At 36.9% G+C, this 56,928-nt stretch overlaps 1 protein-coding gene and 1 long non-coding RNA gene across 3 annotated transcripts; one reads left to right on the top strand and one right to left on the bottom strand.

Moving 5' to 3' along the window:
* Positions 1-29,416: 29,416 nt before the first annotated feature.
* On the bottom strand, positions 29,417-41,102 carry fut10 (fucosyltransferase 10). 2 transcript variants are annotated; one of them, XM_015336970.2, is made up of 5 exons: positions 40,835-40,896; positions 39,888-40,031; positions 38,665-38,944; positions 32,123-32,958; positions 29,417-31,034 (listed from the first exon to the last, which is right to left on the bottom strand). In XM_015336970.2, the coding sequence occupies exons 2-5, from the start codon at positions 39,924-39,926 to the stop codon at positions 30,786-30,788; spliced, it is 1,404 nt and encodes a 467-aa protein (XP_015192456.1). In that variant the 5' UTR covers positions 39,927-40,031; positions 40,835-40,896; the 3' UTR covers positions 29,417-30,785. The 2 variants fall into 2 exon arrangements, with proteins under 2 accessions (XP_015192456.1, XP_006627154.1); XM_006627091.3 differs by lacking the exon at positions 39,888-40,031 and having other exon boundaries at positions 40,835-41,102.
* Positions 41,103-42,964: 1,862 nt separating this feature from the next.
* LOC107075578 (uncharacterized) lies at positions 42,965-45,327 on the top strand. The gene is made up of 3 exons (XR_001477082.2): positions 42,965-43,268; positions 43,658-43,855; positions 44,433-45,327. It is a non-coding gene; the product is annotated as an uncharacterized lncRNA (long non-coding RNA).
* The last annotated feature ends 11,601 nt before the right edge of the window (positions 45,328-56,928 follow it).

Genomic DNA, 56,928 nt, shown 5'->3' with positions numbered 1-56,928 from the left:
GTGTTGAAGTTCATCACAATCTTTTTGAATTCCATCTGCTGTTTTATAGCCCTTTCTGATTGTCCTATATTTGCATCACCTGCAAACGCAACCAATTTAATAACTATACCAGAATCTAGGTTATTTCTATACATTTGGAAGAACTGTGGTTCTAACACAGATCCCCATGGTACTTCACTAAGTACATCACCCCAATTTCAGCATCCTCTGCTCTCCGTTATCTACAGTATATTAATCAGTTCTCAATCCAAGCACACCCATTTCCACAAATGGGTATCAATGTAATTTGAAAATTAAAATCTATAACAAACTTTATCAAAAGCCTTCTGAAACTCTAAATATACTATATTTATTCTTTACTGTTATTGTTTGTCCAATGATATTGAACAAGTTAGTTATGAAATAATCTTTCTAAATCCATTTTGACTATCCCCCTGGGTTCTTGATTCTGTGTAGGTAGTCCTCTACTACTTTAGATTTAATAATTTTTGCCATAACCTTACGAGTAATAGTCATATATAATAGATGAAACTTATTGATCTATAATGACTTGATTCAGTTTTGTCATATTTGTTTTGGAAACATTCTTTTAGTACATTAGCCATTTTTATTGCATTGTCTATAAGTTCATGGTAAGATAAATTTGATTTATTCTTACTGTCAAAGTGGTCCTACCACACAACTTCAGAATGCAAAAAATTACTTCACTCCAGGAAATGGAGGTATTTATCTGCACTAACTGCAATGTATATTTATTCCACTTTGAAAGCGGATTTAGTTTTTGAATATCACATCACATCACTTTCAAAGCTGTATTTCCAATTCAGGGGCCTGTGGCCCAGAACCTACCCAGACACCAGCATATCACAGGACTCACACACTCAAGCCAACAAACGTACCAGGATGCCTCCAGAAGAAACACACGAGGCACTGCAAGACAGCAATGCCAACCACTGCGCCACCATGCAACTGGTTTCTGAATAGGTCCATGAAAAATGTTTCAGTTCTATCCTGGCATGTATGTGAGCAAAACATACTACAGTAGGTGTATAGATTTGCTGCGAAGGAAAAAAAAAAGATGTTGTTGCAATAGTGTTGTCTCATCTGCTACAGCAAGTTGCATGATAACTTGCTAATAACTACTGTATATGGAAGACTCTTTTACTACAGAGAACACAACAAAAGGTTCTTAAATTGTATTATGAAGAAATTGTCAAATTACTTCATTTGAGTCAGAGTGTAAGGAAAGAGGAAGCCTTGTATATATTAATGGATATGTTAATGGACACTGGATATGTGTATTATATATATTAATATGTCACACAAAAAACTTTTTTCCAGTTGATACCTATAGTATGTGATGTTAGAACCAGATTTTTATTTATATACTTATAAGGTCAAAGCTGAAGATAACAAATGCCTTGGAAAACGTCTCTGGAATCAACAGCACTGAAATTTATAGTTGAGACAAGGCAGCTGAAAAAGACACCCAGTGCAATTGCAGAATGCACAGATATCATTCTATGTTGATGATACAATAGCTATTTGTTTCCCCCATAGTTTGGGAATGTCCATATGTGGCTACAGCATATTTTCTTTTCTTTGTCTAATTTTTAGTAAACACACTAAATTATAACGACAACCCTGGCCTCTCACAGCAAGACAAATGGATCTGGCTGGCTGTCTCGCCACAGCTAAAAGGATGTTGGTGCTGCATTGAACGTTTTTGCATTTCCTCCCCAGACATCACTGGATCCTGTCTTATCTTGACATTGTTTATATGGAGCTCTGTACCTCTCTGATCTGTGGTTCCAGGTGGGGGCAGTGGAGACTTGGATAACTACTGCCGATTCAGTTAAACTCTTATTTATCTGCCCTTTCATAATAGCTGACTGTATTTTGATGCCCTGTGGTAGAAACATGGACAGAGGTCCATGTACATGCCTATGTACCCATAAGAGGTACCCATAAGGCAAGGTATGAGTGTGCTGTTTTTTCTAAATATTTGTATTACTAATTAATCATAATTAATGCATTATTTAATCATTATACTAAAGAAATGATTTTTTACAGAGCTATTTTGTGTCCTTCATTGAACAGCGAAAAAGGCAGCAATTTAATATTCAAAAAGTGTATTAAAAAATGCTACCATGTATTAGAGTTTCTAACCTGCTAAATGAAACCACAGTGGATTTAACACATGTCCCTGAACTAACAAAATTAGCTGAAATAATTATAAACTGTTTAGAACTGGTCTTTTTTCAGGTGCTGTAAAATGTTATCACAGATGTTTTCACAGTTCAATTTATCTTTTATTATTGAAGAAATTCTTCCTTCAAGTTTACTGCTGTGTAAACTCATTTCTGTTGATTGCTAAGAAATGTTTGATACACTTTGAAAGTACTAAGCAGTTCAGTGAGTTATGCAATCAGTCTCATAAAATACATTTTATACCCTATTTGCTCACTTAAAGACAAATAATACTTCAGTATCAGCATGCAGAGGCTTAAAAAGTCAATCAAAATTTGAAACATTCTTAGAAACATCACTTGAAAAAGCATTGGAAAAAAAAACTTGCCATCTATGTGCTTCAATGTTGTGTGGAAAGATCAACTATCTAGGAGATTGCAATCCATTCTTAGCGCATTCCTGGTGATTGATTTTGAAGAAATGGGATCATTTTGCAGGGATTTGTTGAGTGAAGCCCACACAAGTGGTGGTCTATATGTCCCATAACTGAGCAAGCCACAAAAGACTTTTGATTCTCTGATTATCTTTCCATGTTTTGCATTGCATGTACATTGTAAGCTGGGACTTATTCTTCTTCCATAAATATTCTGCCCTATTTGCAGGGATGACCACTGCCTTAGTGACACCAACTTTGCAGACCACCAGCTGTTAATATCCAAATTGCACCTCAAACTAAAATGGAATAGATTGTAAGAAGGTGAGTTTCAGTTCAGTGAAGGCAGCTGGATATTTTTCCATCACCACTGTCAGATGGTTAACTCGCACTCATTTGATAATAAACAATGAAACTAATGAAAGCCAAGGAATCTCCTTCTAGCTGCCATGCTTGACTTCGGCCCCTCCTGTCCACCATCCACCTCTTTTCTTTGCTTTGTCAAAGGAGAGAAAATGACAGCATAGCACCCCTCAACAAGGCATTGATGCTGGTCTGGCATGTTAAGCTTCAAAGGGTTCCTTAGGAGACAAGGGGACTTCAAAGCATTAAGGGATTTAAAGCTAGTGATGCAATGTAATTAACCGAATGGTTAATAATTAATACACTTTTGCATGCGTTCTGCTTACCACACCTTTGGTAAAATAAAGGTTAATTAAGTAGAGCTGAAAAGTAGAGTGAAGGAACCCAAAGTTTCAGCTGTTGCTCTTTGTTCTATGTTTCAGTTCTGAGCACCTATTACCCCCATTCTATTACATGTGGTGTTAAAAGTAATCTTGCAAAGATGGCTGCCCCTATCCAAGACTTCAGTATGAAGTTTTTAGGGTTTTGCTTCGTGAAGGTGCCAAAACTGCTCATGGATGAATACACACTTGTGAACGTGCCAGTCCTGTCCAGTGAAATGGCAGAGAAATGTATTTTTAAATATATGTTTAACCTAGACAAAATGTTTGTTCATAATGAACCCGTAGACCTGTAAACAGTCAATTCATCAGGATGTCAGCCACTTCAGTGTGAACTACTTTAGTGTGGAACACGTGTTGCATGTCTGGCAATAGCTGCCATTTCAGCAAGCAGTTTTTTGTATTTTTGTATATCCTAGTGAATCTATACTGGCACAATGTAAATATTTCAAAGTAACTGCAGTTGCAAAACAATTAATGAGAAGTATAATTTCACCTGCCTCACCTGCAACCCCCCACCCCCTTCCAGCTCAAGCTCTTTTGACCTTGAATGGTTTTTCAGATGTGTAAATTCCCCCCACCAAGAAAACTATAGCAATCCCAATCTCCTTTGAGTCTTAATTAAATCTGCAGCACCTGCTTGTGCTTTGAAAAGCCTGGGAAAGAGAAGTATAATATTTAATTTGTATTGTATTGATTAAGAAAACAAATTATTTGCTTGTGGGTAAGAAAACAATTTTCACAAGTAATTTGTTTGGACTCTGTGGTTCCTTGATCTGCTTAATATATTCATTGCATGAAAGCCGAGATATAGTTAATTTATCGCATCTGTAGTGTTGGTTTTCTAGTCCAGGTTGTAATATTTCCTTATCAGTAATGCAGCTTTACATTCATTGAAATAATTCAGATCTGTTAATTAGTACAGTATGTCAGATTTGCCCTGTTGAAAAATGAGTCTTGGCTTGTGTAAATTGGAATACTATCCATGATGACTAATTTTAAAAATGTAATGTCAAATTCAAGATTGGTGGCTGGTGAGTTACTTTAATCTAGAGCAAAGGTACATAATTTATCATTTTTCTATGCCCAAGTTCTACTGTGAATGTTTAACATTTCTTCTGTTTATAAATAGAATACTGTCTCTCTTAATTAACCTAATTTGCAGTTTAATTAAAAAAAAAGGTTGGACATTCTGGATGCTATACTCAATACTTTCACATCATCTAGATCAGAAAAATTGTGGTTTAATTTTTTTAAAGCTTGGCTTTTAATTTTAGGAGACTCAGTGACAGCTCTGTCCTTATTATGTAGTCCAACTAATCAAATTTTCATATTTCTTTCCATGTATGTGCATTAAATATTGTATTTCTATACAGTACATATCCTACCCCATTCTCATGTATTTGTATCCTTAGTTTTCAGTAATCTCTACCACTCATCAACATTAATAACAGATTTGCCATAATTCTTTTCGCTGTGAAAAAAGGCTGGAAGACCTCTGTCTTCACATTCTATTCAAGCTGATTCATTGGCAAGGTGTCATCATCAAAAAGACAACACCAAGTAAAAAGTTAATTTTGTTTTTAAAACTGCACTTCACTGACGTACTGTATCAATCAGTAGTGAGGAAGATCTCCCTGTGTTTCAGGCTATATCTTTGAATGTTAAGACAAAAGGTCTTAGAAAAATGCTTTGATTGAAAATAAATGGTACATATAAGGTCTGATTTTTAATAAAAAGCATGCAAGCTTTCTATGATCTTGTGCAAAAAGAGACTTCAGTTCTGTACTTTAATCAAGGGTCCTGACTAGTGCTTCAGGATTCGAAACCAAACAAACACTGAAAATTACATTTTGAACTTTTTCCTACAACCACCATGGCACATTTGATCATAATACTGTGTAAATTAAAAAATACTTTGTGATGAGCTTAAGTCATCATAAGAATTGTGCCTCCCCATAATATGGAATGTTCAGTATCTGGTTAATTTGACTGGATTGATTACACACCAGAAATGTATTTGTTGTACTGTGATGACCAATATTGTTCACAATATTCTAAGAATTAAGTCTTAGCAGTCCAGAGAGAATATCTTTTCTCTCACTTTTCAAGGTTACTGCCATACACAGATTTTCTTGTAATACCATTGAGTGATGGACATTTTCTCCCATCCTCTCTTTCTCTTGCAATTTCCAAACTAGTGCACTTTTCACCCCAGAAATATCTTCATTGTTTTGGTATCTGTTCTTTCAATGCTCTTTCTGCTGTGCCCATAGGATCCCCCCATGGCAGCTGACTCCCACTCTGCCCCTCTGTGGGCAAGCTCTTGTCACCCCCATTTTCTATGCTTTTGCTGCAGCACATGCAGCAAATATACTGAACTCCATTTCCTCCCTCCACCCACACCCTGCCAGCATCCTACAAGTGCAGTGTCCGCCTACTCTCTCCCTCGAACTGTTCCACCCACAGCCTTGGGGCTCCGGGTTCCTGGGGCTCAGTCCCGTGCAAGAGATTCCTGCTTCCCTTCGGATGCCATTCTCCCTTCAGCAGCTCCTCTGCTCAGCTCTATACCTCAAGTTTCAGTCCAGGCTGCATTGATGGAATCATCATGCACCTCTTCCCCTGTTATGGAGAAGCCTGCCTGTCTGCCGATACCTGACCCCCCACCCTTCCATTCTGGCAGTTGCTCTCTTCAACATCAACAACCCAAAACATTCCATTTAAATGCGTTTTGTTCTCAATCTCTCTTCACTTCCTAATTTGCCTGCTCCCAGTATTAACATGTCTATGCAAGCTCCCCATCTTCTGCAATTAAGGATTCTTCTGCAGTTTTATGGGTTCCTTATTCATCACCCTCATTTAAACACTTATCTGGAACAGTGTGTTCAGAACTTTTTCTCTGGTTGATTTAGAAATACCACAAAAGCTTCCCTTAAACCTTTCTTTTCCCTCTTATGCATTCAATATGCTACCTGTTCTCTCATTCATTACCTCATTCTATCATTTGTATTCATAGCATAAGAACTCTACAAGGTCTCTCTCATTTCCTTCAGGACACCTGAGTCAGGTGAGTTACCCCTCCAAAAAGCTAATTTATGTAAATCACACCTCTTCTCCATCTTTCTGTAGGTTTTGATCAAAGTCATAAAGACTTTGATCAAATGTAAGTTTGGGAGTGCAGGTCAAGGCAGCAACATTTCAATCAAATTTCCTTATGCTGATATGCAGTTTATTGAAATTATTTGGCTTCCTCATTTCTAATAAGTCTTTGCAGTTTGTTTCACATGAAACAAATGAGGAAACAGATGCAGTAGCATAATTTGGGCTACCTGACTTAAAATTGTGTTGAAAGTAATTGTTCTCTAAAGGTAGACTCCAGCAGGAAATTAAAATTATTTTAAAAAGTAATGCATTCATAAAAATTGGAATTTCTTAGACAATAGATTTTGAAGGTTTATGCCTTGGAGGGATAACTAAAAACTTTCAGTAATTGTATCAAGTGAACTTTCTGAATTATAAATGAGGTTGTTGTGCAACATACACACCTCACAGGAATGAAGCTGTCAGCTTAAACAAGCCATTAGAAAGTTGTTTCTTTCCACTTGTTTTCAAAAAGATGATCTGGGAAAAAGACATTTATCAAACTGACAAAGCACATTCCCCAGTTTGTTCTATGTAAAGTTAAGGTGCACTGGAAAATGTTCTTATTATTACTATTATTATTTTTCTTGGAAAGATCATTTGTGTCAGATGTGTAGGTAGCTGATGGCTTTGTACCAGGGGAATACCTTGCACACATTTTAATGATATTGCCCATATCTCCTAACCACATAATATTGCTTGAATAAGGAAGACAAATGATCTGTATTGTTATCACACATACAGTACAGTATGTATATCCATTTAGATATTTATTTGTTAGACTGCAGATCATACATAAGTATTTTCTGACTTTTTTTAATCAAACTCATTTTGGGGATTATTGAGGAATGCAATTAAAAATGAAAATGTAGCTTTTAATTTGAATTCAGAGATTAAACCTTATTATCACTCAAACTGAATAAGAACTTAAAAGCCCTTGTTCATCAAAGGCATCTTAAACATTTTTAAAATAAGTTTGGCTTTTCCTTAAATAGTAATAGATATTTACCTAATGAAATCTCTTCCTCAGGGTTTAAATAAACAATACAGAATTTGTTCTAGCATCTGTTTGAATATATGTTCATGTAAGTTTTTCATATATAATAAATTGTGAAATTGTACATACAACATGATTTAAATAGGACATGACTTCTGGGAAGATAACAAAATATTAATTTTAGGATTGTTAATACCTCATACAGTACTGTATGTGCTATATACAGTACAATTTCTGATGTACAGTATATTGAAGTAGCAAATCATGAGAACAATTTCACAAAGGACTTGTTTAAACAAATAAACAACTGAGATGTGATTGATATCTGCTTATTATTTTTGTAATTAATGTTACCAAATTAATTTGTAGTATATTATTTTCTAGCAAGACTTTCACTTTTCCAGTTACAAACATTAGGTGGCTGGAAACCGAGAGACTGGAAATATCTCTGGGATGCAGTGTTTGGTTTCAGAAACATGATTGCATTGTAAGTGCGGTAGTTTCAGAGATAACCCTGTCATGAGTAGGTTTTGTGTTGAGCAGAATTCAGATCTACAGTATTTACTCTATCTGCACAGATGTGTCCCTGGATGTTTATGCTAAACCAACCTCCAGGACTTCCACATACCGTACACAGCAAACTCTAGAGACCTAGAAAACGAAACCAAAGCCCAAGTCTCCCAGCTGTTACAATTGCGTTGCCTAACTCCATCTTTCACTTTTCAGTCACAGAAGTCCAGTCCAGTCTCTTGCAGCAGTTGAATTGGTCTTCAGTCCTGCAAATCTTCTCTAAACACATCTTTGGTCCAAGCAAGCCTATCCAGTCCAACCTCCATATGCTATGGAACAGCCCCTTGCCAGAGCCACCATGCTGCCCTCCCTTCCTCCTTGATCTGCCCTGATGATCACCCATCTCTCCCTCTGCTTTTTAATTTCCCAGCTATATATACAGTACACAGTATATTGATCAAAGCAACGAGCAGCAAGATCAAAGCAGTGTCATCTAACATCTTTAAAATCATGCCTAACTTTGTCACGTCTTTGTGTGCATTATCAAATAATTATGCAGTCTGTCTTTCTTTGATTCCAGGACCAACTAAAAAAGTATTCAGTACTTAACTTTCAGAAACTTTCTGTTGGGTTCTCCTTCATATCCCCTAATCCTTATTTTTTTCTCATAGAAAAAAAAATACTAATATATCTCCCCATTTTTTTGTTGTTGTGAGCAACTAACCTGTGAGCAAACATCCACATACCTTACTTTGAATAAATCATTTTGAATTAAGTGTGCACTACTGTAGTTGCATTGTAAGTATAGTATGAAGCCTTTAGTCTTTACATCCTTCATTGTAATGTCAATCATAATGAGCCAAATTGCCTCCTCTTTTTTGTATCCTTTCTTATGTTTTGAGTTTTGGGGGAATTTTGTGTAATATTCAGTAGAATTATACCTTTCAGTTTGACAAACCAAGTCACTATAAAATGTAGCAATTGTATCCCATAACATCAGTGTTGATGACTCGGGGGAAAGAATGGCAAATACAATTAAAGGGTGTCTACTAATGATATTGGTGGTTCCACATTAACACAATAATATTTTAAAATAATGCTTCTCAGAAATGGGATCATTTTTTATGGTTTATTATGGTCAGGGATACCACCTTTTACAAATAATTAACTTAGACTTAAGTTATGGTGATCTGTGGAGGAAACACTGTGCAGGTGCAGCTCCTCTTAGCTCCAGAGAAAACGAATGGAGAATATACAGTAACAGCACTTCTTGGATACGTTTGTAAGGTAAACTAGTTGTCTAAGATACTATTGAATTTTTTGGATTAGATGTACTGTACCACTGCACAAAGGTAACATTTGTATGACCTAAACAAATGAGAAATCCAATAATCCATCTATACAGAACATCCATTTTCTAACGGTTTTATCCAATACAGGGTCAGGGATCTGAACAGGAGCCCATCCTGTCAAACAATGGACATAAAGCAGGATACACCCTGGACTGGACACCAGTACATGGCAGGGCACACGGACACAAACACAAACATGCAAACGCAGTACTATGGTAAACATACAAACTCTGTGCAAATAACCCCCCAGATCCAGAATTTAACCCAGGGACCCAAAGGCAGCAAAGCTAACCAATGGACCACCATACTGCACCCTGATAATTCAATCCTTAGATTGAAATTCTAAACACAGACCGTCTGTATACACTGCATAAAATAGTTTTTTATATGAATGCTCTACACAATGGTATGGAGTTACACAAGTCTGCTCTTTTATAGTACAGAGTAATGTTTACAAGCCTTGTTTTCTGGTAAAAACTGCTACAGTATATTTACAAATACTGTATTAATTAGAGTTATTTTGATTTAACTAGCATTAAACTCTCCACCTCCACAACAGAATTCAGCTAGCTTTGAAAAGTCACATGCAGGATTGTAAAGTGATAATTGTGTATAAGATACAGAGTCAGGGGAAGCATTGAATATAAATAAATCTAAATACACTTATACAGTAGATTTTATCATATTTGTATTATACATAAAATGTACATAGTATTCAAGTCAATTCAAATTATTTAGCTCAGAGCAGAGGTGATCATATTTGTCAATTCAATGTAAATAAGATGATTAATACATTAATGTTTATGAGTTTAATATTTGGATAGGTCCCCTCTTGCTTTCCACTCATGTGATGCTCATCAAATACCTAGGAGTCATCATCCATTTCATCCTATGAGGCTGTCTGTAACTAATGTGGAAAAAAAAAAGACATGTAATTGCTGGAGTCTTACAATCAGGGTTACTAAAATGTTCCATTCAAATCTCTTGTTGGCTGAATCCCTGTGTTTGCCAGTTGTGTCCATGTATGACCATGTAAATTGGATGAAGTTTCAATTCCCTCCCCCCGGGTCTTGCTTTCCAGGAAAATTGTTTATCGGTTTTACTTCTGCAGCTGTTACTCGGCTGTTCAGAATCTTCTTTAAAAAAAGAGAGATGCAATACTGCAGTCATTGTTTTTCTGACTCAGACAGGTGACGACTGGTAAGTAATTGTAGTTAACATAACTCAAGAAAAGCTAGTTGATGGAGAAGTTCTTTGTCTCCTTTAGAAAAGCGGATATTTCCAGTGGTGACAAAACTTGAGAAATAGCCTGGACTGGAAATATGGAAACATCTAACAAAGCATTCAGTGGCATAGACCACATACTCACAAAACAACACATTTGTTTTGCCACGAAGGAATAATTATAATTTAATTCCATGTTAAAAAGAAAAAAAAGAAAGAACAACATTTTTTACTTTAAAGCAGATCAGGTAATACTAAGTTAATTATTTCACGGTTAAGGCATTGTCAATGTTTCAGTGACCCCTGTTGAAAAACAGGAGATTCCTATTGAATGTTATATCAGCAACCTTGTTAATATCCAGATTAAATAAATGAAAACAAAAAAGGTAATCATGGGCCATCACGTGCATAGCATTAAGCACAATAATGCATTTGGCCAAATTCTTTGAGTGAAAGAAATACGGTACGTACGTAACAATAAAACAAAAAAAAAACAAGAATATTCGTCAAGAAAAAAAGGTGATTTAATGACAGCTAATAAAAATGTCATTAAAGGCTAAAGAATTTTTAAAGGTCAGGGGTACTCCAGAAAAATGTGAATTAGCTAATGCTGAAACATACTGACAATCAGAATAACAAGTCACTAATATAGTAAAAGAAGGTAAAGAATATGAGGATTTTGAAAGACAGATAGCTGCTATGCTGATGCACGCATAATATAATTGTATTTCATGAGTATATTATGAATGAAAATAAATGATGCCATAGAATTAGGATGAAATCTCCACATGCATTTTGGCAACATCCAATGTCCGCATTGTACTGTATGTAGGGAATTAATGTTTCCTAGCCTTTATAAACCTTTTCAGAAGTACCGTGCAACCCATTAAATTTATAATGTCCAACAAAACGTTCTCATGCGTCTCATGTTTAATATAATTTAAATGGCAAATTTAATCACCACTTAATTATTTAAAGGCTAGCATTGCCTTTATTGTTATGTCTTAATATTTTAGCATTATTGTTTTTGTGCATTAATGAGTGTGACCTTATTTTGGTGCAAGCATCCAACTACCATATTGTGGAAATGAAGGTGTGAAGGAAAGTATTAAACAGCTGGGATGCTCATTGTCAGCCTTTCTGCCGACGGCCCGAGAGGAAAGAATCTTGTCGTCAGCACTGCAGTCATTAAGAATTCATGCTGGTTTTACACTCAAATGTACTGTAGGTGGACTTGCTTTGTTTTCTTACTTTCCAAAATGAACTGTGCAGGACAGGTTGCTCGGTTTTTCATTCATCTTGTACAATTAATCCAAGCTACAGGCTATGCTATAAAAGAAATATGAATGCAAGTTTTGCGATAGATTGATAATATACTGTATTTTGTATTGAAGACTAGCTTCATAATTTAAAGTTTGTGCATTGCTTAAACAATTTGATTTTGTTTAGAGAAACCGGAATCTGGAAAAGATACAGTAGTATGAAATCTGGAATTTAAAAGAAACCTGGAGAAATTAAGTTAGAAAGCATAGCCTAAAAGGATTGACACATTTACCCCCCCCATCTCTTACACTGCTTAATGCGTCATGTTCCTACCGTGGATGCATTTCTTTGAGAGGGTTGGCCAACAGATTCATTCCTTTCAGCCTTCTTTGCCTTCATGGAAGTTCATCATCACAGGTGTGCTCTGCATTTTCATACACATGCCACAAGCTGGGACTTTGATTTGCAATGGTCCACACCATGCCGTCTCAGGTTCTTCCAGCATGGAGTTTTACTGCATTTCCCACTCAGACTTCTTAGCCTCTGAACCCCAAACTGCACATTTTGCTTGGCTCATAAAATATAGCCAACAGAGCCTCCATAGTGGCAAGAAGTAAGGACGCTGGTAACATATTAAATGATAAATGTTCCCCATTCTTTCCTTATGTGTAGTTCTGGGGTTTGTAGCTGCAAGCTGAGATGTGGAAAAGACAACTGCAAACCATGTGGGTGTTACAAAAATAATCTGTGATTCAGGTTTATTTTAAAACAATCATTAAACAGATCCATTCCTACACTTCCCTCTCTGATGCGTCTGATAATACCCATTTGTCATCTTGCCAGTTAAAATTGCAGTTTTGGAAGTTTATTCTCAAATTGGTGGAATGAAATGTTATGCTTAGGTGTGTGTCTTTCTCGTACTGTAGAGCTCTGGATTGAAATTGTCTATATGGTTCCATATGATTTTTCAGAGGTAACTGGCTTGGCCAGAGCAGTTTTCTTCCATCCTTCCCTCCTGGGGATTTTCCTGTCTTTTCTGATGTCATTCCAACTATTTTTTTCTGTATAATTTTATCCATTTTAATTATGGAAATGTGATTTGAAATATACCACTGTAAATAATGAAGCATGTGAAATTGCAGATTTAACAGATTCAAGGTTATTCAAAAGACTAGAAACTGCAGTTCGTGATACTTGTTACTTATATAACTTAGGGGCATCTAACAATGAAATGAGCTGAAACATTTCCTATTTGTACACTCCATGAAGAGGTATAATCTCATTACTGTTACCTTAAGGATGTCACAATCACCACATTAAGTCTATCCATCTAACCACGTAAGTCTTTTTCATAAGAAAAGTAGCTCCTTCTGGTTCATTGTTTCCCCATTTTATTTTTTATTTTCGTTTTCTAGCTATACCAGAATTTATAAAATTGGTATACAAAAGAAGGAAAAGAGGCCCTAGTACATACTGCATAGCTGAGGTACTCCAATAGCTACATCACCCATTACATACAGTAATTACACCATGAGCATTTATCCTTATCTGTATCCTCTGTTTTCTACAAGGAACCAATTCTTAATATAAGTATACTGTGTATATCTATATTGCCTTATCATGTCATACAATCCCTAGAGTTTCTCGTAAAAGATGAAAGAGAATTATTTTTTACCAGACACTGTTAAAACCCATCTGAATATTTAAATATCGCATCAAATCACTTGACTTTCAATAACCACTTATCCAATTCAGGTCACAGTGACCCAGGGACTATACATAATAATATATATACTGTACGTAAGGCAAGATACACCCTGGATGGGCACCAGCATACAGTACCTTCACTCAAGGGCTAATAAATATAATATCGTTACGGTTATTGGAAGAGGCTATCGAGGTGTCTTAAGAACCTAGGGACAAAGGTCAGACATCTACAGTAACTAGTGTCAACATTTGTAGTTCAAAGCAAAAAAGGAACTAAGGTACAGTACTACATTTGCCAAGTATGAGGGGGTCAGAGAGACAGTGATTAAAGCAATCCTTTGTTTTACCTTGTTTAATTAAGTTCTTGGTAAATGGGTCATCAACAGCCAAGAAGCAGAGAATTAAGAAGTCTGGTAAGATAGTGAGAGAGTAAGAAAAAAGGCGAGAAAGACAAGGAGAGAGAGAAGAGAGTGCCACATTGGAGGACCTTGTTCCAATCAGCCTTGAAGACCAGATTCAAGTTAAGTATTTGAACCATGTTAAGAGAATGTGCAATTCTATTGTTTTAGGAAACTCCGATTTCCAGTATTGTGAATCCCTAGGTTAAAAATGATTTCTCCTTGTTAGTGAAAGGATTTTTAGAAAAGGAAGATGGCATCCAAATTTACATAGAGAGATTTATCTCTAGGTTGTATTCTGTTTGGTATTGAACACAGGTCTCTTTTTGGCCTGTTAGGGATTTTATAGGATTTGAATACTATAAGCAGTTTTTTTTAGCAGTTTTTTTTTCGGGTGGACAGGACATACAGTAGGCCTCCTACACGCCTAGTTTGTAAATAGAGTAATTTGTATGTTTGTTGTTTATGAGTTAGAATTTATAAGCCTTAAACATTATTAATAAATATTTGTTTAATCCCATGTGCCTGATTTATTACTGTTTTTACTAAAGCTTTGCCAGAAAATAAGGAACTCGGGTGTTTAATGGAAAAATATACCTCTGAAGTCCAACTTCTTAGGTATATTTTTGGCAAACTTTTACAGTTCGGGGGGTAATGATTAATTAATTTACTTATTGTATAGACTAATCTGTTCTATCCATTTCTGTATTTCTCCATTTGTGTAACAATATGTTGAGTTCCACCATCAGCATTTTGATACACACAGTACTGTATGTGTAGTGAAATTAAAATCTAGAACCTTCCACCAAAAATACTGGAAATGAAATGCTCCAGGGTGTAGGCAAAACTTATGACATCTGTTCAGTTTTATTTTGTACCTGCTTACATCTCTCCTTAGGCCTTTGGAAAGCTTGACAAAACTGATGCTTCATTTGCTACTTTATGAAGTCCAATTTCTCACTGTTTCCCCAAAACTTTTTTTTCCAGTTCTCAATAGGTTTCTCTGTTCCCTCTTCCACTTTTGTCCCTGTGTCGCCTTATAGTCTATTTCCTAAGGAAACATCATTGTTGGAAATGAGGGTGTTATCAATTCCCATGTTTATTAATAACCACCGTCTAAACACATTACTCCCCTTGCCACCAGATATCACTCTAGATTAATACAGAAGCTATCACTGCGATATGGAGCAGGCCTTGAATAACAAAAGATTAAAGCAAAGATTAGCAAAAGCAGAGTAATGAACCCTGCAGACGTAAGAGAGGGAAATGTAATCTATCTAATACCCACTTAAACACAATCAGGGGTCCATACACCCTTTATAACTAGTATGCAGTCTTAACTAAGAAAAGCATAACTAAATAGTAGCTTTCCTATTTTTGTTCTTTAGCTTTCAGCTTTGCTGGTATTGCCAATGAATTAAAGCTAAAGACTGGCTTCTTCTTTCCATGAAGTTGTTACTGCTGGGTAATGTTAGAAATATGATGTGAGTGCTCATCTTCCATAGAAACATTGGAATATAAGAGGAAAAGCCCAATTCTTACCCGAAACAATACAGATCATTGGAAAGTTGACATTGTTAATGTGAACAGATAATCCCAGATGGATGTCTATCCTTAAATGTTACACACATTGTTCAATGGGGTGTACAAATAAATTTAAGTTTTTAATTTAAGTTTGATTAAAGAAAAACATTCATCAGTATGCATGATATTTGCATGTCTTAATTTATCACTCACCCCTAGCTTTGCTTGAAAAGTTATTTTTTGGAAACTCAGTTATATTATTAACTTCTTTTACAGTATTTAAGTTTTTATAGTTGCATGTTCTTGAATGTGTTAAGATGTACTGCCCTAAAGGCTTGATCTTCGTGTCTGAGAAAACCTAAGCAGAGCACTCTGCTTAAATAACAACTATATTATACAGCACGCCATTGTGATTTAAATTTGATAAGATACAATAAAACCCCTAATACTGTGTGTTGATAACTATGTGAACTCCTCCAATACGGTGTCTATGCAAACGTAATCAACATTTTCAATTGCTGTCCTCCCCCACTCTTTTGTACATGACATGCCTTGCTGACCTGTTTCTGCTGGGGCCATGTTCCCCAAAGCATAACCGTGAAAGCAACACAACTTTATATAATGTAGAAGTAATGTTCAAAACTTGTATATTTTCTGATTACTCCAAATGACCTATTTGTTAGGTGTTTCAGGCAGGTTCTCTATTTTTAGCAAACATATTAAACTTGTTAGCTTCAGGCAAGCACGCACTGGAAGTCGTTGACAGCTGACAGCGCAGCAAATATGTTCAAGGAGACTCAAACGAGTATTCAAGTGTCCCGGGAAATAAATTCACAACACACTTTCAATTTGTGCCAGCAGATTTGGCTTTGTGATTTATATAGTTATCAAACACTGAAGGAAGGATGCTGAAGCTGGCGTTCAAAGCTTCATATAGAATCAGTAAAAAATTAATACATAAAATCTCCAGATATGCCAAGTGCTCATGTATTGTCTCATCAGTTTCACCGGTTTATTTTTTTACTCGCTTTTTAAAAAACTCAACATTTTAAGTGTCAAGTGTTACATTTTCTGCAAAACGGATCCTTACAATACTTCATAGAAGGTAGTTTTTAACATTAAAATTATAAATTGGTCTCTACCTTTCTGTCTAAATCGGACTGTATTTTTTAGTTTTTACAGAAAGCAGTTATCGGCCACACAGAAATGTATTTTGTTTCTGGCAGGCCATCATACGCATGCTAACAGGCAAAGGATAGTTTGAAAAAGCCCAGTGTTGCCATCTCAATGCATGCAAATACTGTAAGGCACTATTGAATAGATTACAGATCATAGACACGGAACTACCCTTTGCCCCAGTGTGGGGTTGCACTCCAGGGCAGGTCTTGAACCTGTTGTAAGGTGTAAGGGAAAGCTTCCTATTCTCCCCTGGACTGTGACTCATCTGAGGGATTCTTTGCCACACAAGACAAGTGCATTCATCCACACTCTCAGTGTCTGTTTAATGAGTGTATTTACATTTTGTATACAGCATTGGTGACCTGTACAATTACAATATCAATAAGGTCTGAATAGGTTAATTTACTGTAGTTCATAATGTTTATAGAGACAGCAGTTATACAGTAGGTCTTCAAATGAGTTATTTATGGGATTGGAAGTCTTGAAACTGGTCGTCAGTAATCACCTTTTTATCCATATATATTTTCTATCCAACACAATTTTGGTGTCCTCTAACTCTTTGAATTTGATGGAACTGTATGCTGGAAAACAGATGTTTCATATTTGCCTTACGAAATACAAGCCTTATGTTCAATATATAGAGCATGCACTAAGATCTTGAGAATAACTTTTTTCAAGTAGCCATTGAAGTTTTAATTTTAATTGCTTTGAAATGTTGTGGATGCTTCTTGAAAGAATAAAATATCCTTCAGAGGATCAGTTTGTTTCTTAAAAACAAAGTTCACAAGAAAAAGCAACAACAACAAAAAATAATTGTATTAAAAATGTTCATTGAGTGTTTAGGGAGATTGGGTTCAAACCTCTTGGCTGAACGTCAGCCCACTGGCTGTAGGACAAGGACACCAGAACCTCCATACAGAGTGAGAGCTAACACACAGCACTACAGCTCCACAAGTGAAGAATGAGCGGAGATGGATGCATGAGCCGAATAAGAAAAACATGGATTACATATAGTAATTATATATTTTTTACACATGGGAAATAATGTTACACATGATTATGAATTATGGCAATAGAAGCAAATTGAGATTATCTGCTGTCAGCTCTCCCAAACCTTTGTTTTAAACTCCATTTAAATAACCGTCTTCCATATTGTGTTTAATTTATGAATTCACTAATATCCCTATTATTCCTAGCAACAATCTGGTAATGTGGGTAAGCACCTCTATACAGTTGTCTACATTCTGTATCTTCTGGTCTTTTTGTAAAATGCATGTTAATCCCAGTAATAAATAAGAAAGGATATTGCATGTTGATTAAATGTTTCTGACATCATTTTGAATAAATGACAAGTCATAACTATCCAAGTTTGACTGTGGCATTTAGTGAAAGAGTTAATTGGCACATAGGATAAGCTGATGTAACATGTTCAATGTCGAAACAGCAGGTCACACTAATTAACCGAATGACCCCCTTATGGATTGGGAAGTAGAAGGTGCACTGTGGCTTGACGACTGGACACAGAATCACAAAAAGCAATTTCTTACCTTGCAAGACGTCAGAGTCAAAAACAGTCCCTCCATGACAGTCCACAATCTGCAAGAACACAAATCATCACACTCGGATAGCTTGTATAACTTTGATCAAGTCCTGAGACCTCTATTACCATCTTTTCTGCATGCTTATTTGGACATAACATTTCTGCAGGACAACACACTTCTTTAGGCGGCTCATGTAACAGTGGTCTCAAAGATAGGAGCTGTTTTGCCATGTGGACATTGAATATTTGTGGATTGAGCTGGGGTGACATGTGGCACGTAGGGCTCAGAGACAAGTGAACAGATACAGGTTCCGAGAGGAACGGATCAGAATCCCAACAAGACTGCATCTGCAACCTGGTGCAAAGATTGTATTGCAGGTGTACAGCTTGTGTTGCTATTCAACAGTTGGGCAATATATGCTACTAGACATTGACTTTCTTGTAGACATCCTGTTGATGTCATATGTGAAGCATAATGAATTAATCTCATGCCTTTGCAATAAAATGTCAGTGCACCTGACATTTAACAAAACGATGATCATTTTCCTGATAATTGCTTTGTGAACTTGTATTTTTTGATGCACAGAAACATATTTTGAATACTTGGTACATTTTATTTTTAAGAAATGGCATTTAGCATTCCATTATTTTGCACGTTATTAGATACCTTTGTTGAGGATTTCAGTTTTTAATTATTTGCAGTTTTATTCGAGTGTAGTTTTCATGGAGTTATTGAGTATTATTGGTCTACAGTATATGTCTGTGGTTAAAATGGCAACTGGAGCGCACAAATCAAACATTTTATATCAGTTATATATCTGCTTTCTACTCAATTCATTCTCAATGATGAGAGCTTGTGAAAATAAAAACTTCTTAATTTATATTTCCTTTTAAAACATTTTAAAATGATAAAGCCATCTATTTCCAGAAAGCCTTCCTGATATTGATTAAAGCTGTTTCTGAATTAGATAACAGATGGAGAAAAGAGCAGGTTAAAAATCAAATTCAATTGTATATTTAAACCATAACATAGTTAGCATCTATTAAAAAAGTCATAGATTATTTTGTCTCTCACATATTGTCCCCTGGGGCATACACTTTCACTTTCTACTTCTTAATCTCCACAATGAATTTCAATGTTTAGACAGATCATACATATTTGAAACACTATCTTACTTATGTCTTTGATTTATAGTATCTGGCTATACTGCATTAAACAAATAATAACATTTCATTTTTAAAAGAAACCAACAGGTGACAAGTACCATTTTGTGGCACTGAATTATTTTAACCGTTTAAAAACCATATAGAAAACATAATAAAATTCCAGCAATATCAGAGGTATTTGTTTTTTTTGCTGACATGTGGAAGATTTCTTCTCCCTAGAACACAGCTGTTCAGATGTTCCATTTGTTCTATGTTACTGAATGTTATGTTAAGACTTGACTGATCCACCGAGAAATAACAGATTATTCTATTCCATGAGCAACAACTTTCCAATATGAAAAATACTCTGCTCTCATTTAAAAAAATAAATAAAAATGTTTTAATTTTGAAAGAGATTGCCTGTCCTTGCTTTTGGACCTTAGTATAGGCTTGAAATAAATGCCAAATGAAAACTATTTTTGAAAATATTGAGAATTGAATGACTTTGCAAAAAGACAGAAATAATCTATTAAAATACTTCAACAACAGGTACATACTGGCAGGGGAAGAATTCTCAAACTTGCAAATTTTGCATATGTCAGCTCTAGTCAACTAGATTAAGAATGTTTTCATTAGAATGGAATTTGTGGCAGTTACTGTACATAAGACATAAATAAGCATGGCTTTTTAATAAACAAATTACATTTTTATATCTGTCTATGAAAAAAATAATAATTCCTAGTTGGTGTATGTCCTGTATATTATTTCCCATAGGAATATTAAAAATGTAACAAATAGAAGTTACTAAAATTGCGATGATCAGAAATAGGCCTAGCAGATTAACCAACAAGTAAATTAAATAATCATAACCCCCCAAAATATACCAAGAATACAGTTTTAAACAAATATTAATAACAACGCTAATGCTCTAAACAACCACAACATACAACTTACTCCATCTAGAGACAAGGCCTCTTGAAATCCTTTGTCCTGACTGACCTGAAAACTCCAGACAGCTACCAAGTGTTCAAATCCTTTATATAGCCTACTGTACAAAGGCCAAAAGCTGCTTTCTAAACCATCAGTTAAATCACTTTCTATAAATCTGAATGCTACAAGGTGAACGGGAACCACCCTATTTTAAAAAATATATCCACAAAGCAGGAGAGTCCATTTTTTACCTCATGATTCTCTATACAGGAAATCAGTTTCCTAAAAAAAAACACAGAAGGGCCAACTCTATTAACATGGTTCAAATACTTAACTTAAACCGGTCTTGAAGGTTAACCAGAAAAACAAGCTTTTGACTTCTAGCTTTCTCTCTTCTCTCTATTGGCTTTAATCAGTGTATCTAAGACCTACAGTAATTTACACCTCTGTAATAGAGCAAGCTGAGGCTTGGTTAAAGCCTTCTCCTTCTAGAGAGTAAATTGGAAACACCTGCCTTGATTGAGTGATTTGCCTCCTGTGGAATGGAATTCCACAGGCAGAAAAGGGTACATCTGATTGGCCCTTTGCAAGATTGGCCATTCCTCAGAAGCAGCAGAAGCCAGTATAACAGCAGTCGGGGAGAGAGAATTAGGGGCTGCATCTTATCCTTTGTAGGCTGGGGGAAGAAGAGTGTTTGTAGCATCTAGTACTGTAGAGAGTTTAGATGGGTGTGTTTATTCAGTCCTAACACTAGTTTTAGCCTTGAAAATGTAGAAAGAGATAATGAAGACTTGCAGGGATGGATGAATCCAGAGAGTTCAGCATTTTTTGCTAGTATGAGTTCATAGATTAATTTGAATTCTCTGTACTATCTATAGAGTTGTTCCACAGGAGAAAATGAAAAAAATATTTTTTCTGACTTCCCTCTAGAAGGGGATCATGGGTACATCCTGTTATATTACCCATCTGTGTACAGTATGTGTAAGAGAAACACTTTCTTGTCCTCTGCCAGGCATGTAACACTTATTATAAGGCAAGTATCCAAATGTTTATGATGTCATTTTAGCCTCTGTAATCAGTATTTATGAACCTCTTTATTCTAACTACTGCTTATACTGTTCTTTCCACCATCCCATCCCTTTTTCATTGATAAGAATGGTTCTTGTACCACTTCTGGAATGTGCTGTCTAAGGCTGCTTCCAGTTAGTTGATGGTTTTCCTAGCAGTCACTTCAGATAGATGCAGCATCTTCCCCTGCTTATCAAAGAATCCTGGTCTCCTCAATCAAATTCTTAACATGTTGGACTTCTGAGACCTGCCAAGAAATCAGATACAAATGACCTAAAACATAGTAACTTTGAACACTGCAACTGGTGATTGCACAAGTGTTAATGGATCCCTCTCATTTTATTTTGAGATTTCTAAAAGCCTTGTCCTCAAAGGTTAAGCAAATTGATCAGTAACTCCATCTAATTCGAATTACACTGTCGCTGCATCTTATTTCAGGGTTTTCTGAACAACTGAAATGTTCGTGGTGGGAAGGCTCCAACAGCAGGGGAAGTTCTAGGTATATTAAGAAATAGATGTACAGAAAGCTTAATTGACAATAACATTTCTGAGCCATTCTGAAACTTCTATCCTCTTTATTCATATCACCAGGACTTTCATTCTGTAGGAATCTTCTGGGTTAACTTTGTCAATGTCTTTTCAGGATGTATTGCCATGTACTGACCTCTGCCAATGTCCTTCACTGCCCCAGCAGTGAAAACTCACCAAACATCAGTCATCACCAGAGAGCCAGAATTCAGACAATCTCTGCTACTCTTATGCCTCAGAGCTGGGGTCTGTCAAGCTGAATCTCCAGTTATCTGGTCTTCACATAGGTATACTGGCAGAGTCCAGAGAGTAATCAGCCTCCATCCTGCTTCCGTCAGGCTGGGGAATACAGCGGAGTCTCCTGCTCTCCGGTCACACAACTATATGTACTGTACACAAAAATCCCAGTGGGTGACTTTCAGATCAGCACCCACCATTTAGTATTTGATAAACACTTAATTTTCTCACACATTTCACTTTTCACATTTTCATTAACAGGCATGACCAGGCAGGAGAGAAGTCCTGAAGCAGTTTGAATGCCCTTTTCCATTTGAACCCCTCCAGGCTCCTTACATCTTACATGTTGGTCCCCTTTAGGAGAAGACAACTTGATCTTTTCCATCTGCTGTCTTCCCTTACACTGTTCATTCTCACAAACACACTGGCAACCTCTCTTCAATTTCTGTGTTAGACAGCTCTCTGCTATCCAGGCTTCATCTCCACTCCAGTTTCTCCCAGTACACACTCAAAGCAGCTTACAGCCAGTCCACTGTCTAGTCCGGCCACATCACTGGCAACCACAATCATCAGCCTCTGCTGCCCGTAAGGTTGCTTTTCATGGGTCTATCTCTTAAAGCCACAAGAACGGTGTGGACTCCATTCCAGCTGCATTTCACAACTCCATGGCTTCTCCAGCAGACAGCATCTGTTTTCTCTGTACCTCTGTGGCTTCTGAGCTGGCAGTGCCTGCTGCCCTGTCTCTGCCACGTCCCTGGCAAATACACACAAAAAACATCCCTGCAGCCGCCAGCATCTCTTTCTTATGCCCAAGGTTTGGGATACATATTGTAGTTTTCTTTCTCTGTTATCTGAGAGAAGAGAAGTGAGCAGTCTGTCCAAAAGAGGTTAACAGGACATATAAATAGGACAGCCCACAACTGTAGCTCATTGATTTCCTACAGCTCCGGTTTCTGAAATGGCCTGTCACAGTCTCACTCTAGTCTTCTCTTTTCAAGACGAAAAAGGTTGAGATTCCTTTGGTCCATCAGTGTTGCTTGACACAATATACTGCTACAGTATATCCATCAATATTTATTGTTGTGAGAGGTTTGATGCAGAGCACCCTAAAATGTTATTTTGTGGATCATGAAATTAGAGGACAGACCTATGGTGTGATGGCTGGAGCTGTTGCCACACAGCTCTTGAGCCCTGGGTTCAGTTCTGGCTTGTGGTGTTTGCTGTGTGGAGTCTGCATATTTTCTTAGACAGCTTCTGTATCCTCCGACAAACAATCTAAATATGTGTTCTTCAAATTTATCCTAAATGTGTATTTATACCCTTTAATGGATTGACATCCCATCTGGGCTGTAGTTCTACCTTTGTTCTGTGCCTGAAAAGTAATTGCATTAGTTCTAGCAATAGTGGTACAGTTTGAAGCATAAGTGGTATCTGTAGTATTAGGATCAGTACTATTACTCATCCTTTAAAACACTTTCATCATAGATTTCAGATTTTGTAGCTCCATCATATTATAAGAATGGGAAATCTTTGTGGGCAGGCTTTTAGGTCTCCTTAAAACAGTGGCACTTCATATTTTCTAAGACGTTGGTAAATGAGTCAAATTAAGCCAGTAATGAGCTCATTTGGCTTAAAAGTCAAGCTAGCATGAAAAGCTGCAAACACAATGGCCCTCCAGGATCAAAGCTGGGCCACCCTGGCAGAAATAATACCATATATAATCTTACAATTTAGAGTAAGTGGTGTAATCCACTTTCCAGGCGCATGACAGAAAAAATAGGTTCTATTTTAGAAAAGTGAATATTTCTTAAAGTGATGTCACTAGTACTGGTGCCCCATTCAGAATGTATCCCACCTTGTGCCCCTTGCTTGCTGGGATAGGCTCCGGTTCTCCTGCAAACTTGAATTTGATGAAGTGGTTAGAAAATGGATGGATGGATGTTACTAGAGGCAATTACAGCTTGTGTTTATACTCACATTGCTTGGCACTCACTTCTAAATTATTTGCTTCTTTAACATTGCTCTCATTACCGAGAAATTTCACTCATTATGTGAAAATCTTAAGACACCCCATAGATGTCTAAAATTGATGTACCTAGACCCATGCTGAGTAACAAATGCTTATTGAGAGAGTGTTTGATTCCTACCTGTGTCTTTTATTAATTGGGAAGGCGCGAGGAGGTGTTCACCAAGTAGGTTTGCAGTAAATTAGCAATAAAGTTCAGTTCAGACTGAGCCAAAATGTTTCTGTTAAAAGTTTTAACAACTACTTATACACCTAGAGCCAGATACTGTATGTTTAAACCAATCAAGCAAACTGTTCAATTAAGGTTTCCTTAGGTTCAGTAATCAAGAGCTCCACAGGAAGGCAAATAAGAAAACAGGGATCATCCTGACCTAGAAACCCTGACAAGTATAATGGAGGTTAATTAAAATCATATTTAAAGTATGAAGTTCTTTTAAAATATAACACAAACCTAGTGTCCAAAACAAGAGGTGAAACATTATAAAACCAAGAAAGTTAAACAATGTGCACCTGGTGACTGTTGACACTCCAGCTCTTTTATGCATGTCTGTCTGGAAATTTGCCTGGAGTCATAAAAATGAGGTTTCTCCTTACTATCAGGTTAACATGATAGCTTAGTGTTTTGATGTTATGTTAGGATTGAAATGGAGTTTATAACAAAAGTTCGGGAAGGATGACAACAACCAAGCTCAATCATACTCGGCTGTCAATAATTAGCAATCGATCCTGATAATCCATGCCTCTCCCAAACGCTATAAATACCTACGAGATCCCTATCTCTCTCTCTTGCATCCACCCCATCTCTACCTCTGTAGCTGCCCCTTTGCAACCCTGCATGGGGGTCCTGGTCTCCTTGTCCTATGGCTGGGAGGTCAGCTCTCAGCCAAGCAGGTTAAGCCACAATTTTGCTCCATGACGCTTTCATGGGTGTTTGTCATTCCTCGTGAAATCAAGTGTGCAGAAATATTGCCAATTATCTGTTTTTTTTACTGATAAAAATTCTCACTGTCTTTCCTTGTTTGACACATGTAAGTAGTAGAATCTAAGTCCTCTGTTAGCAATGCAGCACAAATTGCCCATCTAGTCTTTATGAAACTTCATATAAATATTCCATTCTAGGTTACAAAAGTAATTTGTCATGGGTTGTGGGATGGTACTTTAAAAGTAAAAAAAATGCTTAAGAGCAAGAATATATCTTTCTCCTTTCATCTTTAGTTAAATATGACCTAATGGGATGAGAAAAACTGTTCTAGTTAACACTCTCAGGATCCTTCATCTTTAAATATTAATCTGAGTTTCATAATGAGCTCTGAAGTAAAAGGAGCTTGCCAAGTACACATCATATTTTTTTTGTCTTTATGTGGGAACAATATTTAAAAAGCAGATAAGGTATGTTATGCATTTGTTACGATGGAAGGAAAAGAGTGATCCTTCATGGACTTGATTACAGTAAATTCATACCAGTCTTGGCTGTGTACCATAAAGTGTTTGAAATTTGTAGTGTTTGCCTGAAGTCTGCAATATTTTCTCCCATTCCTATTTTTTCTTCAAGGTCAGGTTGAGTGCAAGTTCTAGATATTCCCTTGTCAGCATCATTTTTCTCATCTGCACTTACAAATAATGTAGGAGAGGCTGATGGTCCTGGAAATCAGGAAAAGGATTTTAGACAAGTTTTTTTTTTTTGCTGAACTGTAACACCACCTTATTGGTCTAATCCATGTGGTATTTGACAAATTGTCTATACATTACTTAGTTACTCTTTATGAAGCTTATAAAGAAATACAAAAAATAACGATAAATGTCCATTTATTTTGTATGCCACAAAATTATGTATTCCTTGTTAATTCTCTTTAAATTCACACTTCACACTATTATTATTAACACTATCGCTAGTACTGTAGTATCCATGCAGTAACCAATGACTGCATTTTAAGGTCAGAAAGTTTCAATGTCCTCATCTTTTTTATCTCTGAATATTGCTAACAGCACCTCAATTTAGGAAACGTACAGTATTGACTAGAAACTTTAAAAACATTAATACTCAGCCTCACATCTCCATCTAGTGGCTCTTGAGAATTTTGCCATTCTGATACCTCTAAATCAGTGGCTTAAAACTCCTATCCCAGAGATCTTATGTCCCTACTGGCTTTCTTTCCAACTGAGCTTGAAAGGTCCAGTACTAATTAATGTATTAAACTGATCTGTTGACTTTTTATACAGTACATTTGACCTACTTGTTTTTAAGTTCAGTCCTCAGTTTCAAAAATGCCCTATTTCAAGAGTACTGTTTTTTAAAACAGTAGGATACTGAGTTTTAAGAAACCTCTCCTCAGCTTGCTTGACTTTATTTCTTTCTGTGAAGCTCCAAGCAGGTGATTTATGTATGATGCACAGTCACAGATGGGAAAGGCAATCTATAAAATACTCGTTCCAATATTTTTCTTCCTTCTGCCTTCTGTAGAAATCTAGCTGGTTACACCTTAATGAATGCAGCTCTGAAACCTGGCAGTTGGTACAAGGTTCTAAGAGCTGAAAACAAATTTAAATGAAAGATTGCAATCAATTAACCCAAGAGCCAGACAATTGCTGGGGAAACATCCAGAACACACGGTGGTCCCCTATCGGTCCAGGATTTGGAACCACTGCTCTAAATTACCCAAGAGGATGTCTACAATGTCTCTCTATTGACTCTATTGAAGGGCAATCACAAGGTTATAGTTTTCCGATTAAAAATACATTAACAAAATTCTGCTGTATCATGTAGTGGTTAGCCCAGAGGTGGCACACTGGTTAGCATTGCTGACCTGTAGTGTTGGGGTCCTGGGTTTAGTTCCTGGAGTGCAATCTGTGAGGAGTTTCTATGTTCTCCCCATGTTCACATGAGTTTTCACCAGCTCCAGTTTTCTCCCCCAGTCCAGAGACATGCTGGTAGGTTGAGTGGCCCTGGTGAGTGTGTGTACACTATGATGAACTATCATGCTGGCTTGCACCAGTTGCTTGCTGGGACAGGCTCAGGCTCCTCCTTAACACTGTATTGGATATGGATATTAATCTCAGAAACCACTACATGAAATGACCCACCACCTTGTAGTAAATATACAAATACATTTAATGTGTAATTAAATTAAATGTGTTAAAGACATGAAAAATTCAAAGAAATCAGTATTTTCTATCGTGTCCTCGTGATGTCATCTTATTTTTTTTAAATGTTAGTATACAGTACAGTACTTTGAAGTTGTGCTGTTCTAGGACAGAACCGGCTTCTCTGCATGAGCTTCTGTAAATCTGGATCTCTAGCTTCTCACTAACACGCTTGTCCTTTCCGTGGGACAGCAGAGCCACACACAATTAGGAGGCAAGTGGCTTGATCTTATGCGGTCTCGTTAATCATTTATTCCCAGCTGTTTTAAACAAATCAAGTAGATAAATGAACCAGGCTGCATTAATATTGAGGAGTATCATAAACACCATGGACCCATGTACAAACCTGTATGTTAACCTTCTCCATGTACAGTAGCACAGATGGGGAATCCTGGGCCTGAGGAGTTGGTTTTCATTTCAGCTTCTAAAAACCTAAATCATCATTTATTATTCGATTTAGTAGCTTCTTCTAGCTCGCCAGGAGCTGGTGCTTTGAAGAGATGTTTGCAGTGGTTCTCCAGGTCTAGAATTACTGATGACGTCTATATACAAAGTCAAATGTTTTCAACTGTGATAAATTTGAACTGTTGCTTTTCAATGAAAAATGAAATTCTATTCAGAGATCCCAGACAGTTCCCCATTTTTCACAAGAACCCATTAATGATTAATTTACACAACTGAAACGGATTTATATGGGGAAGCATTCAAATTGTAACAAATGTGTATTGGAACACATAGCGCTTGTTGCATTTTTAATGCCTCTTGTATTTTACAATGGAATCCACTGACGTTCAAATGCAACCACTCAGATATTCATTCCAATAACTTTCTTCAGAATTAAATGTTTTCATTCTAGCACAAATACATTTAGTATACTACTTTTAATGTGAACAGATACTAAAACAAGACATATGATTAGTGATATGATAAAATATATAAAGCCAATTTTAGCTTTGTACAAGCATCTCTTTCTAGAAACTGAAAATACAGTAATATGAGAAAGTGGATTTCAATGTCACATGGTACTATAGTATGTTCCTTAAATACTGTAACTTGGTGTATTTACATTCAACAATATGGTTCAGATTTCATCTGCTATATTTATAAATAAAATATGTCATATGTTACTACCCTGTGGAATAATTAATTCTGTGTTACTGTATATCAATAATTCTTCTCCAGCTATCTATGTGCAACTAAGAAGTTCTATCAGGATTTCTATTCAGTAAAAACCTTTTGTCAAATCTTGATGAAGCTATAGTATACTATTGCTTAGAAAAAGCCCACAATGAAGTGAAATGAAGAAATGAAAAGGGAAATAGTTCTGACAAACTTATTTCTTGTTTCTGTTCTGCTCTGTGGCCTGTTAAAAGTTCTCCCTCAATTCCTCTGGTTTATGTGCTGTGTATGCAAAGCATTGTCAAATTCTTTACAATTCAAAGCACTACATAAATGTAAGTTGTTATTATTATAGGAATTAAGCTATTACATTATTATATTTTCTTGGCTTCCTTTGTGGACTAACATCTACAAAAAACTCTGTCCTAGGCTTCCCTCTAATAATGATAATAATAAAATAATAATTACTTACACTTATAAAGCACTTTTCTGTACACTCCACTCAAAGCGTTTTACAAGTCCACCTGGATGATGCGACGGCAGCCATAGTGCGCCAGAACGCTCACCACACATCAGCTATCAGTGGGGTGGAGAGCAGAGTAATGCAGCCCATTCATAGATAGGGATTATTAGGAGGCCACAATTGGAAAGGGCCAAATGGAAATTTGGCCTGGAGGCCAGGGTTACACCCCTACTCTTTTCAAGAAATTTTTTATGACCTATGAGGGTCAGGACCTCAGTTTTACATCTCATCCAAAGGACGTTGCCTTTTTACAGCATAGTGTGCCCATCACTATACTGGGGCATTAGGACCCACATAGACCACAGGGTGAGCACCCCCTACTGGCCCCACTAACACCTCTTCCAGCAGCAACCTTAGTTTTCCCCAGGAGGTCTCCCATCCAGGTACTGACCAGGCTCACACCTGCTGAGCTTCAGTGAGTTGCAGGGTGATATGGCTGCTGGCAACAGGGGGCTTGTGAAGCCTGAACACATGAAAGCCATGAAGGACAGCAAAAATATTGTGCACCAGACACTTTATTAAGCCACCTCTTCTGTACACCCAACAAAAACTCTCCACCAGATACCATAGTGACACCCTTCACATACTGTACCATTAATCGATTTTTAACACCTTCTTCCAATTCAGGATTGCGGGGGATCCAGAGTCTACCCCAGCAAGCAATGGGTGCAAGGCAGGGCACACACTGGATGGGACGCCAGTTGATCACAAGTCAGGCACACAGACACACCTAAGGCCATTTTTTTCCAGAAGCAATTACCTAACATGTTTTTGGACTGTGGGGAGGAAAGCTGAGCACCCAGAGGAAACCCACAAGAACTGAGGGATGTTATACAAAATCCACACTGGTAGCACCTCAGCTCAAGAGCCTGCATGGCAACAATTCGCCAACCCCTTCATATATCAAATAGAATAGTCTACATTAACCACATATGAAAATGGGGTCTGAGCCCTCCACTAATTAGCAGTGTTGAATACTTTTGGGAATCCAAATTACTAGCATGGTTTTTCATCAATTTTTATTAAAGTTTATTTTGTGTTATAAAAGGCATGAGCAGTCAAGTATTGTAATGTTAAAATTAAAAAAAATGTAATGAAAAATACATCTTTTCTTTATTTACAATATTTAAAAAATATATAAAAAACAGAATGTGATCTTTGTAGTATTTTGCCAACTATTTTTTGGAGTCTTTAGTTTACAAACTGCCATTTACAAACAAAATGAAAATAAACTTTTCTTTGAATCCAAGGCATTTCCATAACTTTTTTAAATATTTTTTTTTCTTGAAACACCTTTCAGTCAAATGATACAATGATGATACAAATGTTCTTTAGAAAGAATTCACTCTTCTGAAGAAGCAAAAAGCACGAGCACTTTCCCCTTACTTTACTGTACCTGTGTATTGTAATTTCTTCACATTTGTGTTGTAAAAAACACAGCAGTACATTCAGAAAGATATATTGACAGTGTGCGATATGCACTCAGATACAGTACCTTTATCTCAAATATCCAAAGCATGTCAAAATATAAATGGTTGTTTCATAAGACATAATTGAACTTAAGCATCTAATGTGTTATAATACTGTATGTCAATAACAGTTCAAACTTTACAAGAGTAGAATCACGATCTGAACTTTTTGCCATTTTCTTTTCATATTTTTAGTGACAGGTACTGTACATGGTGATAATGCAACCTTTCCATCACTACTTGCTTCTTTGGTTTGGTCCCACATTTGCAAACAGTCATCACCCGGGTCATCTTAAACAGAAAGACCAGCTTTTGCCTTAAGCACAGCTGACATTTTATGATGAGGACATGATAGTGATCATTCTGAACTAATAATGTTTTATCCTTGCAGCTGAAGCTATTCCCAAACAGATCTGTCATAATTATTATTAAACACCACTTTCCAAAACTCCACCTCTGTGAAACATTTATTCCTTTCAACCAAGAGTTTCAGTGCTCGAGCCTCTTTCTTGGATTGCTCAAAGCTGGGCTTCCATATTTCTCTCAGAGAGTTGGTGCTCACGGGGCCAGATGAGAAGGTGAAGGACTTAGGGGGTGGGCAGCTTAGGTGGTTTGCCTCTGCCTGCCATGTTCTTGGTGTCAAGCCCTGTAAATCAGGATAAGAAAACACATATCTGTTACTACAGCTCAATCCTTGAATCTTATTAAAGAAAAAAAGGGTACATCAAGACGAGCAGCAGTAGATTAGAAACCTTACACCATAAAGGCCCATTGGGTTCCAGTCTAAAATAAAAAAAAAAGAATATGATGCTGGAAATGTTCCGTTTTAGAAATATGGGAAACGCTATTTTAAAAAAACAACTTACTCCATAAAACAGCTCATGTAATGACAAAAAGTTGTGAGAGTAAGGAACAAGCTAAACAGTCAGGCTGTCAAAACCAATTCCCTGGCTTCTGTCAAAAATATCTGGATGAGATCAATTATCTACTAACAATCATACAGACTAGATTAGTTGAATGGCTCCTCTTTGTAACTATTCTAACGGTCTTGTATACTTAATGGTCACAGTGTATTTAATTAAAAAAATAGATAATACAAATTCACCAGATTTCTTTATACATAATTTCTTCATTTGCTATAAATATGTTAATTAAAAGGAACCTCTTTTAAGCTGATGGTGTTAAGATCAAGGAAAGTATGAATTACAGTGAATGTAAGGTACAGTAACTGTCCTTTTCAGAGCATTAGAAAGCAGAAGTGTATAACAAGATTTCTGATTCTATAGCTCATATAAAGATAAAAGTTTTAGATTCTGTGTTTTCTAAACAAATGTTTGTTGAAAAAATATCTCAACTTGACCTTTGCATTTGGTATTTTCTAAATGCTTTAGAAAGAACTTATTCTGAAGAATTCTTGAGTAAACTAGAATAAATATCTGCTGTCATGTTTCACCTGTTACAGTGAAAATATTAAAAGGACAGGGGACTTGAATTTATTGAAAATAAATGACAGAAATGATCAAAATACTTTTCATATATATTATACTTTCTTAAAATTATATGAAATATGTAAGAAAAATGTTGATTTCTAATTGTGGGACTTCAAATTGACAAAAGGAATTAAACTACAATGATAATAATCACACCTTATTTAAGAAAATCATTTAAAGTTGACATGAAGCACAATTCCCTACATTCTAATTCAAACATAATATTTTACTTGACATAATATACCTTTTTTCTCCTTATGATGTTTTCCCAAACCCTAGTGCACACCATGCACTCAAATGCGTCAATGTAGTTATCTTGGGAAATATCCTGAACTCCCCACTTGCGTTCTCTCATATGAGTCAGAAGATTATGGTTGGAGATGTCGCCTTTCTGTTTCCATTCCAGGTATGCCTCATACTCCTTGTCATTCTCATCGAGGCTGTTCAAGTACTGAGCTAGTTTAAGAGGGGGCTCATTGGGATTAACTATGATAGCACTTCTGTTGCTGGGAAGCCACTTGGCAACAGAAGGGGACCCATAGTAGACAGGGACTACTCCCAGCTTGAGGGGTCTCCAGAGCTTCTCCGTAATGTAATCATCACAGATTGCATTTTCAAAGGCAAGGATGAACTTGTACTGGGCGAGAATCCTGTAGAAGCCACGCTCCTCCATGGCCATTGGGTTATTTAAGTGCGGAGGCAAGTTTCTGTTATGTAGGCACTCCCCATAGGAGTCTACCTTAATGTACTTCATCAGCTCACGCACATAAGTGTCTCTGTCTGAAGGGGGGTCACAGTCTGATTGCACATAGACCAGGGGAGCCAGTTTTCCCCTCAAGCTGTTCTTCAGGGACAGGGGGACCAAGTAACGGCGGGACATCAAGGCCTCCACACTTTCCAGGTACTGTGTGGTGAGAGGCATGTGGGAATGGTGACTGAACGTTGCGGTGTGATTAAACAGAGAGACCGAGGCCTTGTGGAAGAGCTTGTAGTTGTTTTTAGGAGACTCTTCATGGAAAAGGGCCCAGTGATGATGACGTTTCCGTGGTAGAGGGAGGCTTTCTATGTTGAAGTCTGTGCCTGAAAAATGGAAATAGAAATATGAACAGAAAGGAAAAAAAGAGCAGTTAATTAAATGAGCATATTGAACTACTTTTAATATTTCAAACAAATACAGATTTTCTAAAATAAATAAAATGGAAGCAGATATATTTATTGCCTGCATTTTCCAACTAAAACAAATATTTGGTGTGTTCATATGTCAAAAATTGGTCACAAAAGAAGAAACTTAATCATTTCAGTCTGTATGCACATAGAACTCTAACCAAGTTAAACAATTAAACACATAATGATATTTGTTTTCTGGATTTGCATGATATAAATAACTGCTTCCCAGTTCTTCTGTTTTTACAATTTCTCCTAGGGTCCTGTTTCTAAAATCAAATACAAAATAATCTCAATCAAAATACCCTTTGAAGGCTTATCTGTCAGCTTTGTAAAACCATTTTAATAAGAGTAAAAATGTCAATAGCAATCCATTGTATACTCCCTTTCAATTAACCCCTTTGAAAAAAAAAATGTTTGCACAATTAGGTGATGGACTGCATTGACATTTCTCACTTTGAAAAGAATGGGTCACTTCAATTAGCAAATGGTGCCAATACAGAACAAGAGCATGACCTCTAAAATCTCACAAGATTCAGCTTGCATTACAAGTATGGAACGTCTAATATAGACGTACAGAAGGCTTAATTTCGCAGTCAAAATTATTACCTGTTAACCCTTGGAGTGAAACAGGATTAAAAAAAAATATCCATTGTTTAAAATAATTGACTGATGTTAGATGATAATAATAAAATTTTCTCCTGTGATGTACAAACAATAGTGACAGCTTTTTTAAAACTCAGGGATTTTAATGTTTTTAAACATTCATGTTAACTCAGCAGATGTCACTCTTTTGAAAGTGCAGGAATGCCTTATTTGGAAGACACAGGTAACAAGCTCCCTCTTGTGTTAAGTCTGCATAACGGAATAGATATTTTATAATGCAAAAGGTCAGTACCTAATGAGGTGGTCCATTTTTTTGTGATATAATAGGCCTGTATGTAACTATACTGTGTTTCCACTGAGCTTCACACTCAAAGGCCTATGGATGTCAAGCAAGCTGTCAGACAAAGCATTGTCCAGGACTATCACAGGGCCATGGAACACTAATCTATGATCTTCTCAGCATGTCTTTGGAAAAGTAGGAGGAAACTGAAGGAACTAGCAAAAAACTGGCAAATATTGGGAAATCATGCAAAATCCCCACAGACAGCTAAGAACAATGAGCTACTCTACCTTTGTATGCATCATAACACTAAGAGTGTTATAATCAAATATTGGTGAAAGGGTCTAATACAGAAAACTCCTCTTATCCCAGCTAACATTTTACAAACCCAAGTCTCATAGATCTTCTCCTGACTTTGAGGAAGAGACTCTGCCTGAATAAATGTGAAGAACAGGGTCACATTTATGAACTCACTTTCCAACTTGAAAGTGGGATACAAGTTGTCTTGTTAAAGGTATATAAATCCACCAAAGATAACACATGGCCAAAATAATTCTAGACTGTAGTCAATCACATGTTAAACAGTATCTCTACTTTTTCCCTGTGAAATCTTAAGCAATCTTATTTTTTCCAGTAGATCTAATTGGTCACAAGATTTGATTGGAACTAAAATAAATGACTCCGGTCTTAGAGAAATACTCTAGAGATATGTCTGTGTCTGTGAGCAGATCATCAAATGTCTTTTTATGCCAGACACCGGTTGCACTCTGATAATTCCTCCAGCTTAAAAACCTCAGTCTTGGCAGGCCATATGAGAAAATCAGACTTGTTTTCACACCAGTCTATAATTACATGACTTTGGGTAGCAATATGGTTTTTAAAATAAGGTTTGATTAACAGTGTCCATAGAGAATGAATGTTTGAATTAAAAACTGAATAAAATTAGTCATAAGAACACAATTGGTGCTACAATCAAGAGATATCAAGTTATTTAGGCATAATTGGCAAATAAGAATTAAAAATGTACAGTGATCTCCATAAGTATCAAAACAGTGAAGTCAAAAGTACTATTTTCGTTGTATACTCTAGCAACTCAGAATTGAGACGAAAAGATGAATGAAGCAAAAGTACAGAATGTCACCTTTTATTTCTGTGCATATACTGCATGCTGTACTGTTTTAGAATAACAGCACTTTTTGTGTTCCATCCCTTGATTTTAGGTAACCATAAGTACTGGGACAAATTAACAAAGTCAATTAGCAGTATCATAAAAATATACATAATATATATATTTACTAGTATAAATAAAGTAGTATAAAACTCTGCATGTGTAACAAATATACCCCTGTGTATAACAGGGATCTCAGCTGCCCGGGCTGAGGGAGCTCTCCTTTAGCTCAGCAGGCAAGTTCCCTGTTGCGTGATGCCGGAGACCCGGTTTAGTGCATAGGCAGTGAGGGACAAACTGGCAGGGCAGGAGCGGCAAAGGCAGAAACCCCAAGAACGTTACACATGCAATATCTACATCAAGCCTGCGACCCACCAACATTACCAAACTCTTGATTTGTTCTTTTGAGATGCTCTGCCAAGCCATTGATGCCGCCATTTTCAGTTGCTGTTTGTTTTGGGGGACATCAGTCAGCAACTGAAATGCATGCTCAGTTGGATTTAAATCAGGACACTGACTTGGCCAGTCTGAGTCTTTCCCCTTTTTTTCCCCCTGATGAACTCCTTTGTGCTGCCAGTGTGTTTTGGGTCATTGTCTTGCTGCCTGATGAAACACTGACTAATGAGTCTGGAGGTATTGTCATGTCATTGTCATTCTGCTGCTACCATACAATCGTTAGTTACATCATCAATAAAGACCAGTGAGCCTGTTCCAATGGCAGCCATGCACTGTATGCCCAAGCCATGACACTACCTCTACTGTGTCACACATGAAGTTGATCTTTTGCAGTTTGTTACTTTCTCCACACTTTCACCTTGCCATCTCTTTGGTAGAGGTTTATCTTTGCCTCATTTGTCCATCATACCTTGTTCCAGAAATTAACTGGCTCATCTCTGTACTTTCTAGCAAATTACAATCTGGCCTATATCTGCATCTTGCATTTTTATAAGTCTGCTGTCAAGGTCCTCCACGATCAGTAGGTTGTGATACCTTCACCCCTGCACTGGTGGTGATTTCAGAGACAGTTGTTTTAGTGGTATTATTCACAGCTCAGATATTTTTCTATCATCAACTGCAGTTGTTTTCCACGGCCAGCCTGGTCACTGCTGATTGCTAAATACACCAGTGATTTCCTTCTTTTTCAAGATATTCGAAATTGCTCATTTTTGTTGATTTTGCTAGTCACGGTTTCTGTGCTATGGTTCTGATTAAGTTCTTTCAGCATCCAAATCACTTGCTTTTCTTTCGTAGACAGTTCTCTAGTCTTCATCTCGATTAAGGCCTACTGAATGCAAAGGCAGACACTATAAGGCTAAAACCAACACTACACATTCACAGCTCTTACATGTGTGCACAATCACACAGGAAACACCTGGCGGCCAACTGTCCACTTTGACTCACCTTAAATTGTGAATACAACAAGTGCTATTATTCTAAAATGGTACAACATACTGTATAATTCCCAGAAAGAAAAGATGACATATCAGAGCAAATACAAAGCGAGGTTTTGATGCTTTGCAACGAGTATGCAACTTAGCTGCCCAACTGCATTTACAGAAAGGACACAAGAGGTGCACTTAGAGCTCAGATTGAGATAGGGTTTTTATGTTTGCTTTTTTCACTTTTTCTGCACAGTAACTAAAGAGCTCTGATTCTTTACCCTATAGTAGTGTTTTGTGCATCTGTTTACTGAGACCATAAAAAGATCACTACTACAGCAACCCACCTCCAGGTTGGTCACAATTAATAAAGCATGTTCTATCACAAAGTGCATTACATATAGGAGGGGGGATCCACTTCAACTACTATTTAAATGTAGTACATCGGAGTAGCACAGGGATGCCATTATAAGACAGCAAGCCCATTACACATCAGATCAGGAGACGTGAGAAACTGCTTCACCAATTTCATCAGAAAGCTTACATAGACTAGATTGTGCAAGCCCAAGGTAGAATTTAGTCTAAGACACCAAGAACATCCCTGTTCTCAGAAACAGTCCCATGTATATTATGAGTGGCTGTTTAAGACGTGTGAACATTGGTTTTATGTTGAGACTGCAATGTTTGTCATGTTTCCTTTGCTTGGACCTACTGTATTATGTATTTCAGTTTGTATTTGTCATTTAAAGGAAATTCATCCATTTTTGGGAATATTAAAAAAGGACAAAATATCTACCTAAAGTACCGCCTGTTATAAAAATTATATTTCCTGAAAGGTACGTCACATTATAAGGGTTCTTCCTGTCACGAAAAAAAACTTTTGTTCCACTACATTGTAGCAACTAGTTACGAATGTTGAGAGAGATGTCCAGTTTCACAAGATTATTTCTAAATCCTGCTCACCTAGACAAGGGGTCTTCACTTCATATTCTTTTTCTCCCCTTATCACCCTCACAGTGGGCTCCTTCCACCTAATGGACTCATGGTTAGGTCTTTATTAATTCAGCCATGCGAATACAACAAAAAATCTGAACCTAATTGCCTTTCATTAAAATCGCTTACCGTAGGGTTTCTTTTAAACTTGCTGAGATAAGACATGTAAAATAAAATCAATAACAGTGTACAATAAAGCCATAACCACATGGCATTAGATTCTATGTATCCATAAAAGTGACGTTACAGTACAATATGATCTTATCTATGACTAAATATAACCCACTTCTCTTACTAAATATAACCTGCTCAACCTGTAGAAGGAAAGGCATGCTCAGACAGGTTCAACAGATTGCACTACCACCCGTACTAAGAGGTCTTCCTAACAATCAACGAGAACACGGACATAGTTTTAACTTGCTTGGCATCGGGAGTGACAGCCCACCATGAGATTTATCCTATGAGTGTCAGGAGCAGTTCTTTCCGGGCCCTATGCAGACGACACGATCCGGAAGGTGAAGAAACAATAGGGAAAAATATCATGCAGGAGTGGGTCAGGAGACAGGGGGGCGTGTCCGAAGTGAACAAGTGTCCAGGGGAAATGAGTCCGGGGCAAACAATCCAAGCATAAATCCAAAAGGGAAATCCAAAATAGGAGACAGAGTCCAAGACCAGGGGATCCATCCAAAGTAATTTAAAAACCAGAACCGGGTCGGGACCGGCGGGACAGGGAATCAGGAACAGGAAACTAAAACCATAACGGAGCCAGACGCAGCAGGACCCCAGGCTCTCACGAAACAGGATTCAATGAGAAGCCCCGGGCAAACGCCTGCGTCTGGCTTTAAAGGTGGAACTAAAGAGGGGCTGGAATAAGGAACAGGTGTGGGGAATGGGACAGAACGAGGAAGGGCTGGAGCCCCCTTAAGAGGAGGAGTAACGATCGTGACAATGAGAGTCTTCCAGTAGGAGAAATGCAAAGCAAGGAGCAAATATTAAGGGATGCAAGGCAATGAATTCTAGCATAGAGATGTTAATTATTTGCATGTATATGGTACTATGTCTGGCTTAACAACAGATTAGAATTTCAGTAAAAACATAAATAAAACTGTACATAGAGCAGCTGCTTAACAGTAAAGGAGAAACAAATCTTGTTCTCCTTGTTTAAAACCACCTCAGCTTGAAATGATGATACTCACCATAAAACAGGAATGCCTCTGTATTCTTATGATCATAGTAGGTCTTGTTAATGGTGAAGAAACACTTGTTCTTTCCACAGGTCTCAAGTCTGCTTGTTTCACCAGTAAGGAGTGACCGCCAGACAAGGATGGGATACTGTGTGCTTGATTCAGCCAGTCCCTTCATACTGGTCACTTGTTTATTGTGCTTTAAGACTTGCTGTTGACTACCCTCTTGTCGGTTTCCTTTTATAATGGGTTTCTGTGTTTTCTTTTCAAACTGTCCCAGCTCCACAACCACCTGAGCAAAGAAAAGAGATTCAGGAATCACCAATATGATTTTTCTTTATTAAATCACAATTATAAAGTCTATAGTATATATATATATCTCATATATGTATTGAACAAACACATAAGATGAAGAAAAGTCTTTAAAAGAATAAGAAATGCAAAAGAGCTTTAAAATCAGACTGGTCTTTGCTCTCTCCTAGAGCCTGGGTCAATCATGAATTTCTGTGATACCCCATTTACAGTCTCTTCGCTGAATTACAGTCCTCTTGGTATTAACTACTCTTTATAGTATGTTAACAACTAACTTGCAACTCATTTTCAAAGCTCAGTAATACTAAACATGAAACCACAAATCAATAGTCTATTCTTTAAGTCCACTGACCTCTGAATTGAACTCTCCCTGAACATGTTCCTTATATTGGTTAGTCTCAAATTCCAGAAATTACAGTAGTTGCACGTATTTCACTAAGTCACTACTTACATATAGTTCACTGGATGACACAACAATAATACCAATTAAAGAAAGTGTAAACAGCGCTTAGTAACCTATCCATTACAGTCCTTTCAACAGATAAATATACCAGATATACAGGGTTATTTGTAGAATGATAGACAAACTATAGTAGCTACCAGAACATGAATAAAATGCTGGCTGGCACTGCAAACAAAACTGGACATTTTAAACAGTGATTTTTCTCTAGCCATCTATTTCTAAAGATGACTCACATCAATAATTCACACTTCCAGGTGCATTGCATAAACATTCAACCACTTTGTCCTGGAAGACATTTGCCCAGTTGTACATGCACACATGCAAATACTGTACGCCAAATCCAACCTAGCAGATCAGACATGCTTTACCCATATTCTACAGAATTAGTGGGGCAAGGATGAATGCCTTTTAAAACGGGAACTGGTAGTTAAAAGGGTTGTTAGAAAGGATGAGAAAGTACCAGGAAGAAAGAAGGAGAAGGAGAGGTCAGTGTTTTCATCACGAAATGAAAGGAGGAGCAGCAGCAGGGTTTGAGGCGGATTGCCACAGGCAGATCAAGGGTATAGCAGAGAACTGGGAGAGAATCCTACTGAACACTGTCAGCCTGTAAACAGAAAGGATAAGGAGCAATATTGCAAGCTCGACTTAATAAAAACAGTAAAGTACATTGCAGTGTTGTACCTGTATTCTCAGTCTGTAAATATTAATAAGACCTGAATCTCACACTGAAGAGGAACTTCAGGTTATGGTCCGAAATGTTCAATTTAACTAGAACAGAATGCTTAAAATGTGTTACCCCAATTATCTGTGTAATGTTTCTCTCCATTTATTGTTATCTCTTCCTGTAGATATATAACTTAATAGTTTTATTGTGGTCATTCAATTTATTACAAATGAGAACCTTTCCTCAGAAGAGAATTTTAAGCTACATTTAAAAAAATCCATTCAGGACAAATGTACAAGCCCATACGGACAAATAATAACAGTGTAATAGTTTACATTTCATTTGCATGAATATAAGATATAATTTAATTTTTTTAAAATAATAAACCAACCAAAATTCATAGTACGTCTACTTTGCCCAATAAACTATTCTTTGTTGTTTTATATGATACAAGTGTAGCTCTGTGTTTGCTTTTATAATAATACTATTGATAACTTGTGGATATGTTTTATTTATAATGTATACATTTTAAAACATTTAATAAAGCATTTGGAGAAAAGTTCTTATAAAATATGTCATTCGCGCCTGCGTAGTCTTAATATTTAAACTAAAATGTTACATTGGGCTAAAATACCTAGCAAAGCATTTAATTTTTCACATTTGAAATAGACGGGATGATGCTAGCAAATGCTTCAGTTTGTTATGGATTTTAAAATGCGCATCAAAAACAAGCTCTTATGTACCTGAAGAATAACAATAAGAAAGAACAAAGTCGAGAAGAAAAGGCAGAAAGCCAAGAGCTTCTTCACACTTAGTCTTGCCATTATCGTTCGGTTTTGCAACACGGACGTAGCCTACAATTCGCGAAGTTCTCCTTACGGTACACTGCAGCTTCGTTTATTCATTAATAAATTCATGGTACAGACATTAAGCCACAAAGCCCAGTTTGTTTTCAAATACCAAAACCAATTTAACAAACTCCCGCCTCCTTCTCTCTGAATCCGCAAATGAGAGGAAAACGTTCCCTGCGTCACAGTCAGACCATGCTTTGTATTGTCCAGCTAAGTATCAATCAGTGGCATCATGCAGTGAAGACATCAATAAAGGATTCAGATAACTTCTTGTCATGTGACCATGTAAATCCTCGCTTTAAAGCACTACGTTTTAATACATCGTGTTCCGCTCTTCCATGTTTTTTAAAGTCGACTATTTTTGGTGGAGCTGAGCTATCCCGTTTTCTGACACCTACAGTACGAATGTAAAAACGGTCTCATGAGATAAAGATGGTTAATATTCGTCCTCCTGCATGTCTGAATTGTGTTTTTTTCCCGAATTTAATATACGACCATTGAACCAGTAGGACGATGAAACCTAGCGATTTGTGTGGTTTAATGTGGAAAATCTTTATTAAAAAATCATGCAACGTTGCGTGTTCCTCCTCTTCTTCATAGTATTCTTTTTTATGACTCGAATAAAAATAAAGACACAATAATGCTCCTGTTTCAGTTAAGAAAATGTACTTAAACCCTTCACAATAAAATAAGCATCAAATGGTATATTTGTACCACCCTAGGGAGAACTTTATGTAAATTGTCTTTTTAAAAGTGTACGCTAAACCTATGTAAAAATGTAATACTTCTTACATATAATGACATTAAATAAACTTATTGAGGTTCTTGGATTGTTTGAAAGTGCAGCATATGTATTTAATTGTTGCATTTTAGAAGAGGCATTCCCAGCTCTAGTGGTCTTGGTTGCAGGATTCAGCGGGTTTTCTATGCCTGTATAATCACTTCTCTACTTGAGGAAAGTGCAAAATTGATCCAATTAAGATTTAACTAGACCAATTTCTTCCTTCTCCACAGCCTTACGCTACGAATGATTGAAAGACGGATAGAAAAACAGCTAGACTCTGGACCCGGAGCTGGGAACGCTGCTTGTGGAGGGTTACAGCCAAGATGGTGTGGAGGTTTATTTGTAAAAAAATAAACTGCTGGATCCTGATTGGCGCATGAGGTGCTGTGCAATCAGAATGACAGGGTCTGTAGGGCTGTGTTGCTACAGTTGTGGAAAAGGAGGACATCTGCAACACCAATGCTAAGAGTTGGTTTAATTATGAACCCCCTCTTCATCATGTCTTCAAGGGGAGATTGTTCCCGGCTCAGAGTTGCCTGTGGATATACTGTACAGTATGCTGTGAGGATTCTCCTCTGTTAGACTCCCTTCCTTGTTCTGTAAAACAAAGGACACGCACCATGCCTTAGCTCACAGCTTCTGCTTCAAGAGTTTTAGTCTTGCGAATCCTTGCCGGCATTACACTGGTGCTAGAGAGGGATTCTCTCAGTTCTTTCTTACAGAATACCCTCCGACACTACTGTAGGTCATCCTTGCCAAATCTAGAAGCCCAGACCAGGCAGTAGTGAAGGCTTTGAGAATTACGGTCTCAGTTCAGTTGACATTGTAAACCAAAAGATAAAAAATAAATAAATGTGAAAAAGTCTGTGTATCTGAGATGAGTCTGTCGGTCTGTGCTGCTGGGATAGTAGAAAGAGAGGACATCTGTAGTACCAGTGTTGGTGCCAAGAAAAAAGATCATAGGGGAACACGGAGCAACTGAACAAGGGTGATAGCTCTTCCGTGATGATTCTGTATTTGTCACAAAGGAGCTGGTAAAGCAGAATTAGTGAGCTGGATTTATGAGGGTAACCGTCTGCACTTCCTGTGTGCCTTTAACAGTGACTCTACCTTCACCCTTGCTCTGAACATTAGTTCTGGTTGGCTGAGTTCCAGGACACATTCCCAGCCTGGAATTCCAGGGGATAAGGGGGTCCAGCAGTGCCAGCACTCATGGACTTGACAAATATAACAGCAGGCCCTTGAGGCAGCACACTATAGCTCGAGACAAAAGCTGCTCTTTGACTGTAGATTCAAATCAGGTCGCTTTCCCAGCAACAGTGAGCGTCCCATTTTTAGGTGGCTGATTTCCCTGAAGCAGATGGCAGCAAGTGTCACTATCAATGCATAAGCAAGCAGCGGAACAGCCACATCAATTCTCAGACTGCAGTTTGTGAAGAAGTATCACCAAGCTGGAGCCCCAGCTCCCAGCAGAATTAGAGGACTTTGCCTGCCGTACCGGGATAAGGATCACATTCCACGACACCTGGGAGGGACAGAGAGGTAAACCAGCCACGTCAGCAAGGGGACTTTGGTGAATACCAACCCAGGCTAATGGGGCTGATAATCAAATGGGGGAAGGCTATAGAGTTAAAAGGGACTGTTTAGAATTGAGCATGAGCATCTTAAAGTCGTGCTTATTATGCTGCTTCCGATGAGCGCACACATGTTAATTTAGTACTATATGTCATCAAACTCGTGCAGGTTGTAAATTCTCTATTTGGCTGCCCTGCAGACAGCCCAGGCAGCAGAGGAAGAGTTGTTGTGCAGGACTGTTTAGGCTCTTACAAAAATGGTGCATTTACTAGGGGTCATATTGTCTTTAGGATAAGAACACTCCAGGAAAAAAAAACTTTTTTTTCTCCTGTAACAATCTTTTTTTTTTTCCAAAGGTAATCTTCAATCAAAAACTGCCATGGAAGAAATCTCGGAACAATAGCAACATTTCTGCCAAAACAAAGCCCACAACAGAAAAAAAAAACATTTGTTAATTTCTTATGAATTGCTACCTATATATCACCATTAGCCACCTGCTATCTGCAGTATTATTTGTACAAGATGAATGAAAAGTAAAGGAAAAACACAGAAAGGTACCTTAAAATTTTTATGATCATTTTCATTTTCTTCTTTTTTTCAAGAAATGTCATATTATCAGTTGCACTGTTGAATACGGCTCACATGAGAAAGGACCTGTAGACATTAAAAGTAAAAAAGTGGTCAGAAAAAATCTAAGTTGAGTGGATTATTACCAAATATTTTATTGCATTCAATGCTGAGGTTGTCTTATCTTTCTGCCATTTTTGTCATTTTACTTTGTTAAATAATGTCGACTTCCATATCGAAGCCATCTTAGATTCGGATCAATAAGATAATATAAAATGTCTGATAAAGACAGTATAATTAAGCAAACTGCCATTCAGCTGCTATTCTTCAGCATTCAGCTGCTTTCAATTTGGAAATATAAATACAGTACACTGTGGCCTCTCTTTCTGTCCCCTGCTCCCACCTCTCGCTCTTCCTCTCTCCCAGCCTTTGTTCTCCCGCCACATTACCTTTGCCTACTGCCTTGTCTCTCTCACACCTGAAGAAGGCTCCATGGCCAAAATGTTGTGTTTTCTTTCTTCTTTTTTTCAGCATTGTATAAACCTATTACTTGTTCCTTTGCAGCCTACGCATGCTGACGCACCTACCCACCTGAACTACAATAGTCTAGTAATGTTCAAATTACTGTACTGTACTTTGATTTTTCAGAACATTAAAAAAAACAGAGTAGATTTTGGTTTGTTATTTTCAAATTCCATAACTTTTCTAGATGTACCCTGATTTACAGTGGGTTCTGTGCAGATTACCAATGCAGAGAACCCAAAGCTGATTTAGCTCTCTTGAGCTGAGTAAAAATCCATGCAAGTGTAGGTATGGGAGGCCTACAGAAAAACTGCTTTTCACTCAGGAAAACATTGGTTGTTTAAAGAGATGCCTTCCACCCTGTGATGAAAGGCATGATCTATTTACATTTCCTAATGGTGCACACGGCTACCTTTGAGAAAGCCATGGTGAATCTGCATTTAGTGTTCAAATGCATCAAGGTGGCAGGCCACAAGAGACTAAGTTCCTTGGGCATGGAACCGGGAATGAGGGAATAGCAACTGATCCCAATTAGATAACTGCCTAGATTAGTCTTTGCTTAGAAATGTAAAGGAACTCATGAGCTTTGTGTCTTGGCATCTTATTGCAAGATAGTTTTCAGAAGCTTTGTGGACATTGCTATCATTGCATTGAGTCAATTGAATGTTTTCTGACTGAAAATGTGTGAGTACAGAATTAACAAATGTGCATGGATAAAAGTGGTTGACACTTTGAAAACCTACTGTAATCCATAAATATGTAGCCTTGAGTCTCACTCCAAACTAGCCCTAAACATGTCTCAAAAGATAGATCTTCTCATGTTTATTGATTTTAGAAAACTCATTTTATTCCTGTGTACAGTATATGTACAAGAGCATGGGATGGGATGACCTAATAAATCTTACTGAGAAACAAACAGAATAAAATATATTTTTTTATCCAAATAAAAAAGTCAGTTTATAATTAACTGAACAATATTTTTTAAATTAAAACTCAAAATAAGTTGTGAATAGAAAAAACATATCTAATATCTAGCTTTAAAATGTATTTTTTTAAACAAAAAACCCTATCAAAACTGCACATACTATAATGTCCTCTCATAACTTCTGATCAGTACAAATTATCTCACTGCCTGCATTCTAATAATTTTGCTACAATGCTGACTGTTTCCATTAGAGTTCTTCACATCTTCGATAGTTTTATTTGCCCTTATTGACACATTCTGTGTTTGATTTTTATATTCCCTCATTTCAAAAACCTTTCTGACGTTCCAGGTTTACATCTCTTTACTGTTTTCTTTTAGTAGATGGGATTAGTCCTTGAGGACTGATTACAATATAAGTAATCCATTCCTCCATTTTCTAATCACTTTATTCAGTTCGAGGTCACATAGGAGCTGGAGCCTATCCCAGGAAGCAACTTGGCAGACTCACAGACATGGACACCACACCAGGGTTATTTTCCCCAGAAACCAATAAACCTACCAATATGTTATAGGATTATGGGAGGAAACTGGATTAACCAGAAGAAACCCACCCATTGAACCTAGCCTGTGCAATGTGAGGCAGCAATGCTAACCACTGCCACTGTGACAACCCATACAAGTTATCAAGGCAAGTCATCAAGCACTTGATCTTGAATCCCTTTTATTGTTGTCCTATTCCTATTTACACCTGTTATTCTATAAAGCTACCAATTCTTTCTGTACATCTTTATAATGGTGTGTACTGCATAACACAAAATATTTGCCATTTTCCCTCCAAGAATGCTTTTCCTTACCATGGTGTGTTAACATAATCTAATGTACAGTATATGGAGTAGTCTGCCTACCATGACAAGGTTTCTCTTTCAATTTAATTGTAGTGATATTAATCTTCAATAAAGTTATATCAATCTTCAGTGTAGTGATATCAATCTTTAGTGCACTGATATCAATCTTCAGTGTGGTAGTATTGATATTATGTTTGGCTGAAAAACCATCTTGGGGTTCTGTTGACTTTCCTCTTTTAACGGTGTCATTTAACATAAATCATTTAGACACTGAATTGTTACTGGGTTGTGTACAGTATATGGAAAATAAAATGTTTTAAAACAAGGCTCCATAACATCCTGGATTTCTGAATTATAAACCTTCTTTCCTTTCCAGATGAAGAAGAACATAGTCCTTAGAATAATGCTGAAAGACTGCAATTATTGTTTATGGTGCTCACTCATTTTTTGTCTTTCGGAGAATTGTAGGAAGTTTGGAACTCGTGTGTCTCTGCACATATACAGTACACATAGGAACAAGTAATAGGTTTATTTCATGCTGAAAAGAGAAGAGAGAAAACACAACGTTTCGGCTGTGAAGCCTTCTTCAGGTGAAGGCTTCACTGCCAAAACGTTGTGTTTTCTCTCCTTTCTTTTCAGCATGGAATAAACTTATTACTTGTTCCTTTGCAGACTACGCATATATACACATATACAGTACAGTAAATGAAAAAAATTACTATGCAGGTATTTCAGATATTTGACATTGTTAATAGTCATCCTGCAATCACAGTGCAGCACTGACAATACAGTAGGTATGTTAAATGGATTAAGGCATAAATAATGTAGTGGATAAACCAGTGAAGGACAATTAATTGATTTTCATGTTCGGCAATTATTCCTCTTTTAGACTTTGCTAACCTTTTGAGAACAAATTATTTATAACTTTCCAGCTCACTGCTGCTACAAATTGCAATTAATTAATGACTAGCCTTCAGCTTCATTTAAGCATAATGACCTGACATCAGTCAGTAGTGGCATTATTGCTGAGCAGATGAAGGAAAACAGTGAAAGTTACATTGTTTTAGAATTATGCTTATTTTCAACAAAGGTCTAAATAAACATCCACTGTATTTGAAGTAACATTGCTTGCAGAAACCTTACATACAGTATGTATAATGAAGAATTAATAAAACGCTGGCAGGTCAACACTTGTTTTTAAATGTGTTTTAGTGTACAGGTAGTCCTAGACTTCCGATGGGTTTAAGTTCCAACGACCCCATCGCAAGTCGAAAATCACAGTTGCGTTTATCGCGATACTACATGAACCATATGCTGATGTGTAAAGAATTAACATGCATTAATGCTACATTGTGTAATACGGCTTTGTTATATTTTTTCACAAATTTTACTATTTACTCATGGTAAAATAATACAATGTGGATATTATAAAATGAAATACACTAAAAGTAATCAATAATAAAAAAAGAATTAAAAAAGTGCTGCTTTGCACTTACCGTTAATGTAATCAGCTGAATGCACACTTGGCCCGAGTGATTTTTTTAATGTCACGTATAATAATACGTGATAAAGTATAAAGTATAAAGTACATTGGATGAAGGAGGAGAGGAGGCTTGTAAGGGTGGATAATCAACATCATGTTCTTTAGGGCTTGGATCGCCTTCAGGGGGTGCTGGGCTTCTTAAAAAATATGTCCAATTTGGACTGAACAGTTTGCCTTTTCCTTTCACTATGAAAAGTAATACGATGAAGGGGATGGCCGTCGTAAGTGCGAGTGGTCATAAGTCGCATACGCTGTAAGTCAGGGACTACCTGTATTCCAGTAAAGCTTTGGTAAAAAATTAAGAATGGGATACAAGGTTCAAAAAGCCAATTCTAACAACATCCATTTTCTAACCACTTCTTCAAACTCGAGGCGACGGGGAATATGGAGCCTATCTCAGCAAGCAACGAGGACAAGGCAGGGTACAGCTCTGTTGGGACACCAGTCCAATGTAGGGCAGACACACTAACATGTTCATACTTACTCCAGGGCCCATTTTCCATAACCTACAGTACCTGTGTATTTTTAGACTGTGTGTGGAAACCAGAGCACCCAGAAGAAACCCACACAAACTTGGAGAGAACATACAAACTTTAGGCTCCAGCACTGCAATGCAGCAATGCTAACCACTGCGCCACTGTGCCACCCTATAGTATACATTATTTATATAAATAGGCATAAATATGTATTTACATCACACTCATATAAATATATAGAAACTGAATATATGTAAATATAAATATAATGGTTTTATGTCTGATGTTTTTATGTCTATCAAGACCCACTTTTCTCTTCTTGTACAAGGATGAGAAATTAGATGTACTGTAGTACACTCACTGTGTGTTAATTTTATTCAATACAAAAACAACACAAAGTGAGATTGATGAGAATATTTACAGAATTTATTTAATTCTGTTTCATGGAGCCCCTTAGCCTTTATTTATAAACATGATAATGGACGTTGGCAATGCATCACTAAACATGTAGTTTATCTTAATTAACTCTGTATTAAAATCACATTTCAGAATGGTAAAAAGTGTTCTTGGTCCACTTCAGCAGACGTGCACTCATACATTTGTGCTAAGAATGAAGAAATATTAACTCTGAGATAAACATAGAATAAATTGCTAAGAATATTTAAGTTTGATGCATTAAAAATTCTAATGGCATTAGAAAAAAATTATCATGTGAAAGAGAACAGCTGTGCACTAGAAGTTATATCTGAATAAGAAAAACATAAAAATGTTACAAATGAGAATTATTCACTAAAAGATACAACAGGAGCATATTGATCAGAGAATCATTTTTAGTCTTCTTTTACTCTTGTTTTCTCTTTTGAAGAAAACAACTTTAAGAGTTAGCTTGGCAAGGGACAGATAGTAGGAAACACAAAGCACTGTGCATTGGTATCTTTTTGAGTTGCTTCTGTTAGTTTGAGCAGCTTTGTTTCAATGTATTATGTTAAAGTAAACACATAGCTCCATATATGGTATCTCAGTCCAATCTCATTGTAGCTGCCTGAACCTATTCTCGGCCATACGAACACAACACAGTTCTAAAGCATAAAATGTTTTTTAAGCCTTTTCCGTTTTAAAAAAAAACAATCCGCCCATTCGTAAAGATCAGATCACAGTTCAGGTAATTGAGTTGATCTTCATTAAATTTTATTTAAATTAATAGCATTGAGGTGATCTTCATTTTTAAAAATTAATATACAGTATGTCAATGCTGGACTCAAAAGATATACTGTAGATTCATCCAATTGAATCTCTCAGTGCTGTGTCATCAGGATATACTTAATGAATTATTGAATTTAAAATGTATCTGTCTGGACTTGCTCTGCTGCTTATAATCATTTCTTCTTCTTGATTTTGTAGTATGAGTATGCAAATGTGGCACCCCACAGTAGGATGTGTCATGATGTCAACCTGAACAGATGGATTATGTCACTGATACCAAAGGTTCTTGTGCAGCCTTGGAGAAAACAGGTGTTCTCATTTTGAAAAGAAACTGCATTATGTTGTAGATATGTAGGAATACTGAAAATATCTAAGATTAAAACATTATGAAAGTATTTACCATCTTTTTATGAATCCAGAGTACTTTAATCTATCCTTAAATATGTTGTTTGCATACAGAGTGCATTCCAGCTGTAAGTCTTTTTGGATCTCCCAACTTTGCAAACTCAATAATGTTCAAGTCTTACCCACATATCTTCTCTCAGATTCAAGTCTGTACTTTGACTGGACCACTCAAGGACCTTTCCTTTCTTCTACAGTAGGTTTGACCCTGGAATCTGTGTCAAATTTCTTCCCAATTTTTTAGCCTTTAAGCACAATTAAGCAGGATTTCCTCTATGATTTGTCTGTACCTTGATTCATCTATTTTCCCCCTCAACCTTGGCAGGGTTTCCAGTCCCTAACCGATGACAAGCACCCACCTAAGGTGATGTTGCCACTCCCGTGCTTTACAGTACATTGCTGTGTTGGCGCTGAGTGGGTGAAATGCTGTGTTGATTTTGCATCTGATGTAACACTTTGCATTCAGAAAAAAAAAGTTATTATTTTAGCTAGTTTTTTGCCGCATTTGCAGTATCACTTACAAGTTTTCTTTGTAAACTCCATTCGGGAATTAAAATTAAAAAGCCAGCTTTGTGATCAGGGTCTTGTTGTCTCATCAATTGAACTCAGTAGCTTTTTCGAAGTTGCCAATGGTTTCATGTTGGCATCCCTCACCAGTGTCTTACATGCCAGGCTGCTCAGTTTGCTGGGACAGTCTGATCTAGGCTGGTACAATGTGCAGTACCTTCCACTTAAATACAAACCTAATCATGGTCAAAGGGTATTCACCGTCTTTAAATTTTTAATGCTATTTTCTTGAACTGTGCGTTTCTACAACTTTATACCTGAGTTGTGTTGCTTGGTCTTCAAGTCAGGATACAAAGAACAATGCATTATGCTTTATTTTACTTTGACTGTATATACTTTAGCTAGCATAACATCCTCATTAGAGACAACATACGATTCTATAAATATAGATTATAATTGTATCGTACTATAATTCAGAGAGACAGTGGGTACATAAGTATTTATAATAATACACAGAAGCTGTTATAACATGGGTTAAAACCAGGGCCATCATGAATACTAATGCGACTATAATGTTTTTTGGAAAAAAAATAGTTATACATGTAAAATATTACGAATGTAATCACAACATCCGAATAGGTTTCTCTGTGTTAAGATACACAAGGCCTTGGTCAAATTAAGTGTTAGCAAATATTATTTTTTAAAAACTATTAAACGTTTAATGCCACTACATGGAAATTAAGGAATACATTACGTTCACAAGCAGATCACACTTAAATTGCATATGATATATAATCTATGGACCATTCTGAATTCCATTCTGTTAGAGCAATGGCAAACTATTCAAGTCTTTAGCAGATTTCCCAAATGTTATTTTATTTATCATTAGAAACATTCATGTATTGCTAGAAATATTAGAAACATAAGTGTGTACATTTTGTTTTGTTTTTTGTCATACTGTACATTTAAAAATGTGTTCATCCTGTTATTAAGATACATTTGTTAATATGTTTCCACACACTGAACTATTATTAGCTATTATCACAATGTAATGTGATCACACTGTGTGTTTAATTTGATCACAGTTGGGTCACAGATGAGGCTGGCCCATTAGGGATGAAAGATTTTTGGAAAGTTTGAAAATCTTACAGTAATTGTTGTTGTTTTTCAGAAAATTTCAGAAAAAAAAATGCATGTTTTAAAAAAAATGCAAATGTGGCACCCCATGAATTTCAAAGACCAATCAAAATTTGAATTTTTCTTTCATTTAAATCTTATATTCTATTTTTTCCAATATTGTGGATTACTTTCAGTTTTTCCAAGTTGAAATGAATAGATTCAAATCTAATGAATAGATTTTGCTGCCAATATAAAAAATGAAAGCACAATTAAAGTCCTCTGCTTTTCATTAAAAATTATTTGTTACTTAGCTGTAATCTAAAAATACTAAATTAAATGTCCTTACTCATTCTAGCTTCTCTTTCTGCACTGAACCAATTGTCCTCAGTTGGCAGACATCAGTGTTATCCAAGGATACACTATTTTATAACTGCTAAAGCTAATGTTCACTCTTCTAAAAAAATAAAGTGGAAGTGAAAGTCAGCTCCTGCTTGGAAATTAGATAATGTTCCAGGCTTAAGTTTTGAGAATCAGCCTCAAAACTTAAGTCTATAACTGTTTTTAGAGAGATTGTTATTGAAAGATCATTATGATGCTGTATCTCTTATAAAAAAGGCTTTTGGTTATAACATCAACACAGCTATATATTGTTTGTATTGTGCAAGTTAGAAATTGTTGCTATCTATTCTAAGTGACATTGAAAAAAATATTAATCAGATTAGTAAAAAGATCTTAAAGTGTAAAATACTACAGAAATTATATTTACAGTGCCTTGCGAAAGTATTCGGCCCCCTTGAACTTTTCAAACTTTTGCCACATTTCAGGCTTGAAACATAAAGATATAAATTTTTTATTTTATGTGAAGAATCACCAACAAGTGGGACACAATTGTGAAGTGGAACGAAATCTATTGGATTTTTGAAACTTTTTTAACTAATAAAAAAATGAAAAGTGGGGCGTGCAAAATTATTCGGCCCCTTTACTTTCAGTGCAGCAAGTGCACTCCAGAAGTTCAGCGAGGATCTCTGAATGATCCAATGTTGTCCTAAATGACTGATGGTGATAAATAGAATCCACCTGTGTGTAATCAAGTCTCTGTATAAATGCACCTGCTCTGTGATAGTCTCAAGGTTCTGTTGAAAGCGCAGAGAGCATCATGAAGACCAAGGAACACACCAGGCAGGTCCGTAATACTGTTGTGGAGAAGTTTAAAGCCGGATTTGGATACAAAAAGATTTCCCAAGCTTCAAACATCCCAAGGAGCACTGTGCAAGCGATCATCTTGAAATGGAAGGAGTATCAGACCACTGCAAATCTACCAAGACCTGGCCGTCCCTCTAAACTTTCAGCTCAGACAAGGAGAAGACTGATCAGAGATGCAGCCAAGAGGCCCATGATCACTCTGGATGAACTGCAGAGAACTACAGCTGAGGTGGGAGAGTCTGTCCATAGGACAACAATCAGTCTTACACTGCACAAATCTGGCCTTTATGGAAGAGTGGCAAGAAGAAAGCCATTTCTCAAAGATATCCATAAAAAGTCTCGTCTAAAGTTTGCCACAAGCCACCTGGGAGACACCCCAAACATGTGGAAGAAGGTGCTCTGGTCAGATGAAACCAAAATCGAACTTTTTTTGGCCACAATGCAAAACGATATGTTTGGCGTAAAAGCAACACAGCTCATCACCCTCAACACACCATCCCCACTGTCAAACATGGTGGTGGCAGCATCATGGTTTGGGCCTGCTTTTCTTCAGCAGGGACAGGGAAGATGGTTAAAATTGAGGGGAAGATGGATGCAGCCAAATACAGGACCATTCTGGATGAAAACCTGTTGGAGTCTGCAAAAGACCTGAAACTGGGACGGAGATTTATCTTCCAACAAGACAATGATCCCAAACATACAGCAAAATCTACAAAGGAATGGTTCACAAATAAACGTATCCAGGTGTTTGAATGGCCAAGTCAAAGTCCAGACCTGAATCCAATCGAGAATCTGTGGAAAGAGCTGAAAACTGCTGTTCACAAACGCTCTCCATCCAACCTCACTGAGCTCGAGCTGTTTTGCAAGGAAGAATGGGCAAGAATTTCAGTCTCTCGATGTGCAAAACTGATAGAGACATACCCCAAGCGACTTGCAGCTGTAATCGCAGCAAAAGGTGGCTCTACAAAGTATTAACGCAAGGGGGCCGAATAATTTTGCACGCCCCACTTTTCATTTTTTTATTAGTTAAAAAAGTTTCAAAAATCCAATAGATTTCGTTCCACTTTACAATTGTGTCCCACTTGTTGGTGATTCTTCACATAAAATTAAAAAATTTATATCTTTATGTTTGAAGCCTGAAATGTGGCAAAAGGTTGAAAAGTTCAAGGGGGCCGAATACTTTCGCAAGGCACTGTATGTAGTATTCTACAGTATTTCTGGAGATTTCAGTAAACAAATGGAATGTTTCACCAATGAATGAGGAGAGATTGGATTTGTTATTTATTTTTAAGGCTTTTATTAGATTTCAAGTAGAAATACTGGGTGTTTTAAATGCATGGAACTGGCTCAATTCCTGTTTTTGTTTACAGTATATAATCTGGTGTAAAGCCAGCTAAAGCTCTCCCTTAATTTAGCTGGTGAAATAATTTATCCATGTGCTATGGAGTGGTGGAGTGGAGCTACTGATGCATAATGCCCTTCATGCCCTTCAATGGCGGAACCAGGTCTAAATAAGTGCAAGACATTATTAATTATGATTAAATAGAAGAAGACAAAAGCAGACTTTTTGATACAAAAAAGCACAAAGGACAGAATGCCTCTACAGAAAGTCTGATTGATTGCTGATTGATTGAATTACCGAGTCTGACAGAGCTTACTTGTATGAATAAAATGAATTTTAAGGCAAATGTTCCCAAATCTAATGCAAAAACACTGCCTTTCACTAGAGTCCATTTAATTACAAATAAGTTCATGGAGCTTTTCTAGCGTTTTAACCTGGTTAAAAACGTGGCAATCAATAATGATACTACAAAATTCCTTTAGTGTCTATGGTCTGTAATCTACTGTATGTTCATGACTGGATAGTGGTGTCAGTATATATTCAGTAGCTACTAATGTATATGTAAATGTAAAGCGCTATATAAATGAAAGAAAGTTTTAAACTGGAACAATCAGAGAAAGCTCATGTGAACAGGGGGAGAACAATCACACAGATAGCACCCCAGGAATTGAATCCAGGGCCCCAGCACTGCATGGTAATGGTAACCACTGCACCACCATGCCACCTATACAGTACATTTAATTTATTTTTCAAAACAAATCAATCGTATAAGCTGTTTGTGCACTGAAACTCTCATATATTTACTATTATTTCTTCAGCAGACTATGAAATGTGTACATTACATGCAGCATAAATTCCATAGACTTCACAAAAAAAACTTTAAAGGTAAAGTACTGAAGTGCACAGATGTTAAGATACTGTATAAAGAATTGCTTTAGTTAGCACAACACTGCCACCTCCTGTCCACTCTGGTCATCTACCTTAATTTAGAGAAATCAGAATCTCTCTCGCCTTCAAGTATCCTTCAGTGCCACAGAAACTAGGATTTACTGTTATATGCCATTTGTCTCCTTTAACATCCCATCATCATACAACAATTCAGAGATAACTTTGTTCAGGTACAAAGTTTATCCGATATGTGTTGTATATGATTTTAAGTAATTCCTTGTGATTTAAGGCAAATACATTTATAACCACACATTAGTAATGAATTTTCTGTTGGTCATTGTCTCAATATGATGTGACAAATTTCAATATTCACTGAGAGGCTTGGAGGAAAGAAAATTATCCCCTAGGCAAATTTGTGACAAAGGATGTGTCTTTGCTCTGCCTAGATTTAGCTGATTATTTTTAGTTTATCACCTCTTGAGAAACAAAAAATGTCTCCTTGACTTATATCAGCCTTGAAGATAGAATTTTAATAAATATACCAGGTGTGAAATTAATTGGCTGTATACAGCTGAAGCAGATTTGAATAGTGCTGAAAATGCATGACTCAACACCGGTTCTCTAGAAATTCATTTGTGCGTGGCTGTTCTGAGGAATTGTAACTTAAGTTAACTAACAAATACTGTTCTGCTGAGAGATGGAGAAAATTTAAGTACTATTTCTTTTATGATTTCTAGATATTATAGCAGGCATATGGTGCATTCAGTTAAAGCTGCACCCAGGTTTACTTAAGTATTAAAGCTTTATAGCTTTATAATGTGATATTGGTGATTTGGTATTATAATTTAAATGATCAAGCATTTACAACAATATCCCTGGTCAATAAAGCTCCACCACAAAATGTGACTATACTGTAAGGTTTATTTTTTTGTTGTTTTATGAGATCATGCAAAAAGGGATACTTTGAACAAAACATGGAAATCATTTTACACTGATATTCGTTTCTTCAATGCTGTTATGGTCAGACTGAGCACTGCTAAAGATGAAACCTGCAAAAAAAAAGAAATATAAAAGTGAAATGTACTGATTGTGTAAGTATACAGCCCCCAAAGTCAGTACTTGATTGATTGGTACTTTGAAGAGGTCTCTACCAGCTTTACAGTACATAGGTGGTGTGGTGGCTCTGTGGCTAAGGATCTGCACCTGTGGCTCGAAGGTTGCTGGTTTGTATCCCACGGCCATCAGAGGAATCCTACTCCGTTGGGCCCCTGAGCAAGGCCCTTATTTATCTTTCTGAGTACAGTGAAATCCACATTAAGAAGTTGATCGTAATCCCCAGATACTACCCAGATTAGCCCACCCTTCCAAACTCAGCAGTCAGGCAAACATGAAACTGTTCAGGGATGTCACTGTGAAGCCATCAGGGATGTTAAAAGATCTGCAACGTTTTATGTGTGCAGTTAGATTCTGCGACTATTCATGCATCAATAATACCGCTGTATCTAAACAAGGCTGGCCTGTATGGGTGAGTGAGGTGACAGGAGCCTTTACTGAAAATATTTAAAACTTATATAAGATATATACTGTGGACAGAATGTGTTATATGCACCTGACAATAAAATGAAACTTTTCTGAAGCTTGTCAGAATTGAGGGAAATGGGTGGTGCAAAATACAGCCAAATCCTACAGGAAAACCTACTTAAGTCACTCAAGGATCTAAAAATGGGTTGAAATGTCATATTTCAGAAGGACAGCAACCCACACTGAAATGGTATGATAATCTTTAGTAGTTCAGTGTAAGTACTGGGTTGAATCCAATTGAAATTTCATGGTGAGGCTTGGTGATTGCAGACCATCAACTATCCCCAATAAACGTGTTAGAAGTGGAGTGATTTTTCCAGGACGAATGGATGCAATTACAGCCTCCCATTATAAGATAAGATCACTTTATTGGCCATATACTGTACCATTCTTATATTAGGAATTTGTCTTTTTTCACATTACCCCAACTTGCTCTTGTTGTAACAGACAAATAAGTTCTGTATCCCGAGATTAAGTTAAACAGATGAGTTTTATTGCATGCAA

Source organism: Lepisosteus oculatus, chromosome 3 (genome assembly GCF_040954835.1).
Source record: "Lepisosteus oculatus isolate fLepOcu1 chromosome 3, fLepOcu1.hap2, whole genome shotgun sequence".
Taxonomy (NCBI): domain Eukaryota; kingdom Metazoa; phylum Chordata; class Actinopteri; order Semionotiformes; family Lepisosteidae; genus Lepisosteus; species Lepisosteus oculatus.
The sequence above is the reverse complement of the archived record's forward strand: the minus strand, read 5'-3'. Positions and strand labels throughout refer to the sequence as shown.

Excerpts from the sequence above, each read along its gene's own strand:
- fut10 (XM_006627091.3), bottom strand. The coding sequence starts at position 40,915 with ATGGCAAGACTAAGTGTGAAGAAGCTCTTGGCTTTCTGCCTTTTCTTC. Across the intron at positions 32,959-38,664 it reads AGAGGCATTCCTGTTTTATG|GCACAGACTTCAACATAGAA; the intron begins GTGAGTATCATC and ends TCCATTTTTCAG. Across the intron at positions 31,035-32,122 it reads ACATCATAAGGAGAAAAAAG|GGCTTGACACCAAGAACATG; the intron begins GTATATTATGTC and ends CCTGATTTACAG.